We start from the raw sequence: 72,089 nt of genomic DNA on the forward strand, positions 1-72,089 counted from the left end.
CTTAAATTTATCAATTATGGTTAGGTCAGTTCCTTTTATTATATATAAAAATAATTAAAATATAATTTTATACTCGTAATCAAGGTTGGGAAACTCGTGACTCGGGATTGGATCGGCGAGTGGGGGAGTCACGAGTTTCTAAAAACTCGGATCGGCATAGGGGAGAACCCGGATCAGATTTTTAAATAGAAAAATTTATATTTTTTAAAAATTATATGGAATAAACTTTAAACTTATAATTGTTTAAAAACTTTAATATACTTTTTCAAAGTTCAAACTTCATTCATTAGAATCATAAACTTAAACCAATTTAGGATTTTTTTTATTTAGAAAAAAAAAAAAACTTTGACCAAAGTTGACCCGAGTTTTGACCCGATCCGGACGATTCTTGACCGATCTACCCGATTTTTGACCGATCCAGGTGAGTTTGACCGAGTTTTACAAGCGACCAAGTCGTTGACCAAGTTTTGACCCGATTCCAGCCAACTCAACCCGTTTAACCCCCGATTCCGATTCCAATCCCAAGTTCTCGGCCGAGTCGGCCGAATTTTACAACACTGCTCGTAATAAATACAAAAAAATGTTCAATGTGAACAAGTCACATAGTGTATGGTGGTTAATCTGTCTGTCTAATAGCCTTTTTTTTTCTTTTTGTTTTTCCTATAAATTGTGTTTTTTTTTTTTTTAATCTTTTGTTATTCTCATTGTTTTCATATCTTATGTTTATTATCCCTACATGTTATATTTCTAACACATCATATTGTCATTATCGAAGTTATGTTATTTATACTAAATAGTTAATTAACCCGGGTTCAACCCGGAGTTATTAATAAAAGTTTTGTAATATTAAGTTACGTCGATGTTAAAGAACTATGAGATAGTTTAACCATACTCAGAATCTCAAAATATTATATTTTAAATACTATTTAACTATGAGATAGCTTATTAACCTGCATAATATGCATATAATTTAAAAATCTATTATGATAAAACTATTTAGCTGATAAAAATTTAAAAGACCATGTATAAAATATAAGAGTTTTCAAAAGAACATACAAACTTATTAAAATGAAAAGTGATGGTGATACTATTTTTAAAAATTGACATATAATCGTTTAAAGAAAAAAAAATAGATAATTTTTTAATTTACGTTAGGCTAAAAATGAAATAAATCATAAATCAATTAGAAAATAATTTAAACTTTAAATAAGATGATGTCATAAGTTAAGAAAATAGAAAAGAAATAATTGATATAAATAAGTATAATATTGACAAGTAAGCATTATTTAAAGAATAATAATGTTATAGGAATCTTATTTTATTTATATAAAAGATAACATATCATTTATCATATATTTGTTTACAATTACTACGCGTTATCTTATACTTCTTCTTCTCGATTTTGATCATCATTTTATACTCTAATGTTGTTATTTTTGTCAAAGTCTACAATTATTTTTTTTTAACTTTTTTAATTTTTTTGAACAACATAAAAAAGGTTATATTTTTTAGAGTTAATTACAGAAATCGTTTCTATCGTGGACCTCCACTTGCAACTTTCGCCCCTAAGTTTAATAAATTACAGTTTTAGTCCAAAAAACTTTGCTCCGTCAACACTTTTGATCCTGAGATAAAAAGAAGGTAACGTGTCGGACACATGATGGGAATCTCGTATTTGACTTAGATTTAATTACAAAAATCGTCCCTATCGTGAACCACCACTTTGAACTTTGGTCCCTAGCTTTTAATAATCAATTTTAAGCCAATTGAGTTAAACCAAATCTAAAAACCCAAAATCTTATCAATATATATATATATATATATATATAGGGGTGGGTTATTTTGAGAACCATAAAAAGAAAAAGAACGCGAGAACCAATCTAGGCCACACATCTCATCTCCTTTTTTCTCTCTCATCACTTTCATCCAAAATTTTCAAAACGTTTTATCTCACAAACCGTGCATCGTTAGACGAAAAAAAAACCATGGGTAGTCTTAAAATTTCGTCATCTTTCATTAGAGATGCGACTTGATATACTTTTGACAAACTTTTAAATTTCGAAATTTTTTTTTTTTCGAATTTTTTTTTTTACCTGCACATGTGTAGGATGTGTATGATGTATACCCTACACATGTCTTGCACATGTGTAGGATATACATCCTACACATGTGTAGGATTATCGCTAAAAAAAAAAATTAAAAAAAAAAATTGAAATTTAAAAGTTTGTCAAAAGTATATCAAGTCACATCTCTAATGAAAGAGCACGAAATTTTAAGACTACCCATGCTTTTTTTTTCGTTTAACGATGTACGGTTTGTGAGATAAAACCATTTGAATGAATTGGGTGGAAATGAGGAGAGAGAAAATTAAATATCATCAAGATCAAAATCAATGGCCAGGATTTGTTCTCGCGTTCTTTTTTTTTAAGGGTTCTCAAACTAACTTTCCTCTATATATATATATATATATATATATATATATATATATATAACTAAATCTTATATACAAATGAAATTGAGGCCCGTGAGCCACGACAAATGAAGAGGAAATGAGACGTGACTATGTGAATGGTACTATAAATGCATATGTGCGCGGGTAAACTAGGAAAACATGAAACAAGTTGAAGCTCACGTCTCCTAATAGTTTCGAAATCGGCTCAATAACTTTAAAAAGAAACATTGTAAATAGCAACAACTCTTCACAATTTTTTGTCGCAATACGAAAAAACAATGTCGTAACTCTTGAGTATAATGAGAAGATTTAAAGACAAACTTAATATAGAAGTGAATATCAACATAATTATATATAAAATAAACAAGTGGTTTTTACTAAGCAATCTTAAAATTTGAAAGCTCCTAATAGTATTAATTTATAGTTTCGTTGGGACTAATATAAATACACCGAACTTTCAAAAAATTTATTATTTTATTATTGTATCGATTGGGTATAATTTTGTACTGCCCCAAGTTGGGACCAGACAAATTATCAGTTTTATCGAAATTATTAATGTATCAAGTATGAATTTTTTATGTGATTTATTAAAAGTTAGTCTATATTATTTCTACAAGTTTGTATATAAGATTAGTTTAATATATCTTGATAAGATTAGTTTAACTAATTTGGCTTAAAAATAACTATTAAAAGTTAGGGACCAAAGCGAAAAGTAGTACGTGGTTCACAATAGGGACGAAATCTGTAATTAACTCTAAGCCAAATTACGAAACTACCCATCACGTGTCCGACACGTGACCTTCTTTTTAACGGACGTTTATGGTCTGGACCAAAAGTGTTGACGGAGCAAAGTTTTTTGGACTAAAACTGTAATTTATTAAACATGGGGACGAAAGCTGCAAGTGGAGGTCCACAACAGAGACGATTTCCGTAATCAACTCTCTTTTTGATTATTGTCAAAAAAATATTATATTGCATCATTTTTACTTAGGGATGAGCATATGGACTGAAAACCTGAAGCCCGATCAAGACCCGACCGAGAATGGATCGAACCGGCGCGATCGAGCCACAAATGGTCCGGTCTTCGGTCCTGGATTTCAATGTTATATCGGGTTCGGTCCGGTTCGGTTCAAAACCCTATAAAACACGGTCTAGGACCAAAACCCGGCTTGGACTGTGGGTTTAAGTATTTAATGGGTTTATTATGGGCTTTAGTCTTCATTTGAGTCCAAACTCCAACATGCCAGATCCAAAAAATTCCAAAAGAAGTGAATAACTAATAACATGTTTTAATAACTAATAAAGTTAATAAATAAATAAATAAATGAATTATTCGTTGGGAAATTAGATTTCATGTAATTTCTTCCCGTTTTTGAAGCATGACTTGTGTTGTTTTCACCCTTTGGCCTCACTAAACTCTTGTATGATACTAGAGTGAAGGCCCGTACGTTACACAACGAGTTAAGCGGTTTGGGTTTATGTCGGGTTTCTTGGTATGTTGGCAATAGAACAGGTTACTGGGCTAGTTAGTAGTGGTTAATCTAATGTTTGGACCACATTTGAGCACAAATAGGTGGGCAATTTTTGTTTGGTTTGCTCGACTATTGTTGTATATATGGATGGAGTACATCTACGTCAATGGCCCAAAGTTTTGATGGGCTATGAATTTTTAGCTGAAATTTCGATTTAGTTATTCCGTTAAAAACAAGAAGTTGGCCACTTTTTATTTTCTTAAACCTTTTAAAAAAGTGATGTAACAAAATTGGTGATGAGTATAAATGTTAATAAGAGAAGTTAATAGCAGTTTAATATAGTAGTAAATGTGTTGCATGGCCATGGATTGAAACTGCTGAATAATTTTGGGTGTTTTAGAAAGTTGTTTCTAATGAGAAGTATGTTTCTTATTGTATGGTATGTATATAAAGAGATGCAGTTTGTTTGACTATTTAATTTAAGAGTAAGTTGTAATAGCTTGAAGCTGTACGGAAGTTATTTATGGCGGCAGATGGTGAGTTTGTGGACTTTGATTATGCCGATGTTGAGAAGGATGATTCGAGTATGACCGGGTGGATGATGCATGATAGAGTTTGTGGAGGTGATTGAAGTTTCGTGGTTGAATGGCTCTTCTTTTCATTTTGTTGATGACATATTGTCTTTGCGAGACGTCGATTGGTTAGAATAACTTTTAAATGTTACGCCTGATAACGGCATGTCAAATTTGGTGGTTAGTAACTTTAAGGCGGATGTTAGGGATCGAGTGGAGGTGGGAAAAATACGGGTGCATTCAAGAAAACCATAAAGAAGGATAACATGCATAGTAAGTGTTTTGTGTGTTTTCTTTAAAGTAATATGAATTTATGTATTCTGTACTTGTCAATTTAAAGACATGAGTTTTCCTTCATTTCCTTTAATCAGTCCACAATCTCGTATGGCAGTTGATTAATTAATTCCTTGAGGCAACTATAAAAATGTTGACATATAAACTGTTAATGTATAAGCCATAAGTCCAGAATGGAGAATGCTTCATTTATTTATAGTTAAACAAATCGTAGCCATCTTATATGTGATGGATCATTTTTTATATATAATGCCTAAGGATAGCCATCTTATATGTCTTCTCCAACAGTACCCCATAGCGTGACGCCAACGTGTCGCCCACTGCAACAAACAACAATCATTCAGAGTTAACAACGATGTGATCTAACATGTAACGGAAGTACACCCCGTGGAATACCTTTCATTAGTAAAATTGAACTCCAGGGTTTGTGAAGCGTTAGATTTGCTTTTAGGCTCCCCAACGCTCATCACATAGTCAATCAAATCTGCAACGGTGTACAGAAACAATGACCACTGAAACTGTACACAGTTTTTAATGGAAGCACATATGTAATTGATCGTTAACTTCTTACAATGCAATTCATGGATAAATGTTGCAGAACAGTTTCGTAACTAAAATGCTAAAACATAAAAGAGTACCCCTAAAAATATACCAACACATCTAATCGATTAAATGGATAAAATAGCTTACCATCAAAGTACTTATTCTCTGTGACATCACCAGCAGTCTTCCTCGCAGAAGTTGACCCATCAAATTCAATCACGTAAGGGGGGTGTCCTTAAAAATACGATATTCCTTCCTATTAGGCCCAGATAACGTGTATATAAATGTTGCTCCAGCTTCTATCTTTTCAGCAAGGCTGTGTGATTTATTGTGCATCAAAAACAGTGCATCATAATATATATAAAGATGCAACCTTATATAGATGGATTCTTAATAAATATTTGTGACTCTTGGTAGACACCCATCAAAGGTCATAGAATTTGATCATAAATCATATCATTAATTCTCACTGAATATGAAAACTCAATTCTCATTATTGGTTGGAAATATGAACCGGCTTACAAAGATATCAAACCAACCTATGTAACACGCATATATCTATTAATTTATTTCTACCTTTGGGGAAAAAAAATTTATATCTATACCACACAAAACCAACCCAACCCGTTCAAATGAACTCATTACATGCAATTTAGGATAGTTATGGTTATACATTAACCGATATGAGGAGCATGATGGATGATATTAATTGTTGCATTCACCCTTTCATTTACGTAATGGATAATATTAATTGCTGCATAATCCATTCTTTCTTTTATGTAAATTCATCATCAAATAACCTTATTGACACACATAAATACATGAACCACAATTGACGGTCACACATAAATATGTATTATAGTTAAAAAAAAAAAGTAATTAACCTTAGTAATTAATCCTATTAAGTACACACGATGAACCGTCAAGAATGAGCTAATTTTTCTACTACCATGATTCAACTTTTTATTATATATAGATAGATAGATTACATGAAAACATATACTCGTAGTATATTAATAACATTGCTTTATTATTAAATGTAAACATGTACTAGTGTATATTTATCGTCCATCGTATCCCAACCAACCTTTTTTGGTACTCGACCACACCTGCTATTTGCAGCGATAGTCGTTGCAAATAGTGCGGCCCCCTGTCTGTAATGACAAATCTGGCAAAAAATAGTGGACCCTCTGTCAGTAATCGCTGCAAATAGTTGGATATGGACAAAAACACCACTATTTACATCGATTTATAATCGTTGCAAATAGTCTGATTTAATTACCAAAAGTCTGGTCAGGATACCAGCCGTCATATTTATTGGGCAGACTGAATAGTACAACTACAAGTGATCCGTAGATGTACTAGTGTATATTTATTGGCAGGCAGAATAGTACAAGTGATCCGTAGAATTAATAATAAGAAATGTCGGTTCTTTTTAAGTATATCCTATCATAATTAGTAGCTTTCTTTCAAACGGGTTGATTAGTAATAATTAACTTTGCTTTCATATGGGTTGATGGTGGATTTTCACATCACTAGTCACACGTAGCTAGACCCATGTTGTAACAATCGTGGTTCCTGACCTCTTGACCATATGTACAATTTAACTAACTATCGAGTTGGTTAATATAGTTCAAGTGCAATTTGAAGTTCATTAAGTGCAATGTGTACATATAGATCAATTTGTCGTGCAATTTGGGACGTATGTGTTAGTCGAGGTCATTAAGTTAAGTTATGTTGTGTGTTCGTTTTGGCATTTGAAGGATTGGCGATTTGCTATTCGTCGAATTTGGCGGAGCGGGAGCCTACCCTTTTTGGAACTTAGGACGGCCTCCCCCCTTCCATTTCCTTTTCCACCCATTTCATTTCTTATCATTTCTCTCTTTCTTTTCTCTTGCAAGAAAAACACACACAAACAAACACATATATCTCTCTCTAAAATTCTTGCATCCAAACATTGTTATTAGTGAAAGTGTTAGTAGATTCAAGGGTTATTATCATTATCATCATCATCTAGCAAAGATTTGGGTTATCAAAGTGCAAGAAACTTCTCCTTTAGCTCAAAATTCGGATTTGTCACTTAGTGAAAGTTTTGGTAAGTTAAACTTGACTCAAAATCATCATTTTATGTTTATTAACTTGTTCTAGTTGATTTCAAGTAAATTCGGGTCACAAATCGGGTCAAAACGAATTAGTGTTCAATTAGGGTTTTGACATGGGTCAAAATGGATTTGAGCAAGGATTTGATGTTATGAATCAAAATTATGATATGGGTTATGTTCAATGATGTTAAAATATGGTGATTTATGCATAAAAATGTGTCTTGGAGCTTCCTTAGTCGATCTTGAAGTCAAGAATCTGCCCAGTCGGAGCACGCCCGCTCAGATAGATGCACCGTGCTTGTGGTCGTGCTATGTGCCCAGTTCTTCCCATACTGCAGACGCTCACACGGCCGACCGTGCGAGCGGCCGCAGTATTTCTGTTCCTTCCCCAACTTTTTCGTTCGGTTATCGGTCGACTTTTAATGATCCAAAACTTGTTTATTGGTCTTATATTAACATACTAAGGTTAACAAAATTGGTTAAACACATTTCTAAACACTTTGATTTTCAAGTGGAATTTTGGTGCTAAGTCATTGAACCGTGTCTAACCAAAACTCTTCATTTGTCATTTAAATGTTCTCGAATGACTTATAAAACATCTTTAGGGGAAATTGTGGTATAGTATAACTAGTATTGACCATGTCTTGTATTGTGACATATATTGTTAGGTTGTGGACTTTGGACGACCATTGGGCATTCGTAGCTTGATATTAACTTGCTATTGCCGATCAAGGTGAGTTCGTAGCTCCCTACTCGTTTGAGATTCGGGCTGAAAAGTGTACAACCTTTGTGTGTTAACTTTTTGTTCGTGCAATTATGTGTTGCCTTGATTGATGACATAGTTCAATTGAGCATACGTTTGATTTCCTTGATGATGACATGACTTGATTGTGCATATGTTGAGTGTCTTAAGTGATGACATTGTTTGATTGATGGAATTGTTAACGTGTAAATACGTGGTTGTTATATGATTATTGTATGTGCGTGTTTGGTTGACTTTTAGGTTAGTTGTGTATATATGGAAGACGATAATACCTTCGAAAGGTTGGAGATGTGGTGGGAAGGCTGCGGATGACCCTATATATAAGCATCAAAGGCCTTTCAAAAGTAGTATCATACGAAGTATATACACATAGTGTTTGTTTCTGGGTGGACATTGATGGTCATGGTGCAATTGAGTACAATGAAGTACATTACGCGCAATTGAGTACAATGAGGAACATTACGTGTAATTGAGTGCAATTGAGGGACATTGATAGACATGTTGGGCATTATAGAACTTGTTAGATACTTCTTGATATCATTATTACTTGTTCTTGTTTACTATGCGTATTCTAAATACCTTGTGTAGTTCATTATGTGAATACATATATGAGGGTCATTGATGGACATTGATTGATTATGTATTGTTTGAGTATGATTGATTTGTTTATGATTAGGGTAGTTGTACATACATGGAAGACGATGATACATTTAATGAGTTGGAGATGTGGTGGGAAGGCTGCGGGTGACCCTGTATACAAACATCTAAGATTCCTTAAATGTAAAGTCGTATGAAATGTATGTGCATTGTGCATGGTTGAGTTGATGGACATGATGACATTAAACGGGTACTTATGTACTTGATGACAATATCGATGACAATAGAGGGACAATGTGTGCATGTACAAATAAACGGGTACTTACGTACTTGATGACATTAAACGGGTACTTATGTACTTGATGACAATATCGATGACAATAGAGGGACAATGTGTGCACGTGCAATAAACGAGTGCTATACGTACTTGATGACAATTGGATGACATGAGAACAATTGAGGGACATTGATGGACATGTCTGGCATTTTAGAACTTGATGGATATTTGTTGATGTCGATATTCTGTGTTCTTGTGCATTATGTGTGTTCTAGTTATGGTATGATTGTGCAATGGATACATGTGGGTCCAGGTTGCGCTACGAGCCAACCTATATTGAGTACTTGCGCCTTTTAAGGACATACTGTAAGTGTGTTCCTTGTTCATTAGCTTAGTTCATATTGTGAATGGCTTTGGCATTAGATCCTCGTCATTTGCCCCTACGAACTCACAACCTAGTGTTGACCTTGTGTAGTACACTTTTCAGGTAACCTTGTGAATCCAAGACGTGATGCTTGATGGATGCTTGCGCTAGAGTTTGGGCTTGGTCTTACATGGATCAAGGATTCATTTGCCCCTATCTGCATTATGCTTTATGTACTTGTTTGTTGATGATGGATTCACCGAATCCCTTTAATTTTCATATAGTTCACGTTCTACGATAATCCATGCATACGCTATATCTTTTCGGTAGTATTTCGAGCCTAGCTCGGGGTGTTACACATGTTGTCAAATTCTATTATGAACTGAAATTGATATAGATGATATTTTATATGTAATGTACTGTTCTAGCCGAACAGAAATTATGATGACGTACAACCATTTCAACGTCTTGAGATAAGTTTCTTTTAGATGAAAATCATCGTTTTTACCAAGCATGACTTGTGTTGTTTTCAGGCCTATGTATTAAATTGTTGTATGATAGTACATGAAAACATATATATAGTATATTAATAGCATTGTTCTATTATCAAATGCAAAAATGTACTAGTGTATATTATATTGAATACAAAGAGTAGTACAAGTTACCCTTGAATTAATGAATAGGAAATTTCTATACTTTTTAAGTATCCTATCAAATTTAAGCCATCCGATCATGTTCATGTACAATTTTTTTTTCCATTAAAAGCTTGTTTGTTCCATGTGCATTTGATTTATTGTATGTAAAAAAGATGTACATATTTCTAACTTAATAATGATGTAAAAATGGTAATTTCACAAAGAAATATAAGCTTTTAAAATTATGGATGTCTCTATACCTAGTTGTGAAACAATTCAATTCGAAAATGGGAGTAAACTCAAATAATTTTGCTCTTGATTCGTATTCATTACTTTCATCTTGTATCAGGTTCCAAGAACCATATGATCATGAATTTGATACTGTCTAATTGGTTCGTAGAAAGGTTTAATGCAACGCCCATATACAAAAACCGTGACAAGAAGTAAGACACGGTGAATTTATTTTGGGTCTTGTTTTCGAGTTGAAAATTTTGGGGCAAAAAAAATAGTAGTTTGGAATGGGCTCCACAAGTCAAAATATCATATTTTCATCTTGAACAAGTGTCTTAAGATCTCTTAATCTCTCCATTAATCTAACTCTTCCATTTAAAAAGCACTAACAATTCTCTAATCTTTTTTATACTTTGACCATTCATGAAACTTATAGTCAAACAGTAAATTATCTATGTTTTCTTAACTTGAATCAATAAAAATCCAAATTCAACACCAATTTTTTTTAAAATCTGTCAATTTATCTCAATAGAAAATACGAAATAAATGGATACGGATACAAACATAGAAGAGGGTGTCAATAACCCAAAGAACGTTGCCACCACGGGAATCAAAACTTATCAAAAACCGCTTGTAGAACCACCGATTGAGGTCAAGGAGCTAGCCAAATGGTCGTTTTACAGAGCCACAATTTCAGGGTTTGTTGCCAGAGCCTTGTTTCTTTACGTTACTGTCTTAACCCTTATCGGCTATAAGAGCCAATGTGACTGTATCAAAAATCATGATAATTGTGGTGGTGTTGGTCCTTTGGGCGTTTCATGGGCGGAATGATCTTTGTCCTTGTATATAACACCGCTGGTATATCGGAAATTTAGTAACAAAATAAAAATAAAAAATGGCATATATACCATAAATAAATATCACTAATATAACTTGTTATAAGTAGCAAGTGACTTAAATGATCGAGACTCATAAGTCAAAATCAACCTATATATATAGACATATATGTAACAAATAATTGACTAATTGACTTGTTATTATTTGAGGAGGGCACCTGAACCCTGCTGTGACGTTTGCCTTGTTATTGGCTAGAAAAGTAAGCGTGTCAAGGGCGTTGATGTACATGTTGGCTCAATGTTCAGGTGCGATTTGTGGGTGCCTTTTTTTTTTGTTAAGGTACGTTTTGCAAAAGTATGTTATGATGTATAGCGCACAAACAGATCGATATGCTTAAAAATATAGTAGAATTATAACTTGTACATTGTGTGATTGATGGGAAGTCAAGGTATTAGCACCATTGCCAATTGGGTTTGCGGTTTTTATGGTTCACTTAGCTACAATCCCGATTACTAGAACCGGAATCAACCCTGCTCGAAGTTTTGGGGCTGCAGTCATCTACAACCACAAGAAATCATGGGATGATCATGTATGTAGTTTTTGATATATATCTATATCTATACTATATTATAAAGCAGATTTTCCCTAGATTTTCAACATTGAACTTGAAATTTTTAATATTGATTTTAAGTACTTTCCCAAAATGTCCCTTCTATCTATTCTATATTTATCTAAAATAACTATAATACCCTTTCTCTCTCCTCAAATCTCAACCAATCATCTTTTTTCTCTCTCCTCCATAAATCATTTATTCCTCCAATTCATTCAAAATCTTTTATCTCAAAAACCGTACATCGATAAATTATAAAAACTGTATGGGTGTTATTAAAATTTTATGCTCTTTCATTAGAGATGTCATTCGATATACTTTCGACAAGTTTTTAAATCCGAGGGCGGAGCCCGTACGGCTAAGGCATTTGACTATCATACTCTATAACTTATCAACTCCTATAACCTATCATACTCTATGACCTAGGTATCACCCCACCATCTCACCGCCACAACGCGCGAATTCTTGCTCTCGTTAAAATTTAATACTCAAAAAGTGTGTTTATGTTACACCAATTAACTTTTAAATAACTTTGATATTTTAGTGGATATTTTGGGCCGGGCCGTTAATCACCACCATGTGACTCGGCATTGAGGATTAGGATATAGATATATAGTTCACAGTGCTCATTCCATATATTGATACTGGATAAAAGAAAAAAAAATAGTATTCACACTCAATCGTGTCATTACAAGGAGTTATCAAATCGGGGCCCGTTGCTCAAACCGAATCACGATGGAAGAACTTTAAATACAAAGACAAGTACTATATGATCACATAAAGCTAGTTTAATTATTTATACCTTATGTATCATGTGAATGTATAATCCTTACGTAAAATAATATATGATTTTACTAATGAAAACTTTATTATTGCTTCATCAAAAGCTACGATAAAAAAAATTATTATCTTACATCACCACATAGAATTGTGCATTATATTTGATGATCATTTTTCTAGAGTTATATGAGCGAAAGGTACTCGTGCGTTGCGACGGTGATGGCGGTGATGGCGTGGTGGTGATGTAATGGCGATGGCGGTGATGTGGTGATATACATGACGAGCTCCACGCCGTACAGGTTTTGCCTCCGGATTTAAAAATTTGTCGAAAGTATATCGAATGACCTCTCTAATGAAATAACATGGAATTTTAAAAACACTCATGATCATATAATCTTTATAACTTATTGATATACGGTTTTTGAGATTTTAATAAATTAGAGGAATAAAATGATTTATGAAGGAGAAAGAAAAAATGAGTGGTTGAGATTTGAGAGTCGGAGAGAGAAAGTATGTTATAGTTATTTTAGTTAAATATAGAATTAATAGGAAAATCGAATGACCTCTCTAATGAAATAACATGGAATTTTAAGAACACTCATGATCATATAATCTTTATAGTTTATTGATGTACGGTTTTTGTGATAAAAGATTTTGAATAAATTAGAGGAATAAAATGATTTATGAAGGAGAGGGAAAAAAAATGAGTGGCTGAGATTTGAGGAGGGAGTAAATATATTATAGTTATTTTAGATAAATATAAAATTAATAGGAAAGACATTTTGAAGATATACAGTTTGAAATTTAAAATGTTAAAAGAGTATAGATATAGATATGAGGAAACTTAAAATATAAAGTTAGCTATAAATTCATAATGATGTTTATATTAGGTGAGGTCCATTCGGCTGTATTGCTTTGCATTTTAGGATTTTAGCTTGTCAGCTTCCTGCTTCTACGTTAGAAAAGTTTTATAAAACGGGGCACGAGTTACGATGCACACATATTGCACACATTTAGGATCTTTATAAGAGGGTTGGTAACCCACGTCTCACTTTCTTTTTCACCACTCACTTCTAACCAATCACCTTATGACACCTCAACTCCACCACTCACTCACCACTCATCCAAATTTTGTTGGCATCCGACGACTCACTTCACCACTTACTACCTTTTTATTTTATATAAACATTAAAATCTCATTAAATTAAAACATTACATAATAATTAAAATAAACATACATAATACTTAAAAACACAAATACTAAACCATTACATAAATAATAATAAAAGTAAAATACTAAGCCTCGAATAATCCGAGTCCACGGTACTGTCGCTGTCATTTCGTGGATGTATCGGTATGGTTCAGAGACCCGACGTCTCAACTGGAGGACATTGTTTATTCCAGAGCGGTGTCTAGCGTCGTATTCAGTGCACTTGTATCGCCATCTTACATCCCGGAGATTCATGTTATTAGCCATGAAGATGAGTGTTGGTTTGAAAATATGAATTTGAAGGTAAAATGTGTGATTTGTTTGTGTAAAATGATATGTGTTGTGTTAATATATATAAAGAAGGTGAAAAAGTAAAAGAAAAAAAGGAAGAAAAATAAAGACAAAAGCTAGTCAAACTAGCCGTTTCCAACCGTTCCAACCTCCTCGATATTCTAACTTTGGATTATCAAATGCGTGGTGTGACCACGCAAAAGCTTCCCACGACGCGTCAAAGATTGATGGCGGCGGTGTTGAGTGGTGGCACCACGATGACCACTCACCCATAATCCGTCCATTGCCAACCCCCTAATATGATGTGATAGAGAACGCGAAAGTTTTGTTATATCATCTAGATAGGCTTTGTGTGATTTAATCCGTTTGCCTCGCTGATATATAATTTCTTCCAGCTTCTGACTAAGCATAGCTTGTGTTTTCACCTTTTGGCCTATGCATTAAATTGTTGTATGATATTACATGAGAAAATATGATATATTAATAGCATTGCTCTATTATTAAATGCAAAAATGTAAAGTAAAGTAAGTAAGTAACTGCTCAGTGCCGCCTTCTGTGGGTTTTGAGCCCCAATACCTTGACGGTGTATGGGGGAAGTTAAGATGTAGGCATATCTTACTTCTACCTAAGTAGAGAGACTGCTTCAAGTTTCTACCTAAATGGTAGAAAAGGCCCTCTATTATTAAATGCAATAATGTACCAATGTATATTCTATTGGGCATAGAGAGTAGTACAAGCTATCCTTAGAATTAATAAATAGGAAATGTCTGCTCTTTTTAGGTATTCTATCATAATTAGTTTTCTTTCATATGGGTTGATTGATCATAACTAGCTTTGATTTCATATGGGTTGATTATATATAATCAAGATGTTGATATATGTTACGAGGGTATAGGTACATTGTGTAATGATGGAATGTGAAGGTATTAGCACCATTGCCAAATTGGGTTTGCAGTTTTTAGGGTTCACTTAGCTACAATCCCAATGACTGGATCCGGAATCAATCATGCTCGTAGTTTTGGCCTTTGGGGCTGCAGTTATCTACAGCTACAAGAAGTCAAAGGTTTATAAGGCCCCACTTTTTATATTTACATATAAGGTTCAGTCCGAATGAAGAATACGAAAACTTGATCTTGACCGGAAAAAATCTCACTCGATTTAAGAATACGCTTTAGGCCCTTGAACAACTTTAGCCACTCCTCATCACCTTATACACTTTTTAGGAGATACGTCTACTATTTGAAACCCATTTAGATGATTGACATGTGTATATGGGTTTATATTAGGCACATTTGTAAATGTAGATGACATCTCTTTCTTTATAAACAATCATTTTTTTTCCTAACATCGTCTCCGGATTCTGCACAATTGTTGTAGTCGTAATATTTTATTTGCAAACGATATAGATACACCAGTTAAAGTAATACTGGAATCACAATTAATTATACCTCACTATTAATAAATTTAGCTTAATAGAATTTCAAAGAATCATTAATAAGACTACCCGAAGAGCTTAGTCTCATGTGTGTTATTGTTTATAGGATAACACCTTATATCTTGTTTATACTATATAGGTTTGGTCCCTCAAAACTCAAAAAAGTATTCAGAATTTTTAGGCTTCACTTATTTATTCACATTATAGTATGATTTTATGAGTCCATGACCCAATGGGCCATTTGAAAATTGTAAAGCCCTAATTAACTAGTAACCACATGTCCACATCCCAATCTAAAAAAAAAAAATCTCCCCCCGGCCCCAGTGAAGAATATTAAGCATTCAGGTAAATATAAGCTAAGATGATGTGATTGAGTACGCACAAGTTTTGTCATATCATCTATATAGGCTTTGTGTGATTTCTAATCCGTTTGCCTTGATATATTTAATTTCTTCCCGCTTCTGATTAAGCATGGCTTGTGTTGTTTTCAGGCCTATGCATTAAATTGTTGTATGATATTACATTAAAACATATAGTATATTAATAGCATTTGCTCTATTATCAAATGCAAAAATGTACTAGTGTATATTGTATTGGGTACAAAGAGTAGTACAAGTTATCCTTAGAATCAATGAATAGAAAATGTCTTTCCTTCCTAGTTATCCTATCAAATGTAAGTTATTCGGCCATGTTCATGTACAATTTTTTTCTTCCATTAAAAGCTTGTTTATTCCATGTGCGTTTGATTTATTGTATGTAAGAAAGATGTGCATATATCTATCTAACTTAATAATGATGTAAAATTGGCAATTTCACAAAGACACGTAAGCTTTTGAAATTATGGATGTCTCAGTACCTAGTTGTGAAACAATTTAATTCAAGAATGAGAGTAAATTAAAATGTTTTTGCTCTTGATTCATGAATTTGATACTGTCTAATTGGTTCGTAGAAAGGTTTAATGCAACGCTGAAATACCAAAATCGTGACAAAAAGTAAGACATAGTAAATTTATTTTGGGTCTTGTTTTTAAGTTGAAAATTTTGGGGAAAAAGAATGAAAGTATGGAACAAGCTCCACAAGTCAAAATATGATATTTTCATTTTGAACAAGTGTCTTAAGATCCCTTAATCTCTCCATTAATCTATCTCTTCCATTAATAACTTAATAAGCACCAACAATTCTCCAATCTTTTTTATAGTTTGACCATTCATGGAACTTGTAGTCAAACACTAAAATTATCTATGTTCTTAATCATTGAAAATCCAAATTCAAACACCATTTCTTTTCAAAATTCGTCAATTTATCTCAATAAAAATTACGAAATAAATGGATACAGATACGGATATAGAAGAGGGTGTTAATGATCCAAGAAACGGCGCCACCACAGAAGACAAAACTTATCAAAAACCGCTGGCAGAACCACTAATTGAGGTTCAAGAGCTAGCCAAATGGTCGTTTTACAGAGCCATAATTTCAGAGTTTGTTGCCACTGCCTTGTTTCTTTATGTTACTGTTTTAACCCTTATTGGCTATAAGAGCCAAAGTGACTCCACCAAGAATCATGATAATTGTGGTGGTGTTGGCCTTTTGGGCGTTTCATGGGCTTTTGGCGGAATGATCTTTGTCCTTGTATATAACACCGCTGGTATATCAGGTAATTAAATTTGGTAACAAAATAAAGAAAGAGGGTTTGTTAAATACAGCCCTTAGGGCTGAGTTTAAGGTGCATAAATTATTTGTACATTTACCATGAAAATCAGATAGTGGACTTTTAATATGAAAGGTACAAGTTTTTTTATGCACGTTAAGAACTGTATTTAGCATTTCCCTAAAGGAAATTTGTATACCATAAAAATATCACTTAGATAACTTGTATAATTAACAAGTGACTTAAATGAGACTCATAAGTCAAAATCAACCTATATATATAGACATATATGTAACAAATAATTGACTAATTGACTTGTTATTATTCCAGGAGGGCACCTGAACCCTGCTGTGACATTTGCTTTGTTATTGGCTAGGAAAGTAAGCGTGCCAAGGGCGTTGATGTACATGTTGGCTCAATGTTCAGGTGCGATTTGTGGGTGCCTGTTGGTAAAGGCTTTGCAAAAGACTTATTACGTCGTATATGGTGGTGGGGCTAATGAGCTATCACAAGGCTATGGTCTAGCCACCGGATTAGGTGCTGAAATCATTGGCACTTTTATCCTTGTATACACTGTACTCTCCACCACTGATTCAAAGAGGATTGCCTGCGATTCCCATATTCCAGTAAGTATTTCATTTTGTTTTAATACGTTATGATACATATATATATATATAGCACGCAACAGATATGATTGAAAGTTAAGTAGAATATAATTTGTACATTGTGTAATTGATGGAAAGTGAAGGTATTGGCACCATTGCCAATTGGGTTTGCGGTTTTTATGGTTCACTTAGCCACAATCCCAATTACTGGAACCGGAATCAACCCTGCTCGAAGTTTTGGGGCTGCAGTCATCTACAACCACAAGAAGTCATGGGATGACCATGTATGTACGCAATTTTTGATATATGTATATATATATTACTCGTATAAAAATTTAATACAAAGTATCTTTTTGTTACACCAACTATTAATTCACTTGATATTTCAGTGGATATTTTGGGTCGGGCCGTTGATCGGGGCTGCTGGAGCGGAATTCTACTATGAACACATTTTACGAGCACATTTAACATTGTACCACAATCACCATCATGTTACTCGGCATTGAGGATTAGGAAAAAGATAGTTCACATTTTCTCATTTTATGGTAGGAAAAAAAAAGTTTGTTTACACTCAATTTTCATTAGGAAGAGGTTATCACATCTGAATCCGTTGCTCAAACCGAATCACGTTGGAAGGGCCGTAAACACAAAGGCATGTGTATTACTTAATGACTATAATGTTATAAAAAGAAACATGAGACATCAAATGAACACGTTAATAAATGACCCAAGAGCTTAGCTTCATGTGTTTTATTGTTTATAGGATAAAACTTTATGGATTCCTTATTAAATGTGTGTTTTTGTTTATCTATACTTCTTGTTAAAAAGAATAGACCTCCTGTTGAAAGTTACAGGGGGAAAATGTCAAAATTGCCCTCCATGAAACAAAAATATCATTAGTCCCTCAACCTTTAAAATAACTATACTAATCATTACATTAATTAGATTTACATAATAGCCCACACTACTCGTCGTCACCACCGTCAGTCGCCACCGCCGCCCGTCACTATCGCATTGTGGCCACCGCCGCTGCATTTGCGCGGGTACGATGCTAGTACCATATAGGTATGGTCCCTCAAAACTCAAAAAAGTAGTCAAAATTTTTAGGTTCCACTTATTTATTCACATTATAGTATGATTTTATGAGTCCATGACCCAATGGGCCATTTGGAATTTCTAAGGGTAACCACATCCCAATCTAAGAAGAAAAAAAAACTCCCCCCCACCCCCAGTGAAACGCGAAAGTTTTGTCATATTATCTAAATAGGCTTTGTGTGATTTCTAATTTGTTTGCCTCGATATGTAATTTCTTCACCTTTTTGACTATTTTCTTTAATAGTATCGTTAGAGATAAACATTGTATGTGTGTTTACCTTGGGCCTATGCATTAAATTGATGTATGATATTACATGAAAACATGTAGTATATTAATTAATAGCATCGCTCTATTATTAAATGCAAAAATGCACTAGTGTATGTTGTATTGGGCACAAAAATAGTTCAAGTGTTCCTTAGAATTAATGAATAGGAAATGTCTGCCCTTTTTAGGTATTCTATCATATGTTAGCCATCCGGCCATGTTTGTATATAAAAAATATATTTAGTGGTAAAAATTTTCTATCTATATACCTAATTCAGCATATTATAACTTAACCTTTTAATTTAATTATCAAAATTTTAAACATATTTACAAATTAATAATTTTTTTCATAATTTGAAATAATCATAAAATATTACTCATATCAAATATTTATACTTTATACTTGTATATGTTCAAAACAAATTTATATTGTTTTTCTTTCCAAAAATAAATAATCTAAACAAGATTACATTACCTTTAAAACTAATTATACCTTTAAAAATCACCATAAAATGTCACGGGATGGTACCAAAGTAAAATATATATATATATACTAGGTATTTTACCCCGCGCGATGCGCGGCTAGCTAAAAAGATTATTTTATACATTAGTAAATAGCTATTCTATAGGTTTATTATGTAAAAATTGATTATGTTATAGTTCATGGTTAATTCATGTATCACTCTGGTCACCCTTTGTTTTTTCGGACATATCAATAGCACAGTCACTTAACCTACTATAGTGATTACACATCACTTCTAAGAACATTTAACCTAAGATATTTTGATATCATCAACAACACCATTTGTGTAGCCATAAATCGCGTAAAAATGTATTCACTTTATAGATTAACACTACAACAAATCAAACGTAAATTGCGTAATAATATAGCATGTTATCTATTCATCAAACGTAATAATATGTACAAAGTAAAAAACCAAACATGACAAAAATTTAGTCATATAAAATACACATAAATTTAGTCATATGAAATACACATAAATACAATATGAATAAGTAAAAAAAACCCAATAAGATAAATAAGAGAAAATCATTATAGTTTTTGCTTTTTATTATATAATAGACTTTGTTTTATGATTAGAATAACAACCAACTTTAGTTAAAGCTTCGGCAAAAAAAAAAAAAAAAAAAGAAACAACAAAATTGATTGGTCATATATAATCTAATAATATATTCAAATAATTTATAAAACTTGATATAGTCTTTAAAGTTGTATATATTTTAATAAATAATATTATTTTTGTCAAATATGTGTGCCAATTTAGTAGATACATGGACGTTATTTTATTTTTTTAATATGAGTTTTGATATTATTTTTTTATCTTGTGTATATAATTATGATTAATATATCATATTATATTTAATAAAATAAAATAGATTATTTTGAGAATAAATAAAGGTTATAAAATAAATATATTGTAAAAAATGTATGGAGATGCCACGTAGGATAAAATCCTATGTGGCAATATTTAAAATTAGCTTTAAATTGAAAGAAGACTTTAGAAGGCTAGGATTCTTATTGTTTTAATATATATATATATATAGATATATATAATATAATACTGCAATCGTATTTTCTAGTTATCAGTAATGATTTTAGTCGGATCTTTGTTTCCCGGCCACTTATATGCATGATTTAATTTAAGGGAAATGCTAAATACAGTCTTAAGGGTTGTATATAACGTGCATAAAAAAAACTTGTACCTTTTATATTAAAAGTTTGCCCCCTGATTTTCATGGTAAATGTACAAACAATTTATGCACCTTAACACAGCCCTAAGAGCTGTATTTAGCAAACCCCTTAATTTAATACCATAATACAAAAGTATTAAAAGAATCAAAATTATTTTGATCTTACATCTTAATCTTAATATATACTAAAAGATAGTTAAACTAATGACTTATTGACTAATCATATCGTTTGATTTTATTAAATTAACTATTCCTTATGTCATCATTTTAATTTAATTATAAATTAAAAATCTTAATAATTATTATCCAAATATGTTATTATATTAGTATTTGTAGAAAAAACACTAATTTACAATTTTATTATTTTGCATCAATAATTTACACTTTTAGCCCTAAATAATTAATTTATATTTATTATAATTTTTAATCATTAATTTGAGAAGACTTTTAAAATTTTTCATCATTTAATTAATTAAAAAAATTTCAATATATGAATTATTGTTTAAAAATAGTATTTCAAAATATGAAATACAAAATATGTGTTCAATGTTTAGAAGTATATTCTTTTTAATTTGTTTTTACTTACATGTTTTACGTTTAAATTTTTATATTTAATACTTTATCTTATTATTATTATTTTTTAAATAATCCGTGTATCTGACAAGGGAATAAAATTAGTTAGATGCTAGATAATGTTATCGATTAGAATTTTTATAATTATTGGACGGTACTTTAAAATTGTTTCAAATGATAATCAACTTTTTTCACATTATATTACTCATATTCATTTATACAACGATTAAAAAACGTTTAATATAATAAAGCGAAAGGATTATTATTTGATATATATAGATATATAATTAAAATTAATTAGTATTAGAAATATATTATTACTAATATAAATAATAAATGTACCAAAAGTATAATATGATTTGCTTTATGAATTTAACCACTATAAAATGGCAAGTATATATCACATCACATCACAATTATTTATATACTTGTATTACAAAACCGTTAGAAGAAAATACATATAGTATTCTCAACGTTTAATTTGTAAGTCTGTGACAATATACAGAACTCAACCAGAAAATATAGAGAAAAAAAATTTATATATAGAAAAATAAAATTAGTAAAAGAATAATTGAAGTATTATAAAATGACAAGTGTGTATTACAAGTAATAAATAAATTATTATTCTCAAGTTTTAACAGCTGAACGAGAAGATGTTGGCAATCTAAAGGGGGCCAGGAGACATCTTAATGCGACCTTCAAATAAAGAAAAATCTTTTATTCTAATGAATAATCAATAATCAATAAACATTAATTTTTATATTCTTAATCTCCAGACATACCACATGCACATTTTTGAGACTCGTTACTTTTTAATCAGTTAATTATAAACTAGAAAGGTGTCTACACATTGCAGCGACAATAGTTTATAAAACGTAAGATGTCGTAACTGTAATACAAACTGTTTATGTTACTTTCATGATATGCGACAATGAGACATTTAACTGTTGTTATCATTCTAAATATAAGTCGAGGATTAGATGCAAAAATGAATAAGGTGTAAAAATTAACTATTCTAAATATATTTGTTAGGGTTATTTAGGGGTAGTTTAGAGATGTTAAAAAAATACCGAATTTCCTAAAATAGAAAGGCTAATTTGCGTTATAATATTTTTAGTTAAATTTCAATAACCAACCCTATTCTTTTATATAATGTCACACTACCCCTTGCCGCATGTTACCGGCATTTTTTATTTCATATGTTGTGGCATTTTTTAGTTATGCAAAATATATATTCCACAAAAGCATATCATAGGCGGTAGTATCAATGTACGAACTCCGTATGAATTGTTTTACTCATCTAACAAACACATGATGAGTCTCTTTTGAAAAGGTCCTTAGGTTAAAATCTTTCTAGTGTATGGATTTTACATGCGGTAAAATCCGTTCATATTGTCTGTTATGAGTAAATAACTACTTTAATAAAAAGTTCCATAATAATCATGGGTTTCTATATTCATAGAAGATTAGAAGGCCCGTTGATATCGTCATCCACATATAAAAGTTAGAGGTTACATATTCAAAACTTGTAAAAGGTAAATGGAAAAAATAGAAATTATATCTTGTCATCTGTGTACGAGGATGATAACTTACTGGTCATTAGTTCCATGCGGTTTACGCTCTGGATACCAAGACGGTTTATGAGAATAGAGAGTTTTACCCGTTTACTCTATTTTTAGAAGATTAGAAGCCATCTTTCTGTCACATAACATACTTGAATTCATTATGGCTGGCCTCTTCTAACCCTTGTGTTATCATCTCTTCGTGAAGCTCGTCCCAAGTATTATTTCATGGTGACCAAAGAAATCGTCATAAAAATACTCTGATTATGTCTCCTGCATCTGAGATAAAAGGGTTGTCATTTTCGGATTTACATGAACAATGAAAAATTCTCCCGTTTCATATAAAAAATGTTTTTCCTTTACAAATTAAATGTGAAATGACCACGTACTTTGCCCTAATTAGGACAAAAATAAAAGAAAGTGTTTTATCTAGAAACTTGTATGCATGCATAATGACATAAAGAGTTAGATATGAAACAATGGATCGAACCATTTTCTTGTTTGTTGCATAAAATACAGTGATTGGAACGAAGTAAATTATTTACTGGCTTTATTTCATTAAATCAAAATTTGGTCATAAAGCCACATGGTGTGCCCACATTCCACCAATCATTTCCCTGGATTTTACACAATTTGACCACCAACACATCCACACATATACATTTATATATATTATATGAAAAATGATAAATCCTTTTAAATATTAGTTTAAAAATTCTCCTAAAACTATCACAATGTGACATATGGTATCCATTTATTCTCTTTTCAAATTAATTATCTTGTCCTTTAATTTTTTCACAGATCATCATCCAATCATTCGTAGGATTTTCAAAAGAATTAATCATTTCCCATATATTATATATGCCATATTAAGCCAAGAGGTATATTTTGCTGATATTTTCATATATTCTTGTTTTGATCGTATGCTTCAACTCGATTATTAGTGTCACCAGTGTTTTGTTTTGTTGTGGAATTTAACTACTGTTTAAATGACTAGGATATCGTATGCTTCAACTCGATTATTATTGTGTGTTAAACTGTTAATGTGTTGGGGGTGGATAATTTTACTTTTCACTCACGAGAGTCGTCGTCCACATAACATGATAACATCCCATGCTAAATGACACCATTCTATATGTTTTTAATGTGATATTTTGACAATTGTATATCACAAACTGTATCATTGTAGTAAATTAAAGCATGTACGTGGCAATTAAAATTTACATCTGGGAGATGATAATATTTATATACAGTACTTTATTTTTGGTTAACTTAATTTATTAACAAAATTCTTAGTTAAATACAGTCACCTTAGGTCGTTGGGTCAATAGCCCAGTGACAAAAAGAAGTCTTTCCAATGAAGCCTTGGATTTTAGGAGACTTGCGTTCAAATTGTCCCGAGGGGGCATATTTACCTCTCTTGATTGTTGTGTTTTTAAGCGAATTAATAAAGGATTCCTCGTATTAGATATTATGTGAAGGGGCTCTTTAAATAGGTTAAGACAACATAATCACCTTAGAAACATGATTACTATACAAAATGTTTTTATAATAGTTATTACTATTAGGGATAATGGCATACGAATCTAACCATTTATGACTAAATGGTTACGTAATGTAGTAACCTACTCAGGTGACTATGTAATGTATGCAGCTATATTTTTTTGGCTATACTATGTAAGGACCTTTTTATATGGGTCAATCAATGTAAGAACCTATGTATTTTTTTGGCTATACTATGTAAGGTCCGTACATATTTTACATAGTATAGCCAAAAAAACATAGGTGCATACATTACATAGTCACCTGAGTAGGTCACTACATTACATAACCATTTTGTCATAGGTGGTTACATTCGTATGCCATTATCCCTTACTATTATTATCACCATCTTTAATTTGTCATTATTATCACCATCTTTAATTTGTCATGTATGATAATTTTTCTTTAAGCATATATTTATCATACCTATATTTTATTCACACTAATTATAATGTATTTCAGAAAATATAAATAAAGCATATCATATGATTTAAAAGGATTTGTAGATGTTTGACCACTTTGGAGGACAGAACACAAAAACAATCCTGATAGAATGGGCCGCCATAGCGAGAGACAAGCTGATCAAGCAAGCACGTGGTCCGTCAACAAATCATGGGTGGCAGCATAAATTCATAATTCAATGGGCCATTTCAAACAATGAGGATCTTATGATATTTAATTACTATCTTAATCTTAATTCTGTCTTCGAAAAATAACTGATATGTATAAAATGTGTGTTTAAACTTTAAAGATATACGGAGTATAATAACAACTTTACTCCCGTCAACATTAGTTGAAGTTGAGCTAAAGTTTTTATTTAGAGCTTAAAGCTTTTTATATAAATAAAACTGTTTAATAAAGTTTTTAATTTGAAAATTTTCAAATGTAAAAGACATAATAAAAAAAAAACGCTTTTCATATGAACCAGTTAGTTTTGAAAAATTAATTTAAGTAGCTTATGGTTGAAGAGTTTATAATTAATGTTTTCAAAAACTTCTAAAATTTTGATGTTACAAACCAAGTGTATGCGTTTAAGTTAATTTATATATGACAACCATAATGCGTGAAAATCCCAGCTAGCTACCCCATACATATCCTTAGGATGATGTAATATGACGATATCATTAAATACAACAAGAAAAATTATATACGGTATGTGACTAATTTAGTAGGGTCTATAAACACATCTAAACCCAATGATGACTAGCTTGTATTAAAGAACATGATGGGTTTTTTTAAACCGGAAGAAAACGATGATTTTATTCTCCTTAAATATTGTCAACCGAAAGGTTATGGAATCATGTAAAAATATGGACGAAAGTACATAAATATTTGCAGCTCATTTTCTTATAACAAAATGTGCTTTCAATTATATGGGGGTTGAACATTTGTGATGGTCTTTATCGTCATGTTGTTGATCTTTTAGGGGTCGTTTGGTTTAAAGAGTTTAAGGAATTATGGCCTAAAACAATTTTAATTTAATTTCATTCCTTGTCATATTAGATTAACTATAAAAATTTCAAAAAAATTTCTATCAAATTCCAAACGACCCTTTAGTTTTACACAAGAAATGATTTATATATCCTTAGTGTACACCTTTGCTATCACATCAAGTTGATATATTAATTCCAATAGATTAGAATCGGATTTCTTGCATTTTCAAATAGACAAGAATTTAGATCTTGTAAATCTTTTATTACTTAGAGTAATGTGAATGCAATGCAAGAACCATGTGGTCATCAAATTGCTTGGTGAAACACTTGTTATTAGTTTAGTAGTCTTACTTTTAATAAGAGATGCAAGCGATCGTTACCAGAAGAAAGATATATATTGTTTAAAAAATGATTTTTTTTTATTTGAAAGGTGAATTTCACTTGAAACTTCGTGTCGCGATTCGACAGCGGGAGGTGTTTAACATACGTTGTCTTAACCGGGTCCGCGCTAGAGAGCTCTCTCGAAGTAGAAATGCCTATTTCAAATACCCGATGGGGGGAAAACCCCCTACTAATCCGCCCGAAGGCACGACGATTAATAGGGGTAAACCCTGTCTCTTCAGACTTGAACCTGGGTATACCCAAGCCAAACCTTCATAAAAAGACTTTCCTATGTACTTCACAAGTCTTGAACCCAAGACCTCTTGCTTGTAAGGCAGGTGCTCAACCACTTGAGCTAACTAGGAAGTATAAACGTATTCCTAAGCTTAATGCGCAAAAACAATAAAAAATTAGCTCAAGAAGTACTAAAAAAGGTGCTAACGGCAGTGAGAATCCTGCGGGTAATAAGAAGCTTAAAAAATGAAGCCCGTTTCTTTGTTTAAAAAAAAAAAATTAGTGACAATATGACAATTGGCAAATTATATATATATGGCCACCATAGCTAAGAGAAAAAAATATTTTAAATTTTTTATCTTGGCCATTGAAAATCATAAGCTTTTAAATCTTGACCTTTGAAATTCAAAATCAACTTTCTAAAATCTAAAAGTCAAAAGATAATAAACATGGTAACTATTTAATTGCATATTAATAATACTAATGCTAATTATTCTTAGAAGTTTTGAATTCGTGTACCAAAAAAGAAACACGACAATGATCAGTAACAACATACTCATCAATCACAATTTCATAATCAATTACATTATCCTTAACAATTTATATGACATTTGAGTTTATATCATTAAAAAAAAACATAACACTTCTCATTTCAAAGTATCCCCATAAATATTTATAATAACATAAAAATATGGGGTTTGCTAAATATAACCCTTAGGGCTGTGTTTAAGGTTCATAAATTGTTTGTACATTTACCATGAAAATCCAGGGGCGAGCTTTTAATATGAAAGGTACAAGTTTTTTTATGCACGTTAAATACAGCCCTTAGGGCTGTATTTAGCATTTCCCTAAAAAAATATTAATACTTACTCTTTATTTTTTACCTTTCAAAATAAACTAAAAAAGTAAACCTCAGCATAAAAATAAAAGTCATTTATAGACTAATATTGAAAAGTTAATGAATATACAACTCTTTTAGGTTTATATATTGAATAATTTTATTTATTTGTTTTTTTAATCACAATATTAATTTAGTACCAATAGATGTATTTAACTAACATAACTATGTTGTAAACTGCAATTACTTAAACGTATGATATTTACAATTGAAATTTTTTTATAAAAAGTGACCGGTATTTAAGGTATTTAATGTACTTTTATTAAATTTAGAACCATAATAATATTAAAAAAACATGCCTTTTAATTTTAATACCATTTGGAACTTCAACATAACCTTATTTCTCTATTAATTGGTAATTCCATCTGAAATGAAATACGGGTAAAAGTAAGGATGTTCAATTAATAAACAATACCTTACTTCAATTTAGAGTTGGTCAATTCTACAACATGAAATGTGAAACCAAAATCAATATCGAAAATCAAGAATCCAAATTGGAAATTATAGATATTACAGATACAATGTATAAATGCGATGCGAAAATATAAACAAGAATCGTATCCCCACAATGCGTAACATGGTTAATAATTTATCAAAAGATTTCAATTTTTAGTTAAATCAAATTTAAAAATGATGCTTATAAATTTTACGTATGAAATCGGGTGAGGATGACGATGGTCCACTTCACCAAAGATCGACTTTAAAATTTCCAGTGCACGGATAAATAATTTTATATAGAACAAAAGCTAAAATAAATATGTTTATAATTATTTACATAATTATAACAGGTTTAGGTTAACTGATTTGGATTAATGGGTTGAAAATAACCAACCTGGACCTGACTTGATATCAAAATCGACTTGAAAATCTCAACCTGCTGTCAAACCGATCCCGGCCACCAACACAAAAAAATTGGGTTTGCAATGGGTTAGTGGGTTAATTTCATATCACATGGATTGGTGGGTTGACATGTTAAATGGGTTAGCGAGTTGACCTCAAGTAATATAGATTGGTGGGTTGACGGGTTGAATTGAAATCAAAATGAGTTGTGGGTTTTGGATCAAGTAAGTTGATGGATTGACCTATTAAAAAACATTATATAAATTATATTATATTTAGGTTAACGAATTGACTTATTAAACCAAATGGTCAACCCAACCCTGGCCCACAAAAAGTCAAGTTGGTGGGTTACTAGGTCGAGATTCACAACCCAACCCAGTTTTTTGAGTCGGTTTCAAATCAAATTTCGGGTAAAGTCGAGTATTGACAATCTTAATATATATCAAACCGACTCTATATATCTTATATCAAAAATTGTGCAAATTTAAGACTTTATTTAACATTATACTCAATTTCATAATAAATTTTATTTTTGATTAAAATGCTTATAAATTTACTTGGTAACCCGATCACCGACCGGGTATTGATCTAGTTGATTTAATGAAGATGATGGTACCTTCCATACATCTAGTCTTTTTAAATATATTTCATTCTATTAATTATTATCAGTCAATCATTACATATTTATTAGGTGTACGTTGATCCTTTGGAAATGCCATGAACTATTGAAAAGGTTAAACGAGAGTGACTTTTATTTTATTTTATTTTTTTTATCGACAAACATATACTTCACTCCTATACTATCTTTGATACGTATATGTTTCTTTTTACAGTCGAAAATGCTAACTATCAAATGAGCTAACCCACATTTAAGGCTGACAATTTTGACACGGAATCTGTTAACACGACACGACACTACACGACCTGTTCTTAACAGGTTTCATGTTTGACCTTAACAAGTTTCGTGTCTGAACAGGTCCGGACCTGTTAAGACCTGTTAAGATTCGTGTCTTAACAGATCCGGACCTGTTAGGACCTGTTAAGACATGTTAAGATTATACATATATATATAAAATACCAAGAATTGATATTATGATTTGATATATGATTTTTATAAGGTAAGATGTTTATGAACTTTTGTAATGTAAAGATTATTGTCGCTATATAATAGTTGGAATTTGTAATAATTTTTGTATCCTTAAGGTTTTTTTCCCAATATTAGTCAAAAATTCTATAATATATATGTTAACAGGTTCCTTAACAGGTCTTAACAGGTGCACCTGTTAATTTTCGTGTCGTGTTCGTGTTTGAAAAAAATGACACGATTAGTTAACAGGTTCGTGTCTTAACAGGTTTTGTGTAACTTGTTATGCCAGCCTTACCCACATTAACTAAATATGCGTGATATATTTGTCTAAGAATTGGGTGGATTCCCGACTAACGAGGAGATTTTGGCGGAATTGCCACTTAAGATTTTGGTAGATCATCAATTCATTTCGTGAATCATATTTAAAATAAGTCACCGAGTAAACTATTCATACATATTCTCATTTTCACAAATATGCTATATGTTGTCCACTTGTAAGACCATTTTCTTTAACAAATGTATTCCCGGGTTCAAAGTTGAAAAAAAAAAAAGAATAAGATTAATAGATAGGAGATTAAAGGGGAAAAAAATTTATTTTAAGTGGCAGGAAAATTGTATAAACATAAAAAAAATAAAGGGTTAATTACATTTTCAAATCAGAGGAAAAAGAAAATATGTATATATTTTACAACTATGTCTTTATTAAATATACCGTATAATGTTGGTTGTTAGTAGATAGGTAATTTTACATTATAGTAGATGTAATTTTTCTTACAAATCAAATCAAAATTATATTATTATATACTATATACAGAGGATTGACTTAAATTATTATATACTATATACAGAGGATTGACTTAAACAGTAAAGCAACTTGCTTATTTGTTTTTTTTTTCTTTTCCATTTTTTAGTTAAAACGTTGTGTGTATGTCAGTTTGCTTTCTTTGAGTTTTTATTTTACTTAATTAATATCATTACTTTTAGGATATATAATAACTAGATTAAACTCATGCGTTACATTGTGATACTTGTTGTCGTAAATTTTTTTTATAATTTAAATAATGCATCTTTTAAATTTAAAGTATAAGACAATGTATTCAAATATAAACTAACTTATTAAAGACAACCTAATGAAACTTTTTTGTAATATCACATCATAAATAAATATATATATTTCAATATTAATCAATGGACTTATCTTTATAATAATGCCTAACAACAAATGAAATTAAGGAATAAAGTGTATAAATTATATATCATAATAAACCATTAACATAAGTTCATATTTAATGCATAAAGCATAAACCGAAAAGGTTAATTCTTATGACATAGAATAATTTATTGAATTTGAGTAAGAAATTAGATTTTTATTTAATAACTAAAGATAAAATAAGATCTTTTAAAACTTTATATTATATTATTTATATTATTATTAATATTTATATAAGATCTTCCATATATTTTATTTATATTATATTTACATAAAATCTTTCATATATCGATTTTGAAACATGGATATATCTATCTTTGTATTTTATATTTATATTATTTTTCAAATGTGTAATCTTCATATAGATTTTGTTTTTATCGTATCCAGCAACTTCTATAAGAAACAAAATTAAATTAAATATTAAATATTTATTAATGATGTACATGGCAAAAAAAAAAAAAACAAAACCCAAATATCTAAGAAAATTACAACTAAGAAAAAATCATATTTGTCAATCAAAATAATAGTGCCACATAGGATTTTTTATATCCTCTCTTAGTTATATAGAGAGATGTTTTATTGTTTCACACTTTAATCACTAAATCTTTAAAGACTTTATTATTTTTACCATCAAAAATTTATTTTTGAGGATTCATGGTACTACAAATTTAAACTTTTTTTTCACCGTCAAAATTTTTAGCTTCTTATTTATCTTCCAAGAGGTTTACCGTTTTTTAATTTCGCCATCAAAGTTTTGTGTTTTAAACTTTATGTTATATTATTTAACGATGCCTTTTTTGTCCGATGATAACTATTGACATATTAAATTTATGACCCATATTCAAGTTTACGTTCCATTGTTGTCCCCGACAATGACCGGGTATAACACTAGTTGATAAGATAAACTATTGAAATACAAGAACATATGTATTTTTTTTCCCTTTTCTTTTGTAATATATTCTAGAGTTATTTTTACCAGGAATAGAATAAAAGTTGATAACAATTTTTTTTCCTTTTAAAAGGAAAAAAAAGTGTATGAAAGAAATTTTATTTTTTTTGAGTTTTTATTTTAAATTTTTTTTTTCATGTTAATATTGATATAATGTAAAAGAAAGATCTTTCCTTTATTATTAAGAACGGAACATAAAGTTTTTTTTTTGAATTGATATAATGTAAAAGAACATAAAGTTTTTTTTGAGTTTTTATTATCTATCTACCTCCATAACCAACTACCAGTGTTTCATAAATCCATATATTTTAATTGTAAATTTATTTTTTTCATTTCCTTTTAACTCGATATGTGATTAACTTATTATTATTATTATTATTATTATTATTATTATTATTATTATTATTATTATTATTATTTTTCTTTAGGTTTCTTCACTTTTTTTTCTTTTCACATTGCATTTTTGAGTTTTTCTTTAATTAAGAATTGGATATTTTATTTTAAAAAGAAAAATAGTGTTAAAGATGGCGGGATTACGTGTTGGGGCCCAAATGCATCAAATTTGAATGTTTCAAAAATATAGTAGACCGCATTCGTGCCTTAGCTCAATTTGTGAGGTTATGGAATCATCCGGTGAGATCGAAGTGTTAGGGTGATTTGAATTTGTTACATTCTTCGATTCTTGAACCTCCTATTGGAAGATCATTTGTTTCATTAACTACTAGCTGGTGCTTAACATTTTCATAGGATTAGAAAAGATGATATTAAATATTAGGGGAAGGTTGATATTCCTAAAAATTCGGGTTTTTTTATTGATTGCATCTTCAGATTCGACCTTGTGTGGAATTAGAGAAGATGATTTGACCCACCACTTTGTTAGTTACGTAGTACTTAAAAGGAAATGATAAATTGACCCAAAGGAAGTAGTTATCACATGCATAAAGATATTATTATATGTATGTATAAAAGATTGTATACTGAATTACAACTAATAAATACAAAAATATAATAATATTTAATAGTGTAGTCATTTATGCATATAATAACGTATACAAAATGGTTCTAAAATATGTCGTTCAGAAAAAAGTTAACGTATAAAATATAATCCCGATGGTTCCTTCAATAGTTAATAACAAAGTAGATTATGTAATCCCACAATTTTACTAGTTTAGTTATTTATATTTCTTGAAATATGTTCACCTCAATAGATTTTGTTAGTTCTAAATTCATTATATTTTGATTTGTTAGTTGACCATTGTAATGTGATAGTATTAAAAAAAAAGTAAATTAATTAAATGTACGGTCTAGGTTGAAGGTGGCGATTTCTAACGATATGTTTGCTGTCAAGAAGAAAGTAATATTTGACTGGGATAAACTCATAAAAGTACACTTTTATGTTTAAGATCATAATATACACTGGCATTAATCTTATGATGATTGCTCAAACGAAAATAAAAACGAATAATTTATTCAACTTTGCAAATGGTTTAACATGTTGCCAGTACGTCAATCATGCCAAACAAGCAAACAAATTCTTTAAATAAACAAAAACAAAAAAAAGGCAAATGGATCCTAAAAGTTGGCACATGACAAGCAGCAACAAGTAGCCAATAACCTTTCCATTTTTACATCTCACTCTCAAACACACTAACTTACATCAACAACTAGTTCTGTTCTTAACAATTTTACCTTGTATGTATTTATAACTCATAAAAAATGGCAACACCCATGTTCTGTCTATCCTACTTCATCATCTTCTTTATCTTTTCCCATAAACACTTCATGAAAGTTTCTCTCTAAAAAATCCAAAAAAACACAATGAATATTCATACTCTCATTGTTCTCTCTTTCATTTTTCTCTCAATATTCACTTTGGCATATGGGTTCGGATCAATGGGCCCGATTTCCGGGGTTTTCGGGCAAAACGACTTTTTTTGTGCCATTGATGCAAGTGGAAAACAAGAAGTTATTTGTTGGGGAAAGAATGCTACTACAACAAGTTCCTCGGTTTTCGCTATTGATGTACCACCCATGGCTGCACTTAGCGGTGGTTATGGGTTCATGTGTGGCATTTTAGTTGAAACATCTTATGTTTCTTGTTGGAACTCAATGGGATATATTTCTGATCTTGTTCCCCAGGTATATCAAACCACTTCTTATTCGCATATTTCTTCAGGTAAAGATCATGTTTGTGGTATTAGAGGATCTTATTATTATGATATCGATTCGGGCTCAGTTGATTGCTGGGATATTGTACAAACATCAAGTAATGAGTTCGGGTCAAAACAGAGTGCTCTGTTTTATAATCAAGAGATTAGTACCACTTTGTTTAATAAGATTGTTTCTGGTGATGGGTTTAGTTGTGGGAGTATTAAAGATGGTGGTATTAAATGTTGGGGCCCAAATGCATCAAATTTGAATATTCCAAATGTAGTAGATCACTTTCTTGCTTTAGCATCTGGAAAAAGCTCAATATGTGGAGTTTTGGAATCATCTGGTGAGATCAAGTGTTGGGGTGATTCCAATTTGGTACATTATTCGATTCTTGATCCTCCCGTTGGAAGATCATTTGTTTCATTAGCTACTGGTGCTCAACATTTTTGTGGGATTAGAAAAGATGACCATGGGATTGAATGTTGGGGGAAGGTTAATACCTCTTCTATTCCTAAAGATTCGGGCTTTTTGTCGATTGCATCTTCTGATTCGATCATGTGTGGGATTAGAGAAGATGATTTGGTTCTTGATTGTTGGTTTGCAAATGCTTCTTTACCATCCGAGTTTGATCCACCACTGCAGTTATGCAGCCCGGGCTTATGTCGTCCTGGATCTTGTGGTCCGGGTAAGTTTGCTTTCAATGCTAGTCTCTTACATGAACCTGATTTGACTAACTTATGTGTTAGAAAAGATTTGAGTATTTGTTCTCCATGTGGGTTCAATTGCTCAAATGGGTTTTTCCCCTCGAGTTCTTGTACTGAAAATGCTGACAGAGTATGCACCGCATGCTCCCTTTGTCAAAATAGTTCATGTTATGAAGTCTGCAACCTGAAGTCTCACCCGCCACATCAAGATCACCGGCTGCATCAATTGCGTAAACTGATGATCATAATTGGTTCATCGTTTATTGGATTTTTGTTAATCTTAGTCTTTTTATGTATTTTACTACGGTTTTTTCCTACAAAAGGTAGACAAACAAAGCAGTTTGCATCTTGCATTGGTAAGCGTAAGCCGGGTGAGAAAGAAACAGATGCACCTGATGTCGTACCATCTGTAGTCTCAGTTGCACCATGTCCCGGTCTAGCTCAAGTTTTTAGGCTATCTGAACTTAAAGATGCGACTAATGGGTTTAAGGAGTTTAACGAGCTGGGTCGGGGAAGCTATGGATTTGTTTACAAAGCTTTATTGGCCGACGGGCGCCAGGTGGCAGTCAAACGGGCCAATGCTGCTACAATTATCCACACAAACAGTAGAGAATTCGAGATGGAGCTTGAGATTCTTTGTAGTGTTAGGCATAGTAACGTGGTAAATTTATTAGGGTATTGTGCAGAAATGGGAGAAAGATTACTTGTGTATGAGCTCATGACACATGGCACACTCCATGATCATCTCCACGGAGGATTATCACCACTAACCTGGCCTTTAAGGCTAAGAATCGCGATGCAGGCTGCAAAGGGTCTAGAGTTTCTTCACACGGAATTCAGTCCACCTATAGCACATCGTGATGTAAAGAGCTCCAATATATTACTAGATTCTGATTGGGGTGCTCGAATATCTGATTTTGGACTCTTAAGAAATGAAGGTGATGTGATTCTCGACATGAGAGACGATGTTTACAACTTTGGTATTGTTTTGCTAGAGATACTTAGTGGCAGGAAAGCCAATGATCGAGATTGCACACCTTCAAGTATAGTCGAATGGGCTGTGCCATTGATCAAACAAGGCAAAGCGGCTGCTATTATCGATAGATTTGTGAGTCTACCACGTGTCGTTGTACCGTTGCTCAAACTTGCAGACATGGCAGAGGTTGCTATTAGGGAAAATCCATGTGAAAGACCAGCAATGACTGAAATAGCAATGTTCTTGGAGCAACTAGTGAAAGACGGTTTAATTTTATGATTGATGTAAAAGTTGGAATTTTTTTTTTCTTCCTTTTTTGAGCAGATTCTTGGTGAGTTACTTGCTGCTCTATTGCAACTGTATATTGTTTGAGCTGTTGTTAATTATAAACCCTCACCATCCTTACATATTTTAATAAAGATTGATTTTGTAAAGCAAGTTTTTATACACTTATTTTGGTACTTGTTTTTCCTGTAGTATTTTACTTTTTTCCGACTATCATAGTTAGTTACATTGTATCGAAGAGTCTTGTACGGTGGTAGTCATTCTCTCTTTTAATCTTCTACGTGTCGTCACCAAATTTTTAAACATATGTTTAGGTCTATTATAATAGTTGCATTTACCAAGTTCCTAAGGTAAATCACACGATTGTTAGCCTTATTGCAATACTTCCAAGATTTAACATGCATCCAAGTTATTTAAGCCGACGGTTGTGTACGAACCACAAAAGCTTTTTATGATGAGAAAAGTTTCTCACATGAGATACCCTTAATATTACATGAGAAGATACGCTTATACTACATGAGGTTTGTGGGCTTTGCGGATAAAGGTGTTAAAGAATGTTACAAAGCTTTACCAAGAAAGTTGGAAAAACTAGCCCACTAGGAAATACCAATTTATCCTCTCTAGAACCCTATTATTTACGTCTATTCCATTACCAATTACACCCACCATATTTTTTCATCAATATCCCGCCATATTCACGCTTCTTTCAGAATGCTCTCCCTCCTTTCAACGGTAGGTAAGTTTTATTTTGAATTTTTCTTTTATATTTAGAAGTCTTATTAGTTTTGTTTATTGAAAGTGCAAATATTTATGTTCTTGATTTTTGAAATTCTTGAAAAATTGTGAAATCTTTGAATTTTTTGGGTACAGGGGTATTAGGAAGCAAGTTGATTTGAGAATCGGATTGATATATATTATTCTTGTATTGGAGATGAAATTATTGTGTATATACATCTTCATTATCAAGTTACACAAAGGATGATGGTGGATGGGATTTTTGTCCATATGATAATTTTGTTTTGTTTGAGCAGGTATGGTTTTATTGTGTAATTATAATGGAAATATATAATTGTAAAATTATATTTTTTTTTCCTTTTCTTTTGTATGAACTCAATAATATAATAATTATTTTTATTTTTATTTCTTTTCTTTAATTTTCTTTTCAACTCTAAAATACCCTTCGTTCTTATATAATTTTTTATCTTTTTTTTTTCCATATCCTATCTTTCCTTTTCTTTTATTTCCTTTTCTTTTATTTCCTTTTTAAAGGAAAGAGAGAATTTCATATATACCTTATTTTAACACCTTAATTACATATTTACCTAACTAAAACTAATAACTTCATATATACCCAATTTTAGTTTATAATCTATCATATTTGTTCATTCTATTATAATATGATTAATAACCAAACTTATATCAACAAACTCGCAAATCGCACTTATAAAGAAGTACATATTACAGACCTGACACTTGAAGATATCATATACAAGAGCAAGAATTAGATTGGTACAAAGTAAACATCCGAAAACATATACAAAATGAGTATAAAATAAGAGGACGGAGGACACGTCAATGAAGTAGAATAAACACATGCTGCAACATTGCAAACAAAATGTAGTTCATGGTACACTTCACTCTTGGAACACCCATTTACAATTTATAATCGTTTTTATTTCTAACTTTTTATTATTAGTTGGCAGTGATAATAAATTATAAGAGATCGATTACGATTTTTGATGATGTAAATTTAGTTATTAATATGATACTCGTAGATTATTATCTCACACACGAACCACTCACGCTCTCCTATTTCTGTCTCTATCTCCTCCCTCTCAAAACCCAAACACGCAACAAACAAAAACCCCAACCATTTCTTTCCCAAACCCTCTCAATCGTTTCTTTTTTTTTTGCAGATAAAATGTACACATCAATCGGTTTGCTGGGGTTTCGGTTTTCCTCTTTATTGGGAGTTCATCAATTGGGAAAATTCATACGTATGTTCAACATTTATTTTTTTATATCTATGTTTCAAATCCTTATCTGTTACTTTTCTGATCTATATTTTGGTAATGTCTTATTTTTTGGTAATTCCTTTACATTTTTAACATGTTTTTTAAATATACACATTAGATTTGCCAAAATGTTATGCCCATACAATATGCAGAATATGGAATTGAAAGTTTAGCTCATTGTAGGAAAAAATGCACCTTTTATTAATTAACAAAGTTTTGGAAGCTCAAGAATGCTACGGTGAAAAAAGCTAAAAATAGACACAAATAGTCTTTGAGCATGTCTTCGACTTTTATTCTTTTGCTTAGTGCATACCTAAATGACTAACATGTTGATCCGTTAAAGGTATAGATTACCTGAATTACCCATTTGTCTTCAAATGGGTTCAAGTTGCCACTGTCACTCATTACCGTTGCTAATATCATTACTTGAATCTACATTTTATAAGGGATATAAAGATCCCACTAGATTAGTTTTTTTCACTTCTCACCTGGTATGCGTATTTTTTTCTTGTGGTGAGTGCATAGTTTGACCTCCATGTTTATCCGTTTTAGTTGTAGCTATACATAAAAAGGTTTGTTACTCGAAGGCTAATTGATGTTCTCATATATCCTGTTGCTTCACATATATAAGGAGCTAACTGGTGTCAAGTTTTTCCTTAAAGTGATATGGGTGTAGGGCACATTAGTACTAATACCTTTTATACGGTTTTCCATCGTTTGCTTTCTTTTTATATTAATGCTTAGTCTGTCATTACATTTGTATTAGTTCATCTGCTATAATAGAGCTTTATTGATGTTTTCTCTAAGTTGTGTCCGGAAATCCAACTCACGTACAAGGAGATGAGTGTTTGTCAATAAGATTAAATTTAAAGTTTTCTTTTTTTGGATTCTGTATACAGCTACATATTTTATTAAAAGTTGCTTGCTTTTGTAGCCTATAGTGTATTTCGCAAGCAGGTTATCAGTTTAGAACTAAAATCCAACTATATATGTATAGGGATAATGGCACCGGAGTGTAACCAACTATGACCAAAAGGTTATGTAATGTAACCAACTACTCGACTAGCTATGTGGAGTAACCACCTTTGTTTATTGGGTTATGTAATGTAAGCAACCGGATGGGAAACAAGTTGCCGGTTACCACTTTTATTTTTATTCTTTTTTTTATTAAAAAAAAGGGCCAAGTGTCAGATATATTAAGAATACCTATATTTTCTAATTATTTATATATAAACTATATATATATATTTTTATATATACACCTATTCTCTCTTTCTTCTTTCTCTTTCACCTCCGGCCACAACCACCACCCTTCAGCCACCATCACTACCGTCACCTATAACCTAATCACCTATATATATATGTATATATATAATCACATACAGACTAGCACACACAAACTCCATCTTTTTCTCTGACTCTCTCTCCCTCCCTCTCTCTCGTTCTTTCTCTCTCTCAATTGTTGCAATAGTTCCGAGCATTATTGGGATTCGTGAAGGGGTTTTGAGGGTTGAAAGATCTGGGTAGTGGCAGCGGTTTTAATTTTGAAGATTCCGGCAAAAAAACGACCTCTCTTTTCTATCAGTTTGAGTTTGAAGATTTGCGGGTTTTATTGAGAAATCAAATTTGTGTGTAAATTGATAGATTAATAGATGGATATTTATCGAGTAGATGGTGAATGGCAACAGTGAAAAAAAACACCATATTCCGTCGACAGTGAAGAACATCAGCAGATTCCGGCGACATGATCGGACTTCTTTTGAGCTTTTGCATCCTTCATTGAGCCATTGCCATTTGGATCTTTGACAATAGTTGTGGAATCCAATAAAGCTAAACCCATTGAGGTATTTGATCATGGTATATTGTGGTGATTAATATTTAGAATGAATCGGCGTGGTGAAACCATTTGTTTACGACGGCGAAGGAGAAATTTATATAGATATAGATATAGATATATAGTGATAGATAGAAGAAGATATATTGATTGACGATGATATGAGGAATCGGGTGGGTTAATATATTTGGGTTTAGATTCTCATTTTGGATTGTGTTGCATAGTCCGTGTGATGAAATGAAGAAGATAAAAGAAGCAAAGAAATGAATAATTTTATAACTTTATTTTTGTTAGTGGAATGACAAAGATGGTTACACTACATAGCTAGTCGAATAGTTCACTACATTACATAACCTTTTGGTCCTAGTTGGTTACACTCCGGTGCCATTATCCCTAACTTTATTTTTGGCTTAACCGGATGAAAACTTGAAGTAGCCAGTAACTTACATGACAACCCAAAAAACAAAGGTGGTTACACATAGCTAGTCGAGTAGTTGGTTACATTACATAACCTTTTGGTCATAGTTGGTTAGACTCTGGCGCCATTATCCCATAATTGCTCTCATGAATATTATCCATTAATTTAATCTTAAAATTAGATATATGTCTAAATCTTTATATTTTCGGTTTTGTGTATTAACAAACTAAATTTGTTTGTGAAATATTACATGAACATCCATGAACCTGGATGGAGATATATCTCCAATTTGCATGAACATATTGTCACTGACCTTCTCCTCATCAAGGTACTTCTATTTTCTTGCCTTAAATATTCTTGCTTAGCATGACACTCGGTCACTATAGGAATCAAAATAACTATTGTTTTTAATTATTTATTTTTGGTACCTTAATTTTCAAGCTCAATTCTACTATCTGTTTCTTGGAGGGTGATATATATCATATGCCTGTTATACGTCATGTGCTTGAATTAGCATACAAGGATTTTTTTATCTTTCTAATTATCAAGTAAAACCACAAAAACAACTTACTTTGACTAGCATTGTCCATTTGCTTCAAATCTATTATTGTTTGAAAAAGTAATAACATTTATCTATGCCGATGCATCTGTCCTCTATGGATTACAAGATTTTTCCATTGCAGCTCAGTATCACTACAAACTCTTCCTGCTACCTTCCATTTACTTTCTGTGGTAGCCTGGTAGGTGCATTTGAAACACCCAGGTTTCTATTAACCTTATTGTAGCTCAGTATCACTACAAACTCTTCCTGGTGCGTTATTTTAGATGTAACGATGTTTGTTAAGTTGTTAATGACTTAATGAGAGCTTTTTTGAATGGGTGTGTCAAGAAAATTAAAATGGTTGTATTTATATTTTTAATCGATGTACGTTATGAACAGTAAGATGTATGAGCAAGTAAATGTTCATAAGCATAATGTGCTTACTTTTGTATGAGCTGTATTTTCACTTTGTAGCAAACTCTCCAGGGACTTGCAAAGAACCTGGTCTTAGTTGGATGATGGGCGATTCTTTTTTTGCTTTGCTTTATCTTTGTATGGATTGCACTCCAAAAGGTACCTTCTTTTCAATTAGTTTAAGTTAGATGTGCTTCTAAGCTTTTTATTTAGTTTTATTCTTTTGGGTTTTTTTCTGATTACCAAAACATAGTTCTCGACCGGTCTGCTGATTGATGAAATTTTTTAATCTTTAGCTTTTATTTAGTTTCACTAAAGTTATTTTAAGAATCAATACAAAGTATATACTCTATCTTTAGAACATAGCAGTCCTCCAACGCTTTCGATGAACAATTGCTTTACGCAACTTCGTTGTGGCTTTTGTTTGGCAGTAAAATGGTTGTCATTATGGTCATTTCAGGAAGTTCTTGGACAGAGTTCTGCTTTCCGGTAGATGTACAATTAGAATAAATGCAATAGTTTTAGCTATTTGTATTAGCACAAAGGAATTTTTGGTTTTAAGTAATTCTAGATTATGTATATGTTTGCAAAAGTTTAATTTTAATTTTTAATCCAATACAGATTGTATTGTGGCAGGCAAAGTTGGAGGTGGTCAACAAGTGTTAATTTGTTTTTGTGTAGAGGCGCATATTGTCAATATGGAGGTTAGCTCCCACTTCCCACATTTGTGGGGGTGGATTAATAGGGGTGCGTATAATTTAGGAGTAGGAGTAGATTAGAATGCCGTTCTAAATAAAAAATAAAAAAATGCCCAGCCTGAAGTTTCTCCATTAATTCCACGTCACTGCTGGTGGATTTCATACTCTTGACAGCCATAGAAAACCAAGTGCTTTAACTTTCTCAAGTAGGCTGTGAGGGGAGACCTCCTTTTGATCGAATACCAAATTATTCTTTGTCCTCCAAATACCCCAAGGACAGTTTGGACAGCCAAATTAATCACCTTTGATCAAAACCCTGTTTCTGGAGGTCATAAGAGGCCCGAGTAATTTGCTTCCATGGACCAGGAAGAGATTTGGCAAATGATTGGCCTGATTAGTTCCCTATACTTCAAAACATCCCAATTATAACTCTTACTGATAAAAAAGATAAAGCTGTCTGAAAGCACACTAATGGAAAAGTTGTGGAATTTGCTATTAAGAGTGTTTGGGAGGATTTTAGGGGTGAGAGTAATGAGGTGCAATGGAGCAAACTGGTGTGCTATTCCAAGCCATATGTTTATTGTGGGGGTGGCTATACAAGAGAGACTTCAAACTCAAGATAGAACAATAATGATATGGAACAAGGATTCTAGTATAAAGTGCCCTCTGTGCACATAATGTAATGTTTCTTACGGTCACCTTTTCTTCCAGTGCAAGTATTCCAAAATAGTGTGGGATGAAAGGCATAAAAAAAGCTTAGTGAGGAGGGTGAGCTATACCTGGCAGAATATTATTGACTATATGGCTTCTTACATCTTTATTTTAATTTGGTCTGAAAGAATTAGACGCATTTTCGTTTAGGCAACAAACGTGTGGTTTCTGAACCCATTGAGATGACCCAACAATTTCGCTATTTCGACTAATAACAATTCAGTGATTAATTAGTATTATTGAGAAATTTTTGATTCTAGGTGCTAGTGCTAGTGCTAGTGTATTTCATTCGAGAATTTTGCTGAAGTCTAAAAGGTTTGATGACTAGATTTTTAACGTAATTAACGTATATGGCTGTATCATAAATGTTTTTATTCTGTTATATTCTTTAAAATTCTTTTAAATTTTTACAAATTTGGCATGTAGGTGACTTGTTTACATAATAGCAAGTTAAATTATTTTTGCACCTTGCATTGGTAAGCTTAAGCCTGGTGAGAAAGAAACAGATGCACCTAGTCTCAGTTGCACCAATGCCCGGTCTAGCTCAAGTTTTTAGGCTATCTGAACTCAAAAATGCGGCTATGGGTTCAAGGAGTTTAATGAGCTGGGACGGGGCAGCTATGGATTTTTTTTTACAAAGCTGTATTGGCAGACGGGCACCAGGTGTCAGTCAAACGGGCCAATGCTGCTACAATCATCCACACAAACAGTAGAGAATTTGAGAGCTTGAAATACTTTGTAGTGTTAGGCGCAGTAATGTGGTAAATTTATTATGGTATTGTGCAGAAATGGGAGAAAGATTACTTGCGTATGACTCATGCCACATGGCACACTCCATGATCATCTGCACAGAGGATTATCACCACTAAACTGGCCTTTAAGGTTAAGAATCGTAATGCAGGCTGCAAAGGGTCTAGAGTTTATTTTTTCTTCACACGGAATTCAGCCCACTGGTAGCACATCGTGATGTAAAGAGCTCCAATATATTACTAGATTCTGATTGGGGTGCTCGAATATCTGATTTTGGACTCTTGAGAAATGACGGTGATGTGATTCTCGACATGAGAGACAATGTATACAACTTTGGTATTGTTTTGCTAGTGATACTTAGTGGCAGGAAAGCCAATGATCGAGATTGCACAACTTCAAGTATAGTCGAATGGGCTGTGCCATTGATCAAACCAGGCAAAGCGGCTGCTATTAATGTAGGTTTTGATTGCAGGGTACACGGCAGGGCAACGAGCCAAACATGTACCGCATAGGAAATACATAGCCGGGATGTCTATATTGGTTGGCACAGCCATAACGATGATGCTACTAGTATTGCTAAATGTTTTATCCTTTACTCCTCAATACATTGGGAATTCTTTGACTGTTGACTGTCACCGGAGTTAAAATGAAAAGAGTACAGGATAATATCAGGACTCAAATGAATTTGGTAATCCTTTTAACTGTTAAGAATGATAACTTCTATTAAGACAGTATATATTTTACACGTTATCTTACCAGAAATAATGTTTTTATTAATGTGTATCAACTTACATATATTATTATTATATGTATCTAAGTATTTTTGTTGAAATGTCATCTATACAAGGTGTCACGTGGCATATATATAATGGCTATAACTTGGTAGAGTTTTCTTTTTTACATTTAGATGTTATGTGACACGATTTCCTTTTCTTTTATGAAGGTGGAAACGGCCTTGTCCCTTGGTGCGACACAACGTCAAGCTACACTCTGTCAAGTAAAGAGAGTAAAGAGGTCATTAGTAATTGCACTTTCGCCGGTTATTGACAACATGAACACCGTAGGCCTCATGACTTATAATGGGGGGAGCCTCACCGGTTAAAGCCATTTAACTTCAACTAGTGGTCATGAACATGCTTATTGAGGATTCAACATTGAGTAGTATTATGTAAATCTATTTTTGCTGGCCTAATTACTTCACTAAAGCTTATCAACTAGAAACAAAGGTCTTCTCTACCGAATAGACTTTCCGGTCATTTGCTTCTGTAGAATTTCGTAGCAATCATGTCTCCAAGTCAATGTATTGAGGATTGGAGTTAAGTGTCCACCATCATATATATGTTTTACCATCTTGATACTTTTTTGTACACAACGCATTAATTGGTCATTGGTAATACCTGATTGTATCTTTATGAAATTCGTAACTTTTATCTATTACTCGTAAATTATATCTTTCAGTAGAATCAATATTTTGAAAATTATACACAAAGGCAAAAGTATATGGCATGTTAATGCAGTGCCAACAATCTTACTCGGTTGAAAATGAAGAGAGTTGATGGTTGTGAGTTGTCACATTGTGGTCATGTAGTCTTCAGTTTTAGTAGTGTTCATTTTACTAACAAGTGAGGGATATTGGAGGTGGGTTATTTGATGAGAGATGTGCGTGTATATATATGTATATATATATGTGTGCACGCGCGTGTGCATGTGTGTGTGAGTGAGTGTGATTTTGTCTGTACACGCGTGTATATATATAAAGTCATAAAGTAAGGTGATGAAAGAAAAGAAAGGTTATTGTGTTAGAGAAATTATTAATCTCGTGTATTATAATGCTATTGTTGGTACAATATTGAGTTTGTTTTTCAAAAATATTTTTCAATTTTGTGGTAATTACAAGTAAAAAATCTAAAATTTTAAAAGTTTGACCATATATATTTGGTAGGTGTTTTGTCAAAAAAATTTACCAAACCAGTAAAACCGGGTTTGGGAAACCCGGTTTCGGCCACGTCGGATGAAACCGGATTTTTCAAGCCCGGTTTGAAGGTCTTTAAGTGAAATCGGGTTTGCCAAGCCCGATTTTGAAGGTTGTGTCTGAAACTGGGTTTAGGAAGCAATAAGAACTTCAAGATGACCCTTTTGAGTCTCTATTTCTGCAAGGTGTGGTGGCTCATTTTTAAGTTTTCCCGTCTGCATATCTGTGTCGTCTTGTCATGAATTGTGTTTGATTTCAGGACGTCTCAATTAAAATCCAAAATATGTCATGTTAAGTTTATGTTATTACTTTGTAAAAGTTGAGAGGTTAGGATACACACAATACAATAGAAATAGATGTGATATAATAAAGCTGAACAAGATGTTTGGTATGAGTAGAATTTAACACTAAACAATTAGATAGTACTACGTTTTAGTACCTCATAAATGACTCATATTACTTATTTTGACTCTTGTAATTGTTAAGATGGATGGTTAAGATGACGGTAATTGTTCATATCACTACACAATACATATTGATCAAGGCAATAACAACTTCAAGATGACCCTTTTGAGTCTCTATATCTGCAAGGCGTGGTGGCTGGTTTTTATGTTGTCCCATCTACATATCAGTGACGTCTTGTCATGAATTGTGTTTGATTTCAGGACGTCTCTATTTAAATCCGAAATATGTCATGTTAAGTTCATGTTTTTAGTTTGTAAAAGCTGAGATGAGAGGTTAGGATACATACAATAGAATTACAATAGATATAAATATGATATAATAAAGCCGAACAAGATGTTTGGTAGGAGTACAATTTAACACTAAACAATTAAATAGATAGTACTACGTTTTAGTACCTCATAAATGATTGACATTACTTTCTATGTGTCACCGGATTTGACAAAAAATCATTAGCATCAGATGTGTGAACCACTTCTTGATGAGCCATGTGCATTAGGAGATGAATGACTTCCAGCATATTTGAGGTTTGCCAAGCCCGGTTTCGAAGTTTGTGTCTCAAATCGGGTTTAAGAAGCCCGATTTCAAAAAGCATACGTGTAACTTCTCAGTGGAATAGTGATGTGACTACATAATGCATATAGATTAAGGGGAACAAGAGCAACTTCAACATGACCCTTTTGATTCTATGTTTCTGCAAGGTGTACGTGGTGGCTGGTTTTTAAGTTGTCCCATCTGCATATGAGTGTCCTCGTGTCGTGGATTGTGTTTGATTTCAAGGCATATCTCTGTAAATCCAAATTATGTCATGTAAATTTGATGTTATTAGTTTCTAAAGCTGAGAGGTTAGGATACAATACAATAAAATAGATATAATAAAGCTGAACAAGATGTTTAGTAGTAGTAGATAGATAATACTAGGTTTTAGTACTACATCATAAATGAGTGACATGACTTTCTATGTGACACATAATAAACACTACTTTTTATGTAACACCGGGTTCGGCAAAATATCATTAGCACCACATGTGTGGACCACTTCTCCATCAGCCATGTGTAGAGACTAGAGATGAATCACTTCCAACATATTTAAGGTTTAAGTGTTTAACGTATAACCCATATATTTAAGAAGACATATGAAACATACATGACCATATTATACACTTAAAAAATTTACATTAGAACTTAAACAAATTAATACACATATAACCTCATGTATAGAGTCAATCTATAGATAACAATTATCATCACACATATAGTAATTCATTAAGCATTATTAGTTTTTTTCTTTCTTCCTTTTCATTCCATATCTAATGAATGTTCATTCATATATATATATATATATATAAAGTTGAATAAATCAAAACATTTTATTGGTTCAGTAATTTTCTTCTTTCTTTTTTTGAAAAGATTTTTGGTGAGTTACTTGCTCCTCTTTTGCAACTATATATTGTTTAAGCTGTTATTAATTATAAACCCTCTCCATCCTTTTATATATATTCTAATAATTAACAAGATTGGTTTTCTACAACATATTTTTTCACACGATAAAAAGCCACCTTCAAACATTGTCATTGTGAAGATACCCTTATACGACAAGAGATTTGTAGGCTTTGAGGTTAAACGTGTTACAAACCTTTATGGTCGACAAATAAAGGGGTAAGCAGATGGAGATTTTTTCTATTTAGGCTATTTTTCCTATTTATTTTCAACTAAGATACAAACGTTTTCTATATCCAGACTATCTTGTGACCCTTTTCTTGGCCAGCAAGAGGTTACACCCAAATTAAATGTACTTTCACAGCAAAAAGTAAATGAAGGTGTTTTACCCCCTATATATTTCTCAAGAAAAGTGAACTTCCTAAAGCTAAAACTTAACCAGTAAGTATTGTAACTGTAATGTACATGTCCACGTTTATTCAACTATTAAAATGACTTATTAACATGTATCCAGTATGCCAATTATGCCAAACAAGCAAAAAGGTTCTTTAAAATAAACGAAAAAAAAAACGAAACAAGTGGATACTAAAAGTTGGCACATGACAAGAAGCAATAACCTTTCCACTTTTACATCCAACTCTCAAACACAGTAACTTACATCACCTAACAAGTTCTGCTATATAATATGAAGATGGCAACTCCCAGCTTATGCAATCGTACTTCTTCATCATCATTTTCTTCTTCTTCTTCCTTTTAAAGTCTTTTTCTCATTTCTCCCTTCCTGGACCTTAGCTCATAAACACTTGATTAAAGTTTCTCTCTAAACAATCCATAAAAAAAAAAAACATGAACATGCATACTCTCGTTGTTCTCTCTTCCATTTTTTTTTCTCATTGTTCACTTTGGCATATGTTCGGATCAATGGGCCTGATTTCCGCGGTTTTCGGACAACATGAATTCTTTTGTGCGATTGATGCAAGTGGAAAACAAGAAGTTACTTGGTGGAGTAAGAATACAGCTACAGCAAGTACCTTTTTTGATCTTGTGTCACCCATGGCTGCATTTAGTGGTGGTTATGAGTTCATGTGTGGGATTTTAGTCGGCACATCGTATGCTTCTAGTTGGACCTCAATGGGTTATACTCGTAATCTTGCTCCACAGGTATATCAAACCACTTCTTATTCACATATTTCTTCAGGAAAAGATCATGTTTGTGGTATAAGAGGATCTTATTATTCTAGTACCGATTCGGGCTCAGTTGATTGTTGGGATATTATACAAACATCAAACAGGTTCGGGTCGAAACAGAGTGCTCTGTTTTATAATCAAGTGATTAGTACTATTTTGTTTAATAAGATTGTTTCAGGTGATGGGTTTAGTTGTGGGAGTATTAAAGATGGTGGGCTTAAATGTTGGGGCTCAAAAGCATAAAATTTGAATATTCCAAATACAGTTGATCACTTTCTTGATTTAGCATCGGGGAAAAGTTCAATTTGTGGGGTTTTAGAATCACCAGGTAGATCAAGTGTTGGGGTGATTCCAATTTGATACATTCTTCAATTGTTGATCCTCCTATTGGAAGATCATTTGTTTCCTTAGCTAGTGGTGCTGAACATTACTGTGGGATTAGAAAAGATGACCACGGGATTGAATGTTGGGGGAAGGTTACTACGTCTTCTATTCCCAAAGGTTCAGGCTTTTTAGCGATCGCATCTTCTGATTCGATCATGTGTGGGATTAGAGAAGCTGACCTATTTCTTGATTGTTGTTTTGCAAATGCATCTTTACCATTTGACTTTAATCCAAAATTGTTGTGATGGAGCCCGGGCTTATGTCGTCTTGTATCTTGTGGCCTGGGGAAGTTTTCTTTTAATGCTAGTCTTTTACATGACCCCGATTTGACTAACTTATGTGTTAGAAAAGGTTTGAGGTATTTGTTCTCCATGTGGGTTCACTAGCTCAAATGGGTTCTTCCCCTCGAGTTCTTGTAAAGAAAATGCTGATAGAGTATGCACCACATGCCCCCTTTGTCAAAGCAGCTCTTCTTATGAGGTTTGCAATCTCAAGCCTCACTTACCACATCAAGATCACCGGCTGCACTAGTTGCGGAAACTGATGGTCATAATTGGTTCATCGTTAATCGGATTTTTGTTGATCGTAGTCTTGTGGTGTATTTTGTTGTTGTAATGTATATGATAGTACATATATTGGAGCCCTTAACTTCACGATATGCTATAGGTGGACTAAATTCTGTGTGAAAAAACTTTTGACCCTTTGCAGCCTTCATCGCGATTCTTAGCCTTAAAGGCGAGTTTAGTGGTGATAATACTCCGTGGAGATGATCATGGAGTGTGCCGTTTGGCATGAGCTCATACACAAGCTGTTTGCATCCTGCATTGGTAGTAATGTATAATTGTAGTTTATAACAGAAAAGCTTTTATAAAAAAAAGTCTCACAATTAGAGGGCAAGAACAAGCCACCTTCAAGCATTGTCATTCTGAAAATACACTTATACTACAACAGATTCGTAGGCTTTGGGGTTAAACGTGTTATATGTGTTGCAAACCTTCACCTAGAAGGTTACAAATAAAGGGATAAGCGAGGTTATTTAGCCATTCATATTTGATTCCGAATCTTTTACATTAGAACAATATATAGAATCTAAAAAAGCATAGCTAAACAAAAGGAAGGAATGGGTCTTGCAAATAAAGGGAAGAGGGTATGTCTTATTAGATGGGTAAAAAACATAGATAGTTGGGAAATCCAATTCCTCTTGGTTCCAAGTCATACAAGCCAAAAGCCACTACATTTTGCTAAACATATTTTATGTAATATTGCATCAGTTACCATATATTATGTATTTTTTTTATTTTTTGAAAGACAAACGGACTGACTATTAGAATAATGATATGGAACAAGGTTTCTAGTATGAAGTTCCCTCTGTGCAAATAATGTAATGATTCTTACAGTCACCTTTTCTTCCCGTGCAAGTATTCCAAATTAAAGTAGTGTGGGATGAAAGGCATAAAAAGAGCTTAGTGAAGGGAGTGAGCTATAACTTGGCAGAATATTATTGACTATATGTCTTCTTACTGTAGTAAAAAATCAATGATTAGTTTTATTGAGAAATTTTTGATTCTAGGTGCTAGTGTATTTCATTCGAGATACTGAAGTCTAAAAGATCTAATCACTAGATTTTTAACGTATTTTTCTAATGTATATGGTTGTATTATAAATTTTTTTATTCTGTTATATTCTTTATAAACCTTTAAATTTATACAAAGTTGGCATATAGGTGACGCATTTACATATATAATAGCAAGTTAAAATGTTTTTGCATCTTACATTGGTAAACGTAAGCCTGGTGAGAAAGAAACAGATGCACCTGCCGTACCATCTGTAGTCTCAGTTGCACCATGTCCCGGCCTAGCTCAAGTTTTTAGGCAATCTGAACTCAAAGATGGGACTAATGGGTTCAAGGAGTTTAGTGAGCTGGGACGGGGCAGCTATGAATTTGTTTACAAAGCTTTATTGGCAGATGGGCACCTGGTGGCAGTTAAACGGGCCAATGCTTCTACAATCATCCACACAAACAGTAGAGAATTAGAGAATGAGCTTGAGTTTTTTGTAGTATTAGGCAAAGTAATGTGGTTAATTTATTGTGCAGAAATGGGAGAAAGATTATTTGTGTATGAGCTCATGCGAAATGGCACACTCCATGATCATCTCTACGGAGTATTATCACCACTAAACTCGCTTTTAAGTCTAAAAATCGCAATGCAGGCTGCAAAGGGTCAAGAGTTTCTTCACACAAAATTCAGTCCACCTATAGCACATCGTGAAGTAAAGAGCTCCAACATATGTACTATCATATACATTACTACAGCAAGATACACCCGAAGACTAAGATTAACAAGAATCTGATAAACGATGCATCAATTATGACCATCAGTTTCCGCAACTAGTGCAGCCAATGATCTTGATGTGGTAAGTGAGGCTTGAGATTGCAGACCTCATAACAAGAGCTGCTTTGACAAAGGGAGCATGTGGTGAATACTCTATCAGCATTTTCTGTACAAGAACTCGAGGGGAAGAACCCATTTGAGCAATTGAACTCACATGGAGAACAAATACTCAAACCTTTTCTAGCACATAAGGTAGTCAAATCAGGCTTATGTAAAAGACTAGCATTGAAAGCAAACTTCCCCGGGCCACAAGATCCAGGACGACATGAGCCCGGGCCGCATAACTTCGTTGGTGGATCAAAGACAAATGGTAAAGACACATTTGCAAATCAACATTCAGGAATCAGGTCATCTTCTCTAATCCCACACACGATTGAATGAGAAGATGCAATTGATAAAAAGCCTGAATCTTTAGGAATAGAAGACGTATTAACCTTCCCCCAACATTCAATCCCGTGGTCATCTTTTCTAATCCCGCAGTAATTTTCAGCACTAGTAGCTAACGAAACAAATGATCTTCCAACAGGAGGATCAAGAATTGAAGAATGTAACGATTTGGAATCACCCCAACACTTGATCTCACCCGATGACTCTAAAACCCCACAATATGAGATTTTCGAGGATGGTAAAGCAAGAAAGTGATCTAATATATTCAGAAATATTCAAATCTGATGCATTTGGACCCCAACATTTAATTCCACCATCTTTAATACTACCACAACTAAACCCATTACCAAAAACAATCTTATTAAACAAAATTGTGCTAACCTCTTGATTATAAAACAGAGCACTCTGTTTCAACCCCAACCCATTCCTTCATGTTTGTACAATATCCAAACAATCAACTGAGCCCGAATCTCTACCAGAATAATAAGACCCTCTAATACCACAAACATGATTCCTGAAGAAATATGTGAATAAGAAGTGGTTTGATATACCTGTGGAACAAGATCACGAGTATAACCCATTGAGGTCCACCAAGAAGCATACGATGTGTCGACTAAAATCCCACACATGAACCCATAACCACCACTAAGTGCAGCCATGGGTGGCACAAGATCAAACAAGGTACTTGTTGTAGTTGTATTCTTACTCCAACAAGTAACTTCTTGTTTTCTACTTGCATCAATGGCATAAAAGAATTCATGTTGTCCGAAAACCGCGGACATTGGGCCATTGATTCGAACCCATATGCCAAAGTGAACAACGAGAGAAAAATGAAAGAGAAATCAACGAGAGTATGAATATATATGGGTTTTTTTTTATGGATTGTTTAGAGAGAAACTTTAATCTAGTGTTTATGGAATCATGCAACAGATCTGAGTGAATTAGCTTGAAAAGATAAAGACTTTAAAATGAAGAAGAAGAAGATGATGATGATGAATTACGATGGCATAACATGGGGGTTGTCATTCTTATATAAGAATAGAACTAGCTAGGTGATGTAAGTTAGTGTGAGAGTGGGATGTAAAAATGGAAAGGTTATTGCTGCTTGTCATGTGCAACTTTTAGTATCCACTTGTTATGTTTTTCTACGTTTATTTTAGAAAACCTTTTTGCTTGTTTGGCATGATTGGCGTACTGGCCATGTTAAGCCATTTTCAACCGTTGAATAAACGTGAGTACACAGTACAGTTACAATACTTACGGGTTAAGTGCTAGCTTGAGGAAGTTCACTTTCCTTACATTTTGCTGTGAAAGTTCACTTAAATTGTGTGTAACCTCCTTGCTGGGTAAGAAAAGGGTCACAAGATAGTCTGGATAGAAAACGTTTAAATCTTGGTTTAAAAATTCTTCTAGCTAACCCGTCTTCCACTTACCCCTGTTTTTGTTGGTAAAGGTTTGTAACACATTTAACACGTTTAACCCCAAAGCCTACAATCTCTATTATTATAACTAGTGAAGGAGCTATGTGGTGGTCATGGCAACCCCGCAATTTCTATAAAACTTTGTATTTTTAAATCTATTTCTATGTTTTTATTCAATTTTATGGTAATTGGCAAACCCAAACTAGTGTAATTGAATTTCTTAAGTAAAGTTTACACTTATTAGTATCATGAAAAATGTTCGATAACTTCAGAGTAAAAATCCTGGCTCCACCACTATTATTTATAACGGTATCTTCACAATGACAATGTTTGAAGGTGGCTTGTTCTTACCCTCTAATTGTGAGAAACTGTTCAAATTACCAAAGTTTTTATCATTACTCTTTACTTTATGAACTACTATCATATAAATTATTACACGAAACAAAATAAGTGTGAAAAAATATGTTGTAGAAAACCAATCTTGTCTATTGAATATATATATATATATATTTATATATATGGGAAAGTTAAATTAAAAAAAAAAATAATTGGATGGAGACTCCTTGATCTCATGTACCATTTGGTACCCACTAATCCTCAGCCAGGCTAGTGTCCAAGTAAATTTCAACCACGTAATAATACCCTGCTTATTTCAAGTTTGTCTTTGGAAAGACTTGAACCCAAAACCTCTCCCGGAAAGTGGCGGCTGGTGGTCATTGACTAAACGAGAAGTGGTCCACACATGTGGTGCTAATGAATTTTTACCAAACTCGGTGTTACATAAAAAGTACTGTTTATCATGTGTCATGTCAGTCCAGTACTAAAACGTAATACTATCTATCTACTCCGTGTTTGTTTAATGTTAAACTGTACTTCTACCAAAGATCTTGTTCGGCTTTAGAGGCGGTACCAGAAAAAAATTCCGAAGGAGACAAACTTAGACAACTTATGAAAAATAAATCTAAAAGGGGACAAAATGTTAAAAACCTAAAGAAATTTTTTAAAATTTTATGAAAAATTTTAAAATACATGACAAAATTTAAATTTGGAGGGGGCATTGGACCCCCTTGCCCCCCATTAGTACCGCCCCTGTTCGGCTTGTTCCCTCTAATTGTGATAAACTGTTCTGAATACCAAAGTTTTATCATTACTCTTTACTTAATTTATGAACTAATATCATACATTACTACTGGAAACAAAATAAGTGTGTAAACTGTAACAACCCTCAATTTCCAATTAGGATTACTTACTTAAATTTATCTAGGTGTCGATCCCTAGAGGTTTGCTAAGAGAATTGACCTTCTAGATATTCAACGCATAGTGATAATTGCTCCTAGTACCAATAAAATGCCTTAGAAATACCATAGATGACTAGCTATCTTAGATTTGCCATAAACAATAACTAATCATTTAAGACAATCTTAATGTGATTAAATTATGACAATCTTATTAGAATGTAACTTAAACAAACAAAATATGTATATCCAAAATTTATTCAACAACTCAAAGCACAACAATATACATCAACGAAATTAACAAGTCAATTACAAATATGTACATGCATATACACGAAATATGTGTATATATTTACATACTTTCATAAAGACTAATATCTAGCATAAATCAAATTATACTTACACAAGTTAACTTTATATCATTTTAACCACTACATCACAATTTGTTCCAAAAATCACCCTCAACATGAACCTAGACCAAATTGAGACCATATTCAAACTCCACACCACTCACTACACCTCCTAACCAATGGCTATCACTCCACCACTTCTAGAGACCAATGGACATGCCTCCTACTTCCTTTCTCCTGCCCATTCACGTTGCTATGCCCCCTCCCACTTTCATTTGCATCAAACAACACACACACATCAAGAAATGCTCTCAAACTCTCTCAACTATCTCTTCCTACCCTCCTCTCCTTGGCAGAAAAATTGGGTAAAAACACCCCCAAATCTTAACAATAAATTATGAAACAACAACAATAACATAATAACATAATAAGGGATCAAGCTATGGTGGATTGGAGCATGCATGGAGAAGCAAAACAGCCCCGAAGAGCTCTCAAAATCGTGATTCAACTGCTGTCTGAACAGCCCTCTTTCTTGATTAGTTTACATCATCAAAGGTTGATTTTAATGCTTCTCTTTGTTGTCTCTTCCTTGTGCTTTCATCTTGTAACCTTCTTGCCCTTTTTCCTTCTCATTTTCGTGTCATCACAGCCCCCAAGGAGCTTGGAATCTGCCCTCAAGAACAAGACCCAACAACACTCTTAATCTTCTTGTTTTGATCTTCAAAGGTTGATAACTCGTAATCTTTTGATTATCACTCTCTTTATCTTTCATTTTTATCACTAAAAACACATAGATCTTCACATGCATGCATATTTAAAAGAGTGATCTAGAAGAAATAATTATGAATGCAAGAGATAATAATGGATTTAGTGTATGCATGATAAGATTTGCACTAGTTTAATTTGGTTTTGATATGGGACTTGAGATGGATCTTTTAAGGATGATTGATGAACTTGAAATTGATTGAAATCTGTATATTTGATGTTAAGAGATACAAAATAAAGTAATAATTTTGTTAGTGGGAATCTAGAAGTTAAAGCAAGCAAACAAAACCATTGGTGGGATGCATTAACCAATAAACATTCTGACAAAATTGGTCTTCTGTCTTGTAACGAATAAACTGAACATTTGAAGACATTTTCAAGAAGAACTATCAAAATAAAAGTTGTATACAAGTGAGTTAAGATTAACCTCCAACTGGAATTACTCAAAAATACTAAACCAAACGAAAGATATGATTTTTCTATTGAAACTGGTCAAAACTGTAATTTTGTATGAATATTTTATAAACTTTAACAATTTTTATCTCCTAATCCATAAAGTTCCAGGAGGTCATACTTGGTGGAAAGTAATTTCAATGTGTTGTGAACTTAAAATAAAATCATGGGATTTTTCTAACAATCAGAACATCAAGAACTTTTATAAAACTTCTGATGTTGCAAGCAGTGCCCATTCGGGACAGTTTGTTTTTGGATAACTTTTACGGACACCAAACATCATCTAAAAATTCACCAAAAATTCAAAAAAATACTAGATATATGTAAGTCACTGTGTAAAAATCATGAAGGTCCAAATAATTCGTCTTGACCCCAAAATAGCAGCTAACATTTCTTAAAAATAAAGTATAAAACAGAAAATTTGTAAGTAATCTTATAAATGGCATAATGGGCTATGTAATGAACTAAGAACCATAATGGGCTAACCCGGCCCAAATAATGAACCCATAAGGAACACAAATCAGTAGGCCCACTTGGCCCAATAAGCCTTATAGCCCAATAACCACTATGACCCATTATGCACCTAACCCAAATAAGGTAAAGCCCAATAACTAATGTAAGCCCAAAACATTTAAAAGCCCATGACACCTAAGGCCCAATTGATAATGGCCCATAACACTTAAACGAATTTCATGAGATAAGTGTAATCAAAATAAAACAAAGATAATTAAGTGAGATTGACATAAGTAATTATGTTAACCAAGCTATATATTGATATCACAAATGTTAATTCACGCTAAAATCGGTTACACAACAAATGATGAATAAAGAATAACATAACTTAATATGGCATTTCTATATGATAACCTAATATATCAAGTGAAACCACAAATGAAGCCAAGTTGCCAAAAATCTAACAACTTATAACTACGCACGTAATTAAAGTAACCTTTTACACCATCAATCGCTACAACCAAAACAATGCGAATGTTAGCAATATACTTGGATTCCACAATTGATAGCAACATAATGAAAGTGGCAATTCTAAGTGATGGCTTGAGATAGGAACTTACGTGTATTAGTCCTATCGTAGGGATAGTCTTGGCTTTGAAATGTGATTGTGAAACGTGACGGATGTATGATGGAGCGATTGATGGGAAGTACCCATTTCGGATAAGTGAACATAATATGCGGCATATCAAGGCGAGTCATAGCCCCCTTTCAAACTATTTTATGTGTTTAACTTTCGGGGTGAAAAGCATGATAAGTAAAGTTATTTTATATATATATGAAGTGTTTCTTGAAAGAAAGTTTGATATATGAAATGACTCTTGGTAAGTATGATTATGATATGAAGTTATAACGTATGTTCCAAGTGATAATTGTTATATGATGAACTTGAGTTCTGTCAACCCGTTTCTTTTCGGTACACTACTATTTACTCCTAAGGGAGGCCTGTAGTTAGATAGTTGCGCAACTAGGAGTCGTCCACCCATCCAGAGCGTAACGGTGGAAGGTTGGTTGCCTTCGTGATGACCATCACTTCCAGTCCGACCATTAGGGTGTTCTAGCTACGTAAGTTTAATCGGTCGTCCTCATGACACGACCCCAAGTATAAGTAAGACACTTGATTGACAGCTTGTGCAAAGATAAGAAGTATTATAAACCTTGGACTTGAAAATGGTAGTAGTAGTGGCTCAAGCATTTACTCATCAAAATTATGTAAATTATGCCTTTGTGGCTAAATTAAATTGATATTGAATTATGCCTTGTGGCTAAGTGAAATTGATATTAGTATTGTTGATAATTGGAAATTGTTTGAACATACGGATTGGGTATGACCATTGTACTTTCTTTCTTGTACATGGTTGCCCATCAAACCAGAAAACCAAGCTGTATGACCAACATACTTTTCAAATTTGTACACGGTTGACCAAAAGTTTACCTTCTTACCGGTTACATTATTTTTTAATGACGTAGCAATGAAGTGGATTATTTTTAACGATGACTTGGATGCCCAGTCAGCAATTTGTGTATAAAAACGTATTCCTAATTTGTATAATAATAATAATAATAATAATAATAATAATAATATATTGAATTAACACCAGCAGATTCCGGGCAGAAGCAGCAGATTCTAAAAAAGTTAACCAAACATAAATTCTCATATATTGAAAACGAATTCATGCATGCTCATATATGGAAAATGAATTCATTTCACTAATTGTCAAATAAATCTAGAGTTTACAAAACCACCAATTCCAAACTAAATTCAATACAAATAAATCTGTTATACATGCAACGGATCTGTAAATTTATTTTCTAATTCCAAACTAGGGTTTTCAAAACCCCCAAATCCAAACTAAATTCAAATACATGTACAAATTCTGGTCAACCGGTCAACTTTTGGTCAACCGTATACAAATTTGAATAGTATGTTGGTCATACAGCTTAGTTTTCTGGTTTGATGGGCAACCATGTATAAGAAGGAAAGTACGATGGTCAGTGACTTTTCAAATTGCGACGTCATTACCACGTTATCAAAAAATAATGTAACCGGTAAAAAGGTAAACTTTTGGTTAACCGTGTACAAATTTGAAAAGTATGTTGGTCATACAGCTTAGTTTTCTTGTTTGATGGGCAACCATGTACAAGATGGAAAGTACGATGGTGATCCAGTGGCTTAACCCTAGAATATAAAAGGATGGTGGGGGTTTATAATTAACAACAGCGCAAACAATATACAGTTGCAAAAGAGCAGCAAGTAACTCACCAAGAATCTGCTTAAAAAAGAAAAAAACAATTCCAACTTTTCAGTGAATTTGGTAAAACGAGTACAATCAGGTCATCAGGATACCTTTTCAAGTATCTGTAACAGAACACACGCAACAATAAATCATAAATAGGTCAGCCTGAAGTTTCTCCATTGATTCCACATTACTGCTGGCGATTTCATGTGACTTGACAATTAACCAGAGAAAACCAAGTGCTTTAACTTCCTCAAGTAGGCTGGGGAAGGAAGACCTCCTTTTGATCGAATACCAAATTAAATACCCCAAAGGATAGTTTGGACAGCCAAATTAACACCTTCTTCCAAATTTCGAGACATGAACATAAAGTAAGAATTAAGGTCCCTTATACTTTTCGCTGAGAACATGCCTGCCGGATCTCGAGTCCAGAGCCAGCAGTCCGAGGAGTTAGATTAAGGGGTTGGGACTGCTCAGTAGAGTCAGCAGGCAATGGAACGAAAATGTTATTGCAGGGGGAACATATATAGATGCAAGTGGTTCCTGTTCAATCCAACTAGAACATTACATTAAGTCCACATCCAACTGATGCCTGCCTTAATAGACTTTCTCAGATCAAATTCCTGTTACTTATAAAAATTATAAACTAATGGAATATTATTGACTATATGGTTCTTACTGTAATAACAATTCAGTGATTAGTGTTATTGAGAAACTTTTGATTCTAGGTGCTAGTGCTAGTGTATTTCATTCGAGGATTATACTGAAGTCTACAAGGTTTAATCACTAGATTTTTAACGTAACTTTTTGTGTACGTAGGCATGGTAAGAAGGATGCAAGGAACTTTGGATTAAGAAAGTTATTTAATATGGTCTTCGGTACTGTCTTTTTGTCCCTAACAAATTGATATAAAGAGGTTGACAAATCTTTATTTAACTCTTTTAACAGAATGGATAGGAATGGATCAAGATGACATAATTAAGTTACAACTATCAGAAAGTTTAGTCATTTTGACATTCTTCTTTCTTTTATCCGGCCCTTTTGGGTTCTTAAACTAGTTTTATTCAAAATTTAAACCAATTAAACATATATAGATGATAAGTTATATCTGTTTTCACAAGAAAGAGGGAGAGAAGAGGATTCAAAGATGAGTTGTAACACCATCGGTCACTTAAACCGGACCTAGTGCCGGCTTAACCTATTTAGTGGCCTAAAGCGGGTCAATTTTGGAGGCCTTTTTAAAAATTTCTGACAAGTTCGCGACATCAAAAATAAACTAATGACCAATATTAACCAGACTATCCAAGACCAACATTGCTATATTGAAAAAGACTATACTAATACATATGTCCCCAAGTCATACAAAAGTTTATCAATCAATAGTAAATAGTCTACTATTTTTAAAAAGTTCTATAGTAATTAGATACTTAAAAAACTTACACACTATCATTTTATATATACAAATATTAAATATCTTTATACATATAAATTAAAAAGCATATCATATACACTGATATACATGCCATATTATTCTCATTTACATAGAGTGAGAGAGAGGTTTTAAGCGTGGAACAGGAGGGTTGTTAGTTTTCAAGAATTCCAGTCGACCACACTCGTTCACATAAAAGTATTTGAAATAGCCCAGGCGTTAATTAAAAGCCCAAAACTTATATAGATTTTGGGGCCTTTGGGTTTATGGGGGCCTAAAGTGAGTGCCTGACCCGCATAACCTATTGGGCCGGCCCTGACCGGACCAATTGTGTAGCATTGTGGTTCACTAAAACCCCACTCTCTCAAACACATCATGATCATGCCTTCTTTGATTTAGCAGATTGGGCACTGGGAAAGGTACTTATTGAACATGGAGAACCATACAGGTGTGGTGGAGTTTTCCCCAATTAAACATCTTTTCTTTTCCTCCCATATCATCATAAAATGCCTTTCCCATGCAAAGAGCAGGCTCTACCACCTTTTTTATTTAACAAGTTTGACTGAAAAGTTGGGTTATTATATGTACTCTGTACTATCTAGCTTGTAGGATAAATTCAAATTTTGGGTGGTTTCTTTGTTAAAACTTAAAACCCGCGGATTATTTAGAATTTGGCTGTGTTTTTTGGGAAATTAGGTAGATGCCAACTCATATAAGTGTACTTAGGCCTCTCCTTAGGCTGCACCTTATAAGGCGTCCCAGACGCGTCGGACGCAGAAGAAGCAGCGGACGTTAGTAGCACCGGCGGCGTCTAGCCGTGTCTGGTGCCACTACTTCTACTTTCAGACGCACGAAAATAGGAAAGGTGGGGTCCGAGCTTAAAATAAAAACAATTTTTTACTCCTTTTTTTAAAAGTAACGGCTACTTCTTCAAAATGATTTTTTTTTAAACCCTATTTATTCTCACCTCTCACACTACCATTTCAAATCAACTTATTTCTTTCTACTACTTTTCATCTTCCATAAACCATTGCTTGCAAAGATGGGTTCAAGGCATGTAGAAGGGATATCATTGGAGTGGATGGATCTTTTATGAAGGGTCCATTCCTTGGTTGGGTGTTAACTGCTGTGGGAATAGATCCTAATAATGGTATATTTCCTGTTGCATATGGTATTGTGGAAGCTGAGACCACACTCTCATGGACTTGGTTTTTGATGGCACTAGGTGAAGATTTGGATTTGTCTCCACAATCCAACTTTACATTTATTTCTGATAGACAAAAGGTATACTCACTGCTCCCTTTGATTATATATAATATCATTTGTATATATAATATCATTTGTATATATAATATGTCACTAATATATAATATCATTTGTATATATAATATGTCACTTATATATAATATCATTTGTAAATATAAATATTGTCTATGCAGGGTATTATACCTGCAATTACAAGATTGTTCCCATGTGTGAGCATAGATACTGTGTCAAACACATACATGAGAACATGAAGGCCAATTGGGGTGGGAAAGCATACAAAGACTGTTTATGGAAGGCTGCAACAAGTACAACTGTGCCAGAATACACCAGAGCTATGGAAGAATTGAAGAGAATGAACCAGCAGTGCTTTGAATGGCTTTCAAAAATCCATCCAAGACATTGGTCAAGATCCCACTTCACAGGTATACTCACTGCTTTCTTTGATTAATTGACACATGTCATGATACTAAATATCATTTGTATTTAACAGGTAGACCTAAATCAGATATTCTGTTAAATAACTTGTGTGAAGTATTTAATAGCAGATTAGTTAAGGGTAGGGAAAGTCCAATCATTGGTTGTTTAGACTTCATTAGGGAGTATATGATGAAAAGAAATGTTTTGGTTCAAAAACAAATTAACAAATGCCTAGGACCATTGACACCAACAGCAACTAGGTTGTTATAAGTTTGTAAAAATGATGCCTCAAAGTACACTGTACTCTATGATGGAGGGGTTAATTATCAACGCAGTGGTCCATGGGGTGACCAATGTGTAGTGAATGTTCAAGAAATGACTTGTACTTGTAGGAGATGGGAGTTAACAGGGATACCATGTAAACATGCTATTGCTGCAAATTGGAATATGGCTACAAATGGGGTGGTTGTTGGCATGGTTGAAACTTGGGTTAATGAGTGTTATTGGCTAAGTACATGGAGGCAGGTGTACTCATATAGGATAGGTGGTATTAATGGTGTAAACATGTGGGAAAGGTCTCCATACCCAATTGGAATAACACCCCCAAAGCATCACACTCCTGTTGGAAAGCCAAAGAAAAAAAAGAAAGAGAGCATTTGATGAGGAAAAACTGGTTAGAAGTGGTGAAAATAATGCTAGGAAGCTGAAAACATTGACATGTGGATTGTGTGGTAATTTAGGCCATAACTCAAGGGGTTGTAAGGGTCAAGGAGCAGGATCTCAGTCTCAAAGTGCACCACCCACCCAAAGACCACAACCAAGTCAGTCTAATCCTCAACCAAGTCAACCACCAAGCCAGGCAGCACCAAGTCAACCACCAAGCCAGGCAGCACCAAGTCAGGCACCAAGGGCACAACCAACTCAATCAAGTCAGGCTCAATCAACTTCAACTCAACCTCAACCATCAAGGCAGCCTCAATCAAGTCAGGCTCAATCAAGTCAGGCTTATTCAAGTCAGGCTCAATCACCTAGTAAGCGTACAAAAAAGGGCATACTACTTGAGGCCTTTCCAGGAGGTGTTCCAAAGAAGAACAAGAAACCTGCAACCAAGAAATCTGTCAACAAGTAATGGATGGTGCTTTTGGGTTAAAGTTTATGTCTTTTGAAACAATTGTTATGTTTATGTATGTTTAAGTCTTAAGTAATTTAAGAACTGATGTAATTTGAATGATGTTTTCTGCTTGTATTCTGCTTTATGTATTCTGCTTGTGAAACAATGTTTTATGTATTCTGCTATTGACACAATGCTTTATGTATTCTGCTTGTGAAACATTCCAGGGTTTTGAAATTTAAGTGTCAATTTAACCAATGTATTCTGCTTGTGAACCAATTATTTATGTAAATTTAAGTGTCAAAGTAATTTAAGTGTCAATGTAAATTTCAACAAGTCAATTTAGGTGCCAATGTCTGTCTGCTTATTTCACACATATATACCTAAAACAAGTCAAAATTAGACAATTTCAACAAAATACATAATAATTGGTTTTACAATATTGTCATATAAAACCCAAAATTACATCATCATCAACTACCACAATGGAACCCTAACCTAATTTTACTTAATAAGCAACAAAAAAATTACAATAAAAGAAACCAAAAGATACAACTTCAGTTTCTTGATTTGTTGATTCTTCATCTTAACTTCACCCTCAAGTGCGTTTTTTGACCTTAATAACCCAGGAATGATGTCCATCGAACGTTCACAAATAACAGGATCATGCCATCCAATAAATTGGGTGCAACAAGATCGTCTTTTAGGGCAACTATAGAACCTCCTACTTGGGTTTCGTGGAGTCCAAGATGTGCGAATCACAACAACTCACCATATGAACAAATTGGCATTTTGATACTGGAATCAAGATGAAACCAAGATGAATTGTAGTTTTTTAGTGAGAGAAACAAGAGAGAGAGAGAGAACGAAATTATATGATTTTTTGGATTAAAATCGGGTATAAAAGGTAGGTATGACTGGCTGATTACGTAAATGCCCATCACGTGCAGATCACGTGATCAACCTTTAACGTCCGTTTCCAGATTTGGACCAAAACAGTTGACGGAGCAAACTTTATTGGACCAAAAGCGTAATATATGCAAGGTAGGGATGAAAAGCATAATTTTTGACCCACGACAGGGACCAAAAGTGTAATTAACTCTTGTTTTTTCAATTATTTCAAAATTAACGTCACTCTTTAAAATATACGGGATTTAAAATTTGCGACATAAGGCCGGTGCTTATAGGGCCGTCCCTAGGCGTCGGACGTGCGGCGGCCGACGGACGCTATAAGCACTGGCGCGTCCGTCCCAGCGTCCCAGACGTTTCTCCCATTTGTAGACGTGCGGCTTGGTGTTCTTATGGGTCCCGATTCCTTGGAGCCGTTGCCAAATTAAAAAAAAAACATTTTTTTATTCAAAAATTTGAATGTAACGGCTAGTGTGATGTTTATTTAATTTTTTTTTCAACCTCCTATTTATATCCTATTTACATTACCATTTTAAAACACAACAATCTAAATATACACATTCTTACACACTTTCAAAGCATTTCAATCACACAATACTACTAAAAATGTCACGTCATTAAAAAATGTCACGTAATCAAAAAAAATGTCCACGTCACCATGTCTACTTGTCAAATGTTACTATTTCCGGTAATAAATGAAAGTTCATTTCTTAAAAATAAAATTTTTAAAGGTCACTGCTATTTTCGTGAATTGGTCAAAAGGTGTTTTCTATTTTCTGCCATTATCCCTTTAAATTATTATCAAAAGGTTCCATTTTACATCATAGCACACATATCATCAATACATACATATACTTCACATTTTATCACATTAAAATTACAGGATATATATAACAATGATCCTAAATGTGCTTATTCACATTTACATCTCATTTGTTTTCATTACATCATCTTATTAAGTGTGACATAAGTCACTTACATTAGGCATGACATAAGTCACTCATCACATATAAGGTGAGTGGTTGTGTGTAGGCGGTCGTTTGCTCTTTCAGGGAACCTCACACCCGACTTGATGGGTAGATCTTACGGTAGTCCATCTTTGTCGTTAAGGAAAGGCAACGCCAATCCAGGAGTACACCGTATGTCATTGACATTGGTGGCGGACTAGACCTACCCGGAGATACTCAAACATGTTCGTCCACGTCACAAGTAGCAACTCAAGTGCCCACATCACGCACTAGCCTACACAAGGCTAATACGGGTTAAGCTTAACACTTTCGCATCAATTAGCTCGAGCATTTCATCATATATATAGTTTAGATTTCATGTTTTCCTAAACTTCATCACAGAGCCACACAAGTTTAAAACGATTTTTCTTAAAGCAACTAATATTTGGTCCAGCCGAGTTAGTCTAAAAAACCGAACCCGACCCAGTAAAACCCGGACCCAAACTGACCCGACAGGGAGGTTCACGGGTCGGGTCATGGTTTTTTTTTCCGTGCAATCGCGGGTCACGGGTCATACCGGTTCGGTCCAGGTCTGGCCGGGTTTTGAGCCGTACACATCCCTAATTTGAGCTGCCGGTCACAAGTTGGGAGAACAATCCCTAATACGTATTTTTCATTTATGCCTAGTATGTGTTTTTTTTTGTAATTTTTAATAAACATGACTTTATTAATGTATTCATATGTGATCTCTCTCACCCATCCTATTTTTTTTCTCGTCTTATTTGATTTTATTTTGTTTTTATAAAGGATTATTATCTACGGATGAAACTAATTATGACAAAATGTGTATGTTATATAAAATCTCGTAAAATGTTTATGTAATGTAATGAACTTTCAAATCCTGGTTATTAGATGTACCCGTGTATATGTTACAACCATATAATCTGTCACGTGTAAGTTTTTGATTGGTCATGTACATCTAATAATTAGGATTTGAAAGTTCATTACATAAGATAGACATTTTACGAAATCTTTATATTTATCATAGTTAGTTATATCAATAGGTAATAATCACTTGTAAGAGCCAAATTAGAACCCAAAAAAAAATCATAATCTCAAAAAAAAATTCATCAATCGTATTTTTATAAATATAAATAAAAATAAATAAAAAAGAAAAATTTCTTGATTATTTTGCAAAAAGAAAAGATTATATTGACACAAATTTAGTCCCTTCATTCATTATCAAAAATCTGGTTTTTTTTTGTTTTTGATTGGTCATGTACATCTAATAATTGAGATTTGAAAGTTCATTACATAAGATAGACATTTTACGAAATCTTTACATTTATCATAGTTAGTTATATCAATAGGTAATAATCACTTGTAAGAGCCAAATTAGAACCCAAAAAAGATCATAATCTCAAAAAAAAAATTCATCAATCGTATTTTTATAAATAAAAATAAATAAAAAAGAAAAATTTCTTCATTATTTTGCAAAAAGAAAAGATTATATTGACACAAATTTAGTCCCTTCATTCATTATCAAAAATCTGGTTTTTTTTTTTTTTTGATTTTTAATATTTGATCATTTAATTAATGAGAAAAACCGGTATGCTACTAATGTTTCCCCCTTTGCTAGCATGCTAGTTTACCCTAATTAATACCCTTTATTTGTTTTTCAATCTTGTTATTGAAAGATCATAACTTTATTAATCTTCTCGTAATACATAATTTTAAAAATAATATGGGTAATGTTGGGAGTAATAATTCCTCCGGTAGGCGAAGACACGGTAGCCGGCGGGGAAATCACAACCCCCACCACCCACAACCACCGCCACCGCCTCAACAGCCGCCGCCAGTAATATTCGCTGCCGCAACCCCATACCCTTCACAATATCCAAACCCTAACCCACCATATTACCAGTACCCAGCTGGTGCATACTACCCACCACCGGCGGCGGTGCCGTTGCCGGATCACCACCGTATGCCGATGATGATAGACCCACGGTGGGTGGGTGGGAGGTACCCACCTGTGATGCTTCACCCGACACCTTATGTTGATCATCAAAAAGCGGTGACAATTAGAAATGATGTTAATTTGAAAAAAGAAAGTTTAAAGATTGAAGCTGATGATCAAAACCCTGGAAAGTTTCTTGTTTCTTTCACTTTTGATGCCACTGTTGCTTGCAGGTTCATTCTTCTATGTTCTATTTCTTTTTAATTTTAATCTATAAGTTTTCTAGTAAAAAGGTTATTAAAGTAGGAGAAACCTAAGCACCAATCCTGGGCAATGTTCTGTCTTTGGTGATTGAATTGATATGCCATGTGGGTTTTGAATTTTTATTTATTTGAAAGATGGTATCTTTATTCGTTTCTTCATAGAGTTCTTTTTTTTTTTTAATCAGGATTTACGAATGATCAAATGATTGCATATTGTGTTTTAATCAGGTTTAGTGCTGTTAGATGTCAGATTTCATGTTTTTTTAGTTGGATATAGTTATCTAAATTAGTGTATCATAGAAAGATATGATGTGATGAGGCTCAAGTGGTATTCAACTTTATATAAGCACACAGATATGGAAGAAGCTAGTGTCCTCTTGTGACTCACTTGAAAGATGCCAAGTTCAATTGCCTAATTGGCATCTATGTTATATTCAATGAAATTATGAGTTACAAGTTGATTGGCGAAACTTAATATTTTTTTGTGTTTTGTTTGTTTGATTGACTTATGAGGAAGATTTGAAAAATGATCTGCCAAACAAGTTGTCTTTAGGTAGAATTGGGTGTGTAAACATCCTTTATTGATCTGCCAAACAAGTTGTCTTTGTATGTCCATAAGTCCATGTTGGTATACTTAAGGGTATTTCTGGTTCCATGAAATTAAATGACTAAGAAATAGTATGAACAAGATTATGAAAGAATGGAATGATCCAATTACATTCCATTTTCATGTTTGGTTTGCATGTAAGAATGCAAAAAGTCATTCAACTTTTCAATCTTATTGCTTAATATGTATATTTGATTGCTGAGAGCCCGATATCTACTTTTCTTTCATATCATTTTTTCGTTAAATGTTTATTAGACGGCATGTTGAGAAATAGTTAAATTGTTTACTTTATATGTATACATTCAGTTTAGATGTTTAGTACAAGTAATTTTTATATCAGATTCTCATATTGATATAGTTATTGTTGTATAGCCTTTCTCCCGTTTACCATAATTTGAGTTTTCCAAACATAAATACCTAAACAGAATATTATCTTGACCGAATATATATATATATATATATATATATAGTAATCTATACTAATTATAAAAAAAAACCCTTGTTGAAAATTACATGAGAGAAAATGTCTAAAATGTCCTCTCTTATCTATACTATCTAATATTTTCGCTTAGAACCCTTTAAACTATTTTCACATACACTATCCCCTTAACATTAATTAGCATGGTACCCGCGCAACGCAGTGGCGGTGGCGAGGACGGCGTTCTAGTAGTGTCGGTGACGATACTATTGGTGGCGGCGGCGGTGTCAACTGGTGTAGGTTGATGTAAAGGTGATAGTAAAATATTTTAAAAGATAAGGACTTAAAGTGTTAATTATTAAAATAAGGGTTTAGAGTGTAAATTATTTCATTAAGGGCAAATTTGGTAATTTATAGAAACTTTTTCCATAGCAGTTGTTTATTCAGGGCAATTTAGTACTTTTATATGTAACTCTTGTGTAACACTTTCCAAAATTGGGGGATGTGATAATTTTTAAAGTTAATGTCATTAGGTGCCCGTATGGTTGTCTAAATTATCTCTTTTCACCGTGTGCTTTTTTTTTCCATTGCTAGGTATCCCTTACGGTTCATGTTAATTTCATTACCTGCCCTTTTGGCTAACAGAAGTTAGTCTCTCACCGTTTACCCCCCTCACGTGCTCATCACGTGAGGGTATTTTTGTATTTTGCCATTAAAAACCCCCATGTGCATTATTTTACCCCTAAAACACCCAGTCTTTTTTCATCCACCTCCTTTTTAGATCCAGCAACCAAAAGTTTTGTTCATCTTCAATCTCCAAACAAAACCCAAACAAATTAAATCCTAATCTAAAATTAATCATATAACAAATAAATATCATACTGAAACACTATTATTCCTTTGTTCAATTCCGATCAGAAATCTCATGCTACAAGAGAAAAGACAGCCATAATATTTGTTTTTCTTTTCCATAACTATATCTATATATGTATCTACAAGTACACACACACACATATATATTCTATACAATCTATAACTATATATATATATATACATTCACAATGGATGAAAGGAATCCTGGTGGTGTTCTGGCGTAGGGTGACGGCAGTAGGTGGTAGTTTGCGGGTGCAGACGAGCAAGAGAGAGAGGTGTGGCGGTTTAGGGTTGGAGAGTGGTGCTGCAACAGTGATGGTGTTGTAGTGGTGTTTTGCGGCAGTGCTGTTGGATAGTGGTGGTGGTGTTGTCTCAGCGGTAGCAAGAAGAGATGTGGCTTCTTTGTGTTCAATTTTCAAACTTTTGGTTGGTGGTGTAAGGTAAGATAAGGATGACTGAAATTTGGCCTTGAAGAAGAGAAATGCTTGGTGGGTCTTTAGCTGAATCGGGTCCAACACAAACACATACATGATATTTTATTTTGGTCAACCAATAGTATAAAATGTTTTATATACATATATATTTTTTTTTATTATAAAAGGCTGAAAATATAAGTGGGTGTTAGATGATTATGGTGATTTGTTGTTGTTAGGTATATTGAGAAAAGTGAGTTTGATGAAAGAAAGATGGGTTTGATCTAAAAAAGAATATGAAAGAGGAATGAGATGGTGTTTCAAATGCATTAAGTACGAAAATACCCTTCATGTGCAATGCACATGGGGGTTTTAACGGAGGAAGACTAACGTTTGTTAGCCAAAAGGGCAGGTAATGAAATTAAAATGAACCATAGGGGTCCCCTAGCAATGAAAAAAAAGCATAGGGTGGAAAGAGATAATTTCGACAACCACAAGGGCACCTAATGAAATTAACTCTAATTTTTATAAAGGAGTATAGATGATTAAATTACACTATCAATTTTTTATCTTTTAAAATCCCATTAACCCTTTAAATCAATTACTTGTATATCAATTATCTACACCACTCAACGTCGCCCCCACCACCACACTATTGCCGCCACAACCACCGTCGCATTGCGCGGGTACGCTGCTAGTATATTATGAAGTTTTTCTCAGAAAAGTACTTACGTCACATTTTTGTTTAATTAGTTATTTAATCACGTTGGATATGAAATTAAAATGTATACTTTATGCTCCATGCAGCATCACCATATATTTCTTTGCAAAAGAGGGAGAAGGTTGCGACCTAACCACAGTTAAAGAAGATACGATTCCTCCAATCACCATTAGCTTTCAACAAGGTTTAGGTCAGAAATTTAGACAAACACCAGGGACCGGAATAGACCTCTCTTCACATGAGCAATCTGAGTTATTGAAAGGTATTGAAACAGGAGTGTACCCTCTAGCAGTGAAGGCAGAAGCAACCCCAAGTTTATCAGAAGACGGAAAACAAGTTCCCGGTGTCAGTAATTCACAGATAACCGATGCAGTGTTTGAGAAAGTTAAGGGTGAATACAAAGTTAAAGTAGTGAAACAGATCTTATGGGTGAATGGAATAAGATACGAGTTGCAAGAAATTTATGGGATTGGGAATTCAGTTGAAGGTGGTGATTTTGATGCCAATGATCCTGGTAAAGAATGTGTTATCTGTTTATCGGAACCTCGAGACACAACAGTCCTTCCTTGCCGTCACATGGTATGAACGTATCTTGTAGCATTTTGACAGTTAGAAAATGATTTATCCATAGTTTATCAAATTGCCTTATGGTGATCTAGTTGCAGAAAATTTCTAAAATTTTGATCATATTGTGTATGGCTAAATAACTTCATGAATTTGATTTCAGTGCATGTGCAACGGCTGTGCTAAAGTTCTGAGGTTTCAAACAAACCGGTGCCCCTTATGCAGGCAGCCGGTTGAAAGGCTTCTGGAAATTAAGGTCAACAATGGTGCCGAAGATTGAGGTTCAGATGTCAAAAATCTTACCATGGCTTTTGCTCCCCTAAAGAAGCACCAAATTGAAAGGAAGAGAACGAAAAGGAAGCAAATCGCGGCACCCGCATGAAGTAGTAAGTCTGGAATAATGTAGGTATGCTGATTGTCCAAAATCAATGGTTGTGAGTTGATAAGAATGAGGAGTTATGCACATTTATTATGATTTGGTTTGGTGCTTAATGGCACAATGGTTTTAGAGTGCTGGGTTTGAAATATACAAACATACAACGCTGTATAAGTTTACCTTTTGTCCGATTTATCTGGTTAATGAAAGTGTAGATATGTTCTCTCATTTGATATGATTGTCTCTACAATGTTGACATCTTATGCCTTTATAGTGTAATATCTCTATGTTTTCATCTTGGTTTCTAGTTTGCTTAATCTTCCTATTTTCTGGAATGCTGAACTTCTACTAAATCTTGCTCCAAGATGTTGAGGTAGAAAGAAAAATTGTCATTGGAGTCATAGATGAGTTATGAGTTTTCAAAGATCTTGAAAGATGTATGCTAGTTTCAATTTATATATAGTGTTTACAATATCTGAAAGTTTCTATAAACATAACTAAAGATACTTGTTCGTACTAACACTATATCATTTTAACCATTTAAATTTCAGAGTATACATCTATCTTGAGACAACAAACAATCTCTATTTATTTATAAAGAAGCCTTGCTTCTAGAAGAAAATTTGAGAAAAGATCTGTTCCTGCGCCTCTTTCTAGAAACAATGAGGTATGCTTTTTCTCTTACCCTGCTTCCATCTTTCCCTGTCTTCTACCTTCTTTTACATTCTCTTGCAATGGGTGTTCTCCAAAGTAATGAACAACAAATCTGTTCATCCCCGATTCACTTTCTTCAACCCTACTTCCTGATTATAAGCATCCCATCTTCTATATGGTTTTTTGATTCTCCCAAACGATCAACAAACAAAAACAAAATAGCAATCAAGAATTTGTTTTCGAGTTGTGTTCCACAATCTCTGGTAATGTTTCCCAATTTCTCTTAATTGTATGTTTTGATTTTGATCGTTCTTGAATTGGGTATGTGAAATACCCCATCTTTCACCGGATTGTGTATCGGCGGTATTATTGGGGATTTCAAATTGTGATTGTTTTTCTTTTTGGATTAAAAGACACTCATCATGAGATTCTGAATGAGATTAGAGTATTTAAACTGTTTAAATTTTTTCCAATAAAGTAATAGCCTTTACACTTTTCTGAAATTACAATTAATCAAGTCATAACATGTGACTTTCTTTGAATGACACCGATGTTCCATGTTCATTTTACATGTTTACAAACATATTCAAATGGTTTTTTACATCTTTGTCTTGATTATTTTGAAACATTGTTTCTTACATCTCCTTCAATGTGGACGTGGGGTGTTCTTGTCCGATCAAATATATGTAATGAAAATGAGTAACTTTCCTGTACATTGTCATAATATATTTTATCTCAAGAGCTTTGAATTTTACTTTTTGTGCACATCAATAAAGGATCCATGAGTAACCTATTGCTTCTAAACCATTGGCTAAGGAATGATCCAATTGCATCACATGTATGTTAGCTAATAATTGGGCCTTTCTTTCTTGACAACATTTATATATTGACTTAACATAAAGTGTATATAGGCAAAATCTTGGTATGTTACTATTGTAATTGTCAAATCTGGAATATGAGGGGAAGA

At 33.1% G+C, this 72,089-nt stretch overlaps 4 protein-coding genes, 1 long non-coding RNA gene and 3 pseudogenes across 5 annotated transcripts; all 8 read left to right on the plus strand.

The window, feature by feature from the left end:
* The first annotated feature begins 10,848 nt into the window (after positions 1-10,848).
* On the plus strand, positions 10,849-12,332 carry LOC122595324 (annotated as a pseudogene).
* Positions 12,333-16,791: 4,459 nt separating this feature from the next.
* On the plus strand, positions 16,792-17,127 carry LOC122595334 (probable aquaporin PIP2-5). Its single transcript, XM_043767679.1, has one exon. The coding sequence runs from the start codon at positions 16,792-16,794 to the stop codon at positions 17,125-17,127; it is 336 nt and encodes a 111-aa protein (XP_043623614.1).
* Positions 17,128-17,448: 321 nt separating this feature from the next.
* Positions 17,449-18,402, plus strand: LOC122597805 (probable aquaporin PIP2-4). The gene is made up of 3 exons (XM_043770385.1): positions 17,449-17,739; positions 17,862-18,002; positions 18,108-18,402. Exons 1-3 carry the CDS (start codon positions 17,515-17,517, stop codon positions 18,222-18,224), a joined length of 483 nt encoding a protein of 160 aa, XP_043626320.1. The 5' UTR covers positions 17,449-17,514; the 3' UTR covers positions 18,225-18,402.
* Positions 18,403-33,157: 14,755 nt separating this feature from the next.
* On the plus strand, positions 33,158-35,768 carry LOC122580910 (serine/threonine-protein kinase-like protein CCR1). The gene has a single exon (XM_043753058.1). The coding sequence runs from the start codon at positions 33,319-33,321 to the stop codon at positions 35,611-35,613; it is 2,295 nt and encodes a 764-aa protein (XP_043608993.1). The 5' UTR covers positions 33,158-33,318; the 3' UTR covers positions 35,614-35,768.
* A 386-nt stretch (positions 35,769-36,154) lies between these two features.
* On the plus strand, positions 36,155-37,113 carry LOC122597338. Its single transcript, XR_006323419.1, has 3 exons — positions 36,155-36,355; positions 36,490-36,650; positions 37,084-37,113. It is a non-coding gene; the product is annotated as an uncharacterized LOC122597338 (long non-coding RNA).
* A 5,643-nt stretch (positions 37,114-42,756) lies between these two features.
* On the plus strand, positions 42,757-44,445 carry LOC122595342 (annotated as a pseudogene).
* Positions 44,446-47,783: 3,338 nt separating this feature from the next.
* On the plus strand, positions 47,784-50,798 carry LOC122595349 (annotated as a pseudogene).
* Positions 50,799-65,832: 15,034 nt separating this feature from the next.
* Positions 65,833-70,696, plus strand: LOC122583816 (probable E3 ubiquitin-protein ligase LOG2). Its single transcript, XM_043756199.1, has 3 exons — positions 65,833-66,466; positions 69,615-70,107; positions 70,256-70,696. Exons 1-3 carry the CDS (start codon positions 66,021-66,023, stop codon positions 70,370-70,372), a joined length of 1,056 nt encoding a protein of 351 aa, XP_043612134.1. The 5' UTR covers positions 65,833-66,020; the 3' UTR covers positions 70,373-70,696.
* The last annotated feature ends 1,393 nt before the right edge of the window (positions 70,697-72,089 follow it).

Source organism: Erigeron canadensis, chromosome 1 (assembly GCF_010389155.1).
Source record: "Erigeron canadensis isolate Cc75 chromosome 1, C_canadensis_v1, whole genome shotgun sequence".
Classification (NCBI taxonomy): Eukaryota; Viridiplantae; Streptophyta; class Magnoliopsida; order Asterales; family Asteraceae; genus Erigeron; species Erigeron canadensis.

What these genes read in the sequence shown, in the direction of transcription:
- LOC122580910 (XM_043753058.1), top strand. Translation starts at nt 33,319, where the DNA reads ATGAATATTCATACTCTCATTGTTCTCTCTTTCATTTTTCTCTCAATA.
- LOC122583816 (XM_043756199.1), top strand. Translation starts at nt 66,021, where the DNA reads ATGGGTAATGTTGGGAGTAATAATTCCTCCGGTAGGCGAAGACACGGT. An exon ending in GATGCCACTGTTGCTTGCAG is followed by an intron (nt 66,467 to 69,614) that starts GTTCATTCTTCT and finishes TGCTCCATGCAG; the next exon opens with CATCACCATATATTTCTTTG. An exon ending in TCCTTCCTTGCCGTCACATG is followed by an intron (nt 70,108 to 70,255) that starts GTATGAACGTAT and finishes ATTTGATTTCAG; the next exon opens with TGCATGTGCAACGGCTGTGC.
- LOC122597805 (XM_043770385.1), top strand. Translation starts at nt 17,515, where the DNA reads ATGTACATGTTGGCTCAATGTTCAGGTGCGATTTGTGGGTGCCTGTTG. An exon ending in CCTGCGATTCCCATATTCCA is followed by an intron (nt 17,740 to 17,861) that starts GTAAGTATTTCA and finishes TGGAAAGTGAAG; the next exon opens with GTATTGGCACCATTGCCAAT. An exon ending in AGAAGTCATGGGATGACCAT is followed by an intron (nt 18,003 to 18,107) that starts GTATGTACGCAA and finishes TTGATATTTCAG; the next exon opens with TGGATATTTTGGGTCGGGCC.
- LOC122595334 (XM_043767679.1), top strand. Translation starts at nt 16,792, where the DNA reads ATGGATACAGATACGGATATAGAAGAGGGTGTTAATGATCCAAGAAAC.